At 38.6% G+C, this 58,789-nt stretch overlaps 3 protein-coding genes and 1 long non-coding RNA gene across 5 annotated transcripts; 3 read left to right on the top strand and 1 right to left on the bottom strand.

Annotated features, from left to right (window-relative positions):
• Positions 1 to 12,889: 12,889 nt before the first annotated feature.
• Positions 12,890 to 17,511, bottom strand: LOC111193347 (uncharacterized). The gene is made up of 3 exons (XR_002650460.2): positions 17,380 to 17,511; positions 13,373 to 13,513; positions 12,890 to 13,296 (listed from the first exon to the last, which is right to left on the bottom strand). It is a non-coding gene; the product is annotated as an uncharacterized LOC111193347 (long non-coding RNA).
• leng1 (leukocyte receptor cluster (LRC) member 1) lies at positions 16,435 to 21,446 on the top strand. Its single transcript, XM_007254499.4, has 5 exons — positions 16,435 to 16,981; positions 18,573 to 18,755; positions 20,006 to 20,194; positions 20,317 to 20,432; positions 20,739 to 21,446. The coding sequence occupies exons 1-5, from the start codon at positions 16,850 to 16,852 to the stop codon at positions 20,950 to 20,952; spliced, it is 834 nt and encodes a 277-aa protein (XP_007254561.3). The 5' UTR covers positions 16,435 to 16,849; the 3' UTR covers positions 20,953 to 21,446.
• A 1,159-nt stretch (positions 21,447 to 22,605) lies between these two features.
• On the top strand, positions 22,606 to 47,607 carry lmtk3 (lemur tyrosine kinase 3). 2 transcript variants are annotated; one of them, XM_007254501.4, is made up of 16 exons: positions 22,606 to 23,221; positions 26,562 to 26,695; positions 28,747 to 28,891; positions 29,289 to 29,362; positions 30,391 to 30,509; positions 31,816 to 31,903; positions 32,697 to 32,845; positions 33,216 to 33,300; positions 34,321 to 34,439; positions 34,658 to 34,807; positions 35,316 to 41,637; positions 42,211 to 42,374; positions 42,803 to 42,945; positions 43,830 to 44,164; positions 44,346 to 44,430; positions 46,213 to 46,353. In XM_007254501.4, the coding sequence occupies exons 1-16, from the start codon at positions 23,122 to 23,124 to the stop codon at positions 46,248 to 46,250; spliced, it is 8,250 nt and encodes a 2,749-aa protein (XP_007254563.3). In that variant the 5' UTR covers positions 22,606 to 23,121; the 3' UTR covers positions 46,251 to 46,353. The 2 variants fall into 2 exon arrangements, with proteins under 2 accessions (XP_007254563.3, XP_007254562.3); XM_007254500.4 differs by having other exon boundaries at positions 22,607 to 23,221; positions 46,209 to 47,607.
• Positions 47,608 to 48,002: 395 nt separating this feature from the next.
• Positions 48,003 to 56,814, top strand: prpf31 (PRP31 pre-mRNA processing factor 31 homolog (yeast)). Its single transcript, XM_007254508.4, has 14 exons — positions 48,003 to 48,143; positions 50,294 to 50,509; positions 50,596 to 50,656; positions 50,750 to 50,833; positions 51,766 to 51,863; positions 51,948 to 52,054; positions 52,279 to 52,448; positions 52,605 to 52,762; positions 53,999 to 54,088; positions 54,442 to 54,569; positions 54,656 to 54,728; positions 54,980 to 55,108; positions 56,283 to 56,381; positions 56,531 to 56,814. Exons 2-14 carry the CDS (start codon positions 50,294 to 50,296, stop codon positions 56,648 to 56,650), a joined length of 1,533 nt encoding a protein of 510 aa, XP_007254570.3. The 5' UTR covers positions 48,003 to 48,143; the 3' UTR covers positions 56,651 to 56,814.
• The last annotated feature ends 1,975 nt before the right edge of the window (positions 56,815 to 58,789 follow it).

The following is a 58,789-nucleotide window of genomic DNA, read 5'->3' as shown; positions in this document are numbered from 1 at the left end:
TGTGGCAAGCAGGACTTTTTTTGTGAGACCTTGTAAGCGGATGATGTCTTTTTGGAGGAGTCAAAGGCCCTGCTCTTAGTGTGGTAATGAAGCAATTTAACGGGAGCTCTAGCGCCAAGATAAAAAAGTTCTCGGCTACCACAGAAGCAAATGTGGAACTGCTTTCGCTGTTTTATAATCTGAGGATGTTATAAAAATTTGTTTGAGGATTTTGGGTCAGTTTTATATGGCTGCATAAAGTCTAATTAATGATGCAAATTAAGTGCCTAATGGATTTGGTCTAATGGTTTTAATAAAAACATGTTGATAGGACAATGTCGAGCTAATGTGTGAAACATTAACAACCAGTGCTGCTTGTAGGACCTTATTCACCTTGGACTGACTGAGAGGGTGGTTGGGAAGGGTTGACAGGGTTTTGATGTGGGATTGAAATGTCTGGCTCATTAATGAGTAGCACTAGTATGGTCTTAGCTACTGACTTCAACCTGTACAGACCTGGTCGGCCTAGTCGACTCTGTTTAATGGCTCTGTGCTGGCGTTTTGCATTCCGCCAACCTCTGCCATATATGTGGTTACTCAAAGAGTGTTGGTGGAACTAGAGGGGCACCAAGGGGGTCAGGAATGTACCCACCATTGAACGGTGTTTGTTGGAGGACCAGATTGCTACCACATGAATGGCAACTACTTTACCCACTTGGACAAGTCCAGTTCCTGAATAGACTGACTACTGATTGGGCAGCCTGCCTAATATGTTGACATTCCGAACATGCTGGGATAGTTAGATAGATAGATAGTGCAGCTGAAGCCACCATGTGTGTGTATCCAGTCTTCTACAGCAGATTGATGTTGCTCTGTAATTTGCATTGACTGTGTCCTGTGCTGGTTAATTAATTCTGACGACCAAACCAGAAGCGACTGTGTTGGTCTCTGCAGCCCCTTTGCTGGTGATTTTGATGGGAGCAGTTATATTTAGCCGTCTCATGTGGTGCGCTGAGGTGGATGTTGGGGAAGTAAACTGTTAACCGTGGCCTCGTGGGTTACAGACTGTCAGGGTTGTAAAAATGTTTGTGAAGTGAAAATCCCCTCAAAGCGCTTCACATCACCCTAGAAAGACTCTTCACTTAGACACAGACCGTAATGAGAGAGTGATGCAAATCGGACAAGTTTCACTCATCAAAGGCCGTATGCTATCTGGGTTAAAAATACTTTGCTGGTGTCGCTCTGCCTTCTGTATGTCTTCCTCCAGGGCATTTCCCAGGCAAAAAACAAAATGGCTCACCACAGTTCCACTCTTATGGCTTAACCGGACACTTTCATTTGCTAGGCGTAGTACAAGAAGTGGATGGCCTACACGCCCTCCCGATAAGCCCTAGCTAGCTGACCTTAAATGTTTAGTTCGTGTTTTGGGCGAACAAGTCCAGGCGAAAGGTTGTAAAACAGACAGCGAGTCTCTATAAGCCATGAGTAATCTATGCATTAGCGTTGCATTCATGGGACATTAACAGTGGAAATGCTTTGTTAAGAAAATCTAGAGAACATTGATCAGCTTAACACAGCATTTCACTTTCTTTCTCCATAAATTTCCTCTCCACTCTATATGACAACTCCACTAGACACTGGTTCAAATGAGACATGCTGGAAATTGTGCGTATTTTGTCTTGCGTGCTTTACGCCCAGCTTTCATAACGTAACGTGGCAAGTATTACAGTGTACGGGACTAATGATATATTTTCTCAGCTGGGACACGGGCACTGCATTGTGGGCTCGGCAGAAGTGTCAGGTCTCAGTAAATGAGTGTGTGCCGTTGAGTGAAAAGTGAGCTGATGGCCAACATTCTGGCTCTGTACTAATAGGGAACCCACCAGCCACCGCACAGGGAGGGGGCCTTGGGGAATAGGGAACCTATAGGGGAAATGAAGCACTCTGCCAGGAAGACTTTCAGAAAACCCAGACTTCACCCTCCTGACAGCTCGGAAATATCCGCTATATTGCAGGGGAAAAGTGGGTCTGGCCAGACATTTTCATTTTTTGGTGTGTGGAAACCTGAGCATCCATGGCCCATCCAATATGGAGCGACATCTGTCACCTTAAACAGCACGGAGTGAAGTGAAGAATAACCAGAGATGAACTTGTTGCCAGTTTATACAAAACTACTTATGAACCCTGCTATCTAAACATATTTCAGGTTACAAGTTGTTTCCCCACTTCTTGGAAATCTGGAGTTTGGAGGTCCGGAGGTTCTCAACTTCAAATGCCATGCACATCTGTCAGATACACATCTACTGCACTTACGCTGATAGAGTTGGCTTTTGAAACTGTTCAGCTATCTTCATTTACTTCAGGTTGCTGTTTTTCCCAGCACTTTGCATGCAAGGGCTTTTTCTGTGGTCATGGGAAGCTGAGGATTTCATCTACGTGCAGCACTATGCCTTCATGATTGGTGTCTTCAAAGAAACCTGAAAGTTATACATTATCAGTGGAACTTTGCTGATGTATTTGGCTCTGAATTAAACAAAAGCTGAAACTTGACTACAGGAAGCATTCTTCCTTCTGTATTCAAATTGCCAAAAAATAATGTGGAGTTAGAACAGCATGTTAAGCATGTTCTATAATGTTAATATAAAGGACTGTTAATATAAATGAGTGTTTGTGAGCTAGCTAATAGTCCACTGTGTATGCAGGACAACAAACAAAACAGCGACCCAAACAGACAATGGGCAAACCAGGGTAGAAAACTCAATAAAGTCCAACTAGTCAACTACTAAAACAGGTGACCAAAATTGCAGTGGAATCCAAGCAAGAAAATTTTTCTGTGGAGTGACCTCATGAAGACACTGTATAGTTTTCTTAGCATCTTGAAGGAGTTCCTAGAGGTGCTAAACAACAGTTCCTGCCTTTCCTTCACGCTGTAAAGCTCCAGCTCATCCCAAATTCAACACAACTTTGCCATAACCATCGACTCTCTCTCTCTCACCGACAAAGGTTGCTAGGAACCTGGGTGTCATGGTTGATGACCAGCTTCTCTTCACGCACCATGTGAACTCAGTTGCTCGATCCTGCCGCTTTGCGCTTTACAACATCGGAAAAATTCGAGCGTTTCTGACGCAACAGGCCACCCAACTCCTGGTACAAGCTGTGGTAATCTCACGCCTCGACTACTGCAATGCCGTACTAACTGGCCTCCCGGCCTGTGTAGTAAAACCACTACAGATGATTCAGAATGCAGCAGCACGTTTGGTCTTCAACCAACCAAAACGGGCACATGTCACCCCGCTGCTCATTGAGCTCCACAGGCTACCGGTTGCTGCTCGCATCAAATACAAAGTGCTTACAATCGCCTACAAGGTGATGACAGTACAGGCTCCTTCCTACCTGCACTCGCTCCTGAAGGCTTACGCTACCTCCCGGCCGCTGCGCTCCTCCAATGAACGTCGCCTCGCTATGCCAAACACTCACACAAAGCAATCCAGACTGTTCTCATACAGAGTTCCCCAATGGTGGAACAAACTACCTTCCACTACCAGATCAGGAGAATCTCTTGCTATCTTTAAGAGACTCCTGAAGACAGAGCTCTTCAAAGAGCACTTACTCTCCTAACACCTCTAACAAACTAACTAATTCTAACCTCATCTCCTTCTTCCTCTTCTCTACTCCTCTATCCCATTATTTCCCTCTGACCTCCTTAAGGCCCTATCTATAGATGCTTTATTTTTAACTTCTATTATTTTTGTACTTAACCTCTTCTATTATTTGCACTTCAATATTGTAAGTCGCTTTGGACAAAAGCGTCTGCCAAATGTAATGTAATGTAATGTAATGTAAAATCACCCATCTCAGTTTAGCTCAAGGGATTGTGGAGGACTAACACTTTGTTTGTTTACTATGTGTCCCTTAATCTTGTCTTTAATATTCATTTCCAATGTAGAAAACAAATTGAATAAAGAAAACATTGCATGAGAAGGTTGTAGGTTGGCTGGATGGAGACAGAAGGAGAACCCAGAAACGTTACATTGAAAAAAAAAATATGTACAATAATACAGCATATAGAACAACCTATTTTGTTGGATAATTAAAAGAATAAAAGCTTTTGACCAGCAGAAAACACTGTTTTGTTAGGTCAGTTGCTTACACTCGCAAAACAACGTTTTATCAAAACTTTCCTAAGGTTAATTTACTCTGAATATTCAACCCCTCTTACATTTAAAGTAGTACATATATTTTTAAATAGTATGTACTTTTATGTGTTAAAATGTGTAAACATTTCGCCACCCTGGCAAAACATTTTGACTTCAACAAAGAAACCTCTGCTATTTGAATGCTACAGGTGGTGAAGGTGGATTTAGTACTTTAGTACTCAGGACCTAAATAATTTCTTAAGCTCTTGAACTTTTGTACTTTCCAAGTTGTTTTAGAAATGGTCCTTTAAGTATCAGAGTCTAAATTTCACTTTAGTAATATTACTCTCTTTTTAGCATGACTTTGGATACACACTACAAGCTCCTGTTTTACAAAATGACTACCTTCCATTAATTTCTATCAATATGCATTACAGAACAAGCGTTTGATAATGTCCAACAAGGAAAACCTCAAAGTGCCCCTGAAAATCACAGTTCTGGTTCATTTCGAAAGAAAAAAAAGGTTAGAAACCATGTGCAAATTAGTCATACCAGTTACAGACTTTTCAGTGACTTCATCCCTTTTATTCATTCATATAGGGCCATGAATAGATTAACTTTATGTGTGCTTGGTTTCTTATATCTAAATATACAAGAGGACCACATTACACTTTTATGATTTTGATAATAATGGTGCCTTATCGAAACCAGATGGATGTAGTAATATTCAGCAGCTGCACAGCCCAGCCCCCAGGCCCTTTCTTTACTTAGAAAAAAAAGGAAAGAAAAACTTCCACATGCTAACATTTACACAGTGATTTCTTTTAATTGCACTCTACTTTTTAATTTGCCTTGGACTAATGCTTTTAAAAGCGGGCAGGAGGTATTTTATTGAAGTCTTGCCTAACGCTGGCCTCAGTTTCCTTGATTGCTGTAGCCCCGCTCTCTGGCGCGTACCTGACAGCCTGCGTCCCTTGTTTCACTGGCAAAGCCAAACATGCCACACGGCATTTAGAAGGGGAGCTGAGGAAGGGACATGTTGAATAAGCAGGCATTCTTCTGCTCCCAGCTTCAAAGGAATACGGCTAGTAGTGTTTCTTGTGCCGGGTACGTGGACAAGTCCCAGTGAATCATGTTTGAGTTTCCAGTTCCAGGTTGGACTGAGACTACTCGTGTTATAATGGATGTATGTTGTTGTTTAAGGAAAAGTGAATGCTGTGTTGATCTTAATGCGAAGGGCCAAGAGCCATAAAGTAATAGATGTAGTTAAATGCTTCCAGTGATAGCAGCTGTCGAAGCAAGTCCTTCGAAAGTTTTATTTGACAGGACTAGAGTCAAAGGCTTGGATGAATTTCCTAGACGTCTTTGTGCTTTAAGCAGCTGAATTTGTGTCCTTGGCTGTGTTTTCATAGGCATAATCAGATCATTTCCTCAATTTTAATATTTGTTTTTTACCGGATTGTGCAGTGTGCCCACTCCTACAAGAGGAGAGAGGAAAACATGCTCTGCTGATATACGGATCGGGAAATGTTATTAAATTGACAGTAAATAACACTTAACCCATGAGGTAAAAGTGGTTTCTCCCAGCATTTTTTCCCCCCCCTTGACAGAACACCGCGTAACATTGGGCCTGCTGATTGAAACCACCCTTGCACTGATGAGAAAAGCAACAACATAAATATTCTAGGTGTATTTATGGTTATGAGCTTCCAGTGGCTGTCCGGTCCAGGAGTGTATTTTTTTGTACGTGCTGAAGCAGCCGGAGCGTCGGGCCTGCTGTAAAGCAGCCCTGCGGATAGATGGCCTGACCGCGCCGCCACCCGCCACCGTCCTCCACAGGAAAAAAGAAGGGCAGGGAAGCATGCTGAGGAGAGATGTGAGCAAAGAGAACAAAAAAAACTGGCAAAAAATAAACGTTCCTCTGAAGAGTTATGGCGGAGGTTTGACCCCATAGTGACCTGCGAGTCACAGTGCTACTGTATCTCATCCTCCGCGCTGTACAGCCTCATGTTTTATGGCCTTGATTTCCCATGTGAAAAAAAGGTCCAGCCAGCAGATGGGCTGTCTGAGAAGGGAACGCTTATTTTAACAATGTGTGTGTGTGTGTGTGTGTGCTGGTGCTTGTGCATATATGAACGTGTGTCTGTGTGTGTGTGTGCGTGTGTTGCGGTTCACTGAATTATTACTGCACATAAAAAATGGGGAAGACAGGATTCCATTCTGGATAAACAGCAGTCTTGGATTAGACACACAATCACCTCTCATGGGTTATTTCTCTACTGGCTGCATAGAGGAAATGGTGTGTGTGGAAATCAGATACAAACCTCAATCACTGTGGAGCACTCTATCATACTGTGGAGTTACATCCTCGGCTAAATGTACGGCTACTTGACTTTGGTTTGGGAGCTAATATTCAGCAAAGTCTGTTTGAATGATTCTCTTTACATTATTGTGTAACTAGAATGAAATGGGCTCTTCAGCAACATGAGCTGGTTTACTAATTACTTAACTGTCTGCATTTGGGGCCGCCATCACCATACAGAGAAGTTCCAGTACCAGAAATATTTCAGAGGCAAGCACAGAAGAAAAACTGTAAACTTGATCAAATTAAGCAATCATAGTATTTGTTAATAATTGTCTTTGACCTTCACTTTCACAGATCCTGCTGTACATGGAAGACAGGAGCGATGCTTACCCCCTGGGCAACCATCTAGAGGCGGCAGGGTCCTCCAGGGAAAGGAAAAAACGATACATCAGTGTCTGAAAGTGTGAAAGTGTGTCAGTAAATTAAAGGTCTTATAAGGACAGGTGGAAGCTGCTAATTGTTAAAGATATCTGTGGCATTCATCAGAGTCTCCTGGTAAACCTTCACTGAAGCTTTTATTTGTCTAAGCACTTATTAACTACTTTACTTGTCCTTAATTAACCGTAGGCCTTAATTAACTGGATTAGGTGTGCTAGGTGGTACCTCTCCAGTAACAGGGTGTAACACCCCTCTGAAAATATCAAAGGAAATTAGAGGTGATTAAGAGCAATTTGCAAGTATTTTTTTTTTTTTTATTGGGCTATAACAGCAGTACATCATATATTATAAGGTCTTCCTTGTGGGTATTCAGATAATACTGAAAATATAATTGAGGAACTTGGTTGCCAGTAAGCATTTCTTAATTTATGTTATATTTATTAGTCACTTAGTGTTACTAACTTCAATTCAGGGGATTTTATATCAATCTCCATCAATCTCTGCTTACCTTGCTCTTGCTCCCTGTAATCTAGCATGAATTTACACTGTGCTCTAAAGAAGATTTGCTCTTATGGCCTACAACACGGTGGCCAGACAGTCAACCCTTAAATAAAATATAACTAAATACCCAAATGAGGGTAGCCCCAGTTTTTTTTTTACAGTGTATTTAGAAGAACAAATGAGTGTAACTAATTTAAACTGAGTAAGTTGTGCCATTTCAGTGAAAACAATGAGTTAAACAAATGTTGTTTTTAATTAGTCTATCTCAGGATGCCTTACAATCTGCACAACCTTAGTTTTACACTCATCACTGAACCAACACACACCAGCCAAAAGTGGCAGCGAGTCACATAATGTACTCGCAACCGCAAATGACCGTCCACCCACATTGACTGCATCGACCACTAAGGGGGTTCACTCAGGACAAACTGCTAACTGATATCTGGGCCTACAAATAGACACACATTCATATACAACATACATACATGCACACTCATTCACACACACCAGAGCAATTCACCTGATCTCCATGTTTTCCATGGGAGGAAACCAGATTCCCTAAAGGAAACCCACACAGACAGGGACTTGAACCCAATACCCCAGCACTGAAAACGTGCTGCCCAAGTCGTCAGATTTACTGGATAAGTGCAGATGTGTTCAGCCTTGTTAAGTAAAACACGTCTTTCCTATTGAATCCATGCATATTATATTTGCATATGGTTTTACTTGATTCATTCACCCTTTTTATTTTGTCCATCTGTCTTCTTCTCTTTGCTGTGGTAAACATTTATTTTGAAGTTGCATATTATTTAAATTCTTGAAACAGTGCCCATCCTGCCCTGCACATTACGTGCTCTCCCAGCTCCTAATACACCTGATTTATCTAATTGATTAATTACCAAACCTATTCAGATTTACAGGGGTGTGTTAAAGTAGAGAATCCACTGAAGGTGCAGGACAGGAGTGTGCCAGGAATGGAATTGAGAAACAAGAGCTATAAAATCATTGTGATGCTCCACTGACCTGAAATAGGGAGAATAGCCTCTTTATCCTTGCTACTCTGTACTGAGTCAATTCACATGGTTCTTTCACTTTTAATAACGGTTCTGTATCTTTTGGCTTGACCAGAAATACCTGGGTCCTATAGATTTGGTTCAAAGCTCAAATTACACTTCCCAACTATAGAGGGAGCTCAGGGGCAAAAAATTACAAATTCACACATTATGCTGCTTTTAGGTCTAACTTAGATCTATAACTTCTTGCTTTTTCTTTTAACTGCATTAATTAACATTTAGGAGTAATGGTAAAAAAGATTGATCTTGTTAATTTGTTTAATAAATGTAGTAAACTGACATATTTATTGTGTACATATTATTGAATATGGATTAGAAGCTACTTAACACAGTAATGTAACAAAAGCAATTCAAGCTAAACGTTTAAGTTCTTACACTTGACATAACATTCTAAAAAATGTTCAATATTTTATCTTTTTTTAGTGTATCATATATAATCTAAGGCCTTAGCCACTTCAGTCTTCTGCTTAGACTTGTAAGAGAGTTACAACTTTAAAATTTATTTGGCATATCTGAGATGAGCAGGTTTTAGTATGAGTGTCCACAGTCAGATCACACAAATTAAACACTCGCAACTTGGACACTGGTTTGAAAATATGTCATTTATGTTGTTGTGATTTTATGAAATTATTTTTGTATAAGTGACATAAATTAATTATCTGCTTTCTTTAATACAACATTCAGCAACATTTATTGTAAATGTTGACAAAATGACTATTTTGTGCAGATATATCACTGCACTGAAATGTGCAATAAAACAAATTGGCAGCAGGGGTGTCAGAAAATGTGTAAAATCTGTAAAATATGTTAAATTTCTGGCACCTTTGCTGCCTAAAAGTTACAGAATATATCTGTCAAAAAACAGAGACGTTTTGTTATATTTTGTGATTTGAAAATACCACTGACTTAATATGCTAAGTGAGTGCATGTATATTTTACCCTATATGCATTATTTTGTTAATTTATCCTCTGTTGATTTCAGAAATCAAGTTCCTGTTATTTTCGTATATTGTATAATGTATATATTGTATATAATGTATATTGTACCCGCATTGGTTTAAAAAAAAATCAATTTAACAGTGAACACAAATTACTTTCCTGAATAGAGTCTGTGATTGGCTGTTTGTATTACAGCCTACACACACAACATCAGCACTTCCACCTCACATAAATGCCTTATTTCTTTTTTCTTTTAAGGAATTTACAGCTTAAAGTGTCCATTCATGTCCACACACAAACATTCCTGGATCTTTTATTAAAAGTGCAGCCTTTTATCCTAACTTTGAAATACAAAAGGCTTTGCCTTAAGACATTTTTGTCAAACTTCTTCAACCATGTGAAACTAATATGTAATTCTGTTGGATTTCCGAAGTGTTTTTCATTGGTGTGCATTGTTTCACAAATTTCTTTCTTTGATTTGATCACTTCTCATTCACTGCTTCATGGCACACCATTTGGATCCAATTTGAATTGCTTAAGTATTTGAGTTTTAATTGCTTGACGATGAACCGTAGCTTTGAATGAGTTGCAACATCTAGTCATATCAGTGTGAACAGCAAGTGAACCATCTCTCCAGAACTCTGATCCAAGGCTGATGGAGGTCCTGTTTTTGTAGAGCATTTTGCAAGAGGCCTATCAAGTAGGGAGCACACTTAAACAAGACTACCACCATCTTGTGGTCAACAAGAGAATGGTCATTCTTTTTGGAGTAGTACACAGGAATTCATTGGCACCTTACAAGCGATTTAAAATTGATTAAAATTAATATCTGAGGTAAAACAATATCTAAGGTAGTTGCAGAAAAAGTACAGAACTAGTAAGCAATAGCGTGTTTTGTTATTGAATAGTTACTTTACCTATTTAAAGTGTTAATATTACAGCCAGAAAATAAAGTGAAGCCATATGAAGCCTTAATTTTTTTTCTGTCTCATCTGAAACCAGCAATTTCACAACTGGTCTGAAACCAGCAATTTAGGCCGCATCAGAGTTTTGAGTGGGTGCAATCTGTTGCCATGAAATTAATGGCCACCTGCACACTAGTGTGTGTGTGTGTGTATGCATTTGAGGATGTGTGTGCTATTACTCGCAACTTTAAAAAAGTCCAGTACAGTAAGACTGTGGTGCAGTTGAAGCACATGGTGGTTAATTAGGGCAATGCTGTGGAATCATAGAGAGGCCTGGGCCTAATGAAAACTCTTCACTAAAGCCACTTCGGCTGAACCACATCAGGCCGGCAGGAGCAGAGGCACAATAAGCTTTCCATGTTGTCACTGCACATTCCTGGGTAGAGGAAAACTGCACTGCTTTTTCCCTGCTTTCTTCAACACTATATCATCTTAAATAGAGATGAATCGATCAGTGTTTTGATGGCCAATATGATTGCTGATCATCTTTGATCAAGGGCAGGCAAGAGGCCACATTTCCTATTCTAGGCAAATTTAGTAATAATTCATTGTGCTGGGCTCCTGCAATGTTTCTGCATTGTCTATTAAAATTAAATGCACTTTGCTTTTTGAAATCAATCACATTTAAAACCTGGTCAAACACAACAGCAATCTGTTCCAGTTCTGCAATTTGTTCTCACTCACTCATTCATCGTCAGCCGCTTTATCCGTCAAGGGTTGCAGGGGGACTGGAGCCTATCCCGGCCGGCATCGGGCAGAAGGCAGTAGACACCTTACCCTGGATGGGCTGCCAATCCATCGCAGCCTTTTGTTCTGCTTTCTATAATAACTACATAACACAATACTTGTACTTTTACTTTCAGTATTTAAGTAGTACATTTTACAATATGTAAAAGAGTGATGTACTCTTATTGTGGTTGAACAATGAACTGCTCTACACCTTAACTGTGATCGGCTCTTAAATCTGATCGGCACTCAGGATCAGCTAACTAGAGAAGTTTCAGCCATGACTTTTATATCTCTAACCTTAAATATCAGTTACAGGCAGCATGGACAAGTGAACTGGCCACACTGAGGGCAATGCCTATACAGGGCACCCTTCATACCCAGCTGAGATGCTACTAATTAAGAAAAAAATCTGATCATATGATTCTGGTGACAAATCCTGTAACACTTCCAAAGAGATGTTTTTTAGTGTATGCATATAAATCATATAAATGCAGTATAAGTTTAACTGTAGTATAGAAAGGTATATAATTAGATCTCTTATGGTCGGTTTCCTAGATATAATACTCCTTTCAATAGGAAATCTCAAAATGCTGTGTATCTTAAGACTTATGCCATAGGCTTATTCCCTGTGTGGAAAACTGAACTCTGATCTAATCTGAGATCTAATCTGAGAACTCCATTCAGACTGATAGTACTTCTTGCTGCTACCATTGTCAATAGTAGTAAACTGTGTGCATTAGGTAAGGATGACCATGTGTGTGTGTTTGTTTGTGTGATTCAGAAGCTGTTGGTATAGGGCACTACACCCAGCAGCTGGTGCCCATCTGCTCCGACAAACGCTCTATGCAAGTGATACACAAGGAGAGAGAGAGAGAGAGAGAGAGAGAGAGAGAGAGAGACTTGCATTCACAAGTGCATCAAAGCAGATGTTAATCCCTGTTGCTTCAATTTGCAGGGTATTATTGAATTTAAAATGGATTTAGGAAGTAGTGCGACCCCTGCTGTCCAATTCCTTACAGATCATTTTACATTGTATTGTATTATGAAGTGAACATACATTGATCTGAAGGTGGATTCTGATGTTATAGCTTGTTGTCCAAATATTTGTGGACACCCCTTCTAATGAACACATTTAGCTATTTTAAATTGCATCCATGTACACACAAAGTTTGTCTAGTCCCTGTATAGAATTATTGCCAAATAAACACATTCTTACTGGCACCTTACTTAATGCCAGACATGGGTATGAGGTATGGCACTGAGCTGTGGAGCATTGAACTGTGTTCTCTGGAGTAATGGTTCTCCATCCAATACTTTTGGGAGGAGTAGGGATTGGGAATGAGGTGGTAATTAACCAACTTCTCTAAATAGGGAAGCCTTACTTGTCACTAAATGCAAATATATTCTCACAGCAATGCTCCAATGTCTAGTAGAAAGCCTTTCCTGAGCAGTAGAGACAGTTATTTCAACAAAATCAGGATAAATTCTTATTTTATTATCCTAGATTTATATTAATTTGTGTACTTGCTTTAATCACATTTTTTGCAATTACGTCAAAATATGTGATTTTCTAACAAATCTGAATCCGTGGCATGAGATTTATACCCCTCCTTCCTTGTTGTCCATCACAAAATAAGCGTCTTAACTAAGTTCAGGAATATATTTTGTGTCTATAGGCATATAATTTTGACTGATTTATTGATTGATTAAAAAACCTGACGCAGTAACTTAAATCTCACACTTGAGGTGAGGCCTGGTTAGATGGAGCTATCAAGTCTGTGAGTCACTGCAAGGCTATGCTCTTTCCTTCCAGTCAAGGTTTATGTAAATTGCTGAGATGTCCATACTGCCAGGTTTCCATCAGTGCATTATGTAAAGTGAGGTTTGGTTTTGGGTGACTGCTGTATGAAAATATGTCAGACATCTGGCTTGAAAATGAAACACTCCATTTGATTCTGAGGAAACAAGCAAAACACTTTTTATGTATTTTTGAGGTACTGCAAAGGTACCAGCTGCTGTTAAAGGCGGCATTAATCAGAAATAAATGACAATATTTAACAAATGTTTTTATCATGTGGAGCTGGTGGGCACTGGATGCATGTTCACCTCTTTAAACCTTTAGTATCTTCTAAGTCTGCCCTTGGAGTCTTAAGAGTATCGAAGGTCGCGGGTTCTAGACTGAGTTGGAGCGGTTGTCTTTCAGTCCCTCGAGATCTTCTCCTTTAGTTTTCCTGAGAAGAGAAGATCAAAACTAGTTTGACTGAGAAACACAAAACTGAATGAAATACAAATGATGCAAAATCTCACCAGAACACCTGTCGGCCTAGGCGGCTCCCAGTAAAGTCCTCTGGCCTTGGAGTTCTTGAAGTGTCTAAGGTTGCGGGTTTGAGACTGGGTTGGAGCGGTCTTCAGGGGGCCCTCCAAGTCCTTTCCTTTCCTTTAGGTTGGCTAAGAAGAAAAAAAAATGAACGAAATACAAATGATTCAAAAGCTCACCAAATCACTCGTGGGCCTAAATGGCTTACAGTAGAGTCCTCTGGCCCGCTGCCCTTAGGAGTTTTTGGAGTGTTGAAGGATGTGGTTTTGAGACAGGGTTGAAGTGGTCTTCTTGGGGTCCTTCAAGGTCTCTTCATTTAGTTTGGCCTGAGAAGAACAAGACTGAACAAAATACAAACGATGCAAAAGCTTTCCAGAACACATGTCTCGGTGACTCAGCAGTAGAGTCCTCCGGCTCTCGGAATCTTCGGAGTGCCTGAAGATTACCGATTTAAAACTGGGACGGGGCGGTCTCCTTGGGGACCCTCAAGGTCCTCTCTGTCAGTTTTGGCCTTAGAAGAACAAGAACGAACGAAATACATATATTCCAAAGCTCCACACAACATGCGTGGGCCTCTGTGGCTTGGCGGTAGAGTCCTCCGGCCCTTGGCCCTAGGAGTGTTCAGAGTGCTGAAGGTTACCGGGTCGGAGTGGTCTTTAAGGAATCTCCAAGTGTCGTTTTGGGAATCACAAAATGTCCTTTTGTTGATCTCCAAGTGTCCTTTTGGGCATCTCTAAGTGTCCTTTTTGGGCTTCTCAAAATGTCCCTTGGGGCATCTCCAAGTGTCTTTTTGGGCATCACTAAGTGTTTTTTTGGGTATCTCCAAGTGTCCATTTGGGGAACTTCGAGTGTCGTTTCGGGCATTTCCAAGTGTCCTTTTGGACATCTCCAAGTGTCATCTTGGGGGTCTCCAAGAGTCGTTTTGGAGATCTCCAAGTGTCCATTTGGGGATCTTCGAGTGTCTTTTCGGGCATTTCCAAGTGTCCTTATGGGGATCTCCAAGTGTCCTTTTGAGGATCTTCAAGTGTCATTTTGGGCATCTCCAGATATGTCCAAGATATGCTGGTTGGTGTGTTGGTTATTTTATGATATGCTGATACGTTGGCAAATTACCAGACACATTTTTCTTTTAAATAGTTAAATTTGCCACTAGTAACTGATGCATCTAAGAAAGTTTAGATAATTCAAGTAATTCAAGTGACTCTTTACATTAGCAGTGCTGCTTGTTGCTGGTGAAAGGTATTAACACTTTTATCAACAACTTACAGCAATAAGAAATAAAAAGAGCATTTACTATTAAAAAGGCACCAGATACGTAAATATGCATTCCGTGCAGTAAATGTGTGCGTCATGCGTAAAAAAAATGTACCATGCATAAAACGCATTTCATGCATAAAAGTGCACAAAACAAAGTATCACTCTTTCTAATGATGGAGTGCTTTTAGGAAAAGTCATAACATTTCAAGTTGGAAAAAGATAGTTTAAGGTATCTTTCTACAGCTAAACATGGTAGTGGGTCACTTTTGACCCATAAATGCTGATTAAAAGTTTTAGATTAACATCATACAAAAAGATGACATATGATTAAAAACTGGTCATGAAAGATATACCCACTACCCACTTTTTGGCAAATTTGTTACTAAATTGATAACACCCTCAGTTTTTCAGATAATTTGATTCAACCCATTTAGGATAATGATCTATGTCAAGTTACTTTTCTTTATTTATTATCAAGTCAAAATAAAATTTGTATTGTAATACTTGAATGCATGTTAAACTATCATATCAAACCAATATGCTCATATATATGGATAGTTGACATATTTGGCTGAAATTTTTTTTTTTTAAATCTCAAAATTAAGTCACAGAAATCACTGGAAAAATCTGTATTAGCTGCATTTAGCAAACAAACAAACTTGGTTTGGCAAGTGATTGAAATCAACACGTGAATGTATTCTTAAAAACAGTGTACCACTAAACATTCTGACACATTTGGCTTCTACTTAAAGAAATAAACGGAAAAACAATGTGTTTATATTGTATGCCTTTCCTGGTTTTGTGCTGACACTGGATGTTTTGAGGTGTGCTACAGTCGACTGCAACTGGGTCAGGAGTAACTGAGTTTAAGTAAGTGAGTGGATCTGCATGAATGAGTGAGGGTTGCTGTATAAATATTATTATTTGTGAATAATATACTATCAAAATGTGTTAAGCGAAAGAAATCTTTAACAAACCTAACTATTAGCTATAATATATGTATCTAAGAGCATTTTTATGTATTTAAGTGCAGTTCATATCACGCAGTGTGACAAAATAGTCATATGGTGTGACAAGAAAACCCTGATACACCGTATAACATTGTGTCACACCATATGACGTTTCATGTACTTAGCATGACTTGCATTGTGCCTTTATGCTAGAACAATAAAAACAATGCTAACTATAATATGACAATGTAGTTTTAAAGGTAATATTGACTGAAAAGTAATTTAATTTAGGATTTTTTGTGTAAAATGTGTCACACTATATATATAATAGGATATAATAGATATACTTGATTTTTTCTGAAAGAATAAAAAGCAATAATACATCCTGTAACTGTCCTTCTGAGATGTTGTTCTTCCTCCTGAAAGAAGGAGGACCCCCACTCCCTAAAGGTCTCGGCACAATTGCTCTTTTAAAAAAGGAGTATGGTGTTACACCATATGAAATTTATTTTTGGGACAAAATGTTTTAGTTAATGGTGGCTTCAAAATATTATGCCCAAACTTTTAGCCAGGCAGACTCACATGTAAATATCTTGGTTATTAACATATTAAACAGAAAATAAATGTAGTTGCTTGTTTTTATTCAAAATCTTTGTAAAAAAAAAAAAAAAAAAAATATATATATATATATATATATATGCGTTTGTATGTGCGTGTGTGTGTGTTTACTTTATGAAGTTGTCCATATTTAAAATAATCTCACTTTAATAAAAAAAGGCTGCTAAATAAGAACATCGCTCTTCTACTCCCTCTTGTGGTTGTCACGTGTAAATGCAGCCTACGGCCTACGTAATGTACGTGATGACGCACTGTGACGCTGGGCTGTGTGCTGTGAAGCGAGGACTAAACGAAGATTCATATTTCATATTATTTCTTAAAAAAAAAAACACTTTAATTTGTTTACAAACGGTTTTATTGGGCTTTATGGGCGAACATGACTCGAGAGTGAGCGTGGTGTACACACAGGAGACCCGTGTGGAGCAGACTGGATACGTTAGCTTAGCCTCGCTTAGCCGGTTTGTTTTGGTCGCTTGTGGTGAAGAGAAACAGTAAAACTGTAGAAAATAAAAATATTTAAAGAGTCAGATGTTTGTAAGGCAGTGAAACGTGGACGCGGTATATTGTTAACGGTGGTATTAAAGTCTTAAGGTCATTAATTTCGCTGTGTATAAAGTTTTATCCAGTTAAAAACACGCAAATATGAATATTCTTCCAAAGAAGAGCTGGCACGTGCGCAATAAAGACAATATAGCGCGCGTGCGGCGGGATGAGGCTCAAGCAGCAGAAGAGGAGCGCGAAATCCATCGGAGAGCAGAGCGCGCAGAGCAAGAGGTAAAGTTAAACACAGCCTGTAGCCACTACCAGTGACCAACACATTCAGTAATAGACTATAACACCCCTTCTATTGAATGTATTTAGCTTCCTAAATAAATGCAAATGCACCCACACAACTTGTCTAGTCCATGTTGTAAAATACTGCCAAAAGAATTGGACTCTCTGGAGCAGATAAACATGAACCTATTAGCATCATATCTAATGTACTCATACTTAATACCAGGCTTGGGCAGGTGGGGGAATTGAGGGCACTGAGCTGTCGAGCAGTGGTACTTTGCTCTCTAGAATGATCCATATTAGATGATCACCTAATCTCCAATTTATCTAAACAGTACTAGATGGACAGTACTGTTTGGATGAGTTGAAGGTCATTCAAGATCATTCAATTTCCTTACCTTACTCATGATGCTGAGTTTAATCACATCCTCACAACAAAGCTCCAGAGTCGTAAGAGAAAGCCTTTCACAAACAGTCGAGACAGTTACTCCAGCAAAATCAGGATGAACTCTCTTTTAATACTCTTCATGTCAGAAGAACTAGAAATGAATGTGCAGCTGTCCCAATGCCTGCGTCCAAATAAACATGTATTGGCTTTAAAACACTGGTGGTTAAGATAAGGACACTGGTGAGATTCACCTCTGTCAGTTCTGTCCAATAAGGCTTGGAAACATGTCCTAATTCTCGAACTAGTAGAAACCCCAAAGTGTGCAAGTGTGTTAGTTAGAGGTTTTCTGCATGCATTTTGTCTAGAAATAGTTAAATTGGCCACTGGCAAACTGATGCATCTAAGCGTTTAGGAGAATTTAAATATTTTAAGACTCTTCACGTTATCAGTGCTGCTTGTTGCTGGTGAAGCATGTTCTGAAACTTTTATCAACACCTTACAGGACTAAGAAATAAAAATTGTTGAAAAAAATCAAAGCGTGAAAATGCTTTCCGTGTAAAAGCGCACACCGCGCGTAAAGACGCATTGCGTGCGTAAAAGCGCGCTCCGCGCGTAAAAACACATTCCGTGCGTTAAAACGCATTCCATGTTTTAATACTCGCCCCTGCATAAAAGCAAGTGTCCAATATGTTCTGTCCAATAAGACCTGGAAAAATATCCTATTTCTCGGACTACTGGAAGTGTGTGTTTTAGTTTAGGTTTTCTTTGTGGATTACATAATTAAAACTTATTATTAGCTTTGAAAAACATTTGGACTATAATTAGGTGACGAGATTTATGCTTTGGTGACACATTGACATGATGAGTCTACTGATGTGATTGGCATACATCACAATTTCTGTGTTTAGGCTACCCATGTCTTCCAAACTTCTATGCCATCTATCTGGCACCAACCACTATTAGACTTCACACAAACTCAAACTGATAATTCATGTTGTCTTGCCATGTGCATGCTGCAGTGTTCAGCCTCACTCACAATATAACATCTCACAACTTATACAGGCGTAGGTGTTCTGAAACTCTTCTCTGAGGCAACACTTCATGACTATTGTGATTTTTTTCCTCTGTAAAACAGTGAGAGTTTTACAGAAGAGATGACTCATGGTTTTGTTCCTTATGTGTTTTGTGCTTTTCTCCCCACAGGCTCGAACAGACTTCCTAAGGAAGAAGTCTCGCATAGCCCTTGAGCAAAGAGGAGTAGATAGAGTGGATGAAGAGCAGAGCCGAGGTTCAAGCGAGATTGAGCATCTGAACTTGTTTCCTTTGGAGGACTCTTCAGAAAAGAAGGGAAATGCAGAATATCTCAGAGAGAAAAAGGAGGAGAAGGTGTGTAGCCTGCCAGCTGTTAAAACAGTGTATCTATATGTGTTCTCATATATGTGAACTCTTGTGATGGTCTTTGACTATGTATCAGGTTTTCTGTGTAGTGAGGGTACTGGTTTCTAAAACATAAGAGAGTAATAGTAAACATGACAGTAGCTCCTCATGAGAATGGTAAATTGATCTGATGTGTCTCTTCTGTGTCCTTTTAGTACAAAGTACAACTAAAACATCTCATTTAGCATAAGTTGGGGTAATGATGGCTCAGCAGTTACAGGTCTACAGGTTATTGATAAGAGGGTTGTGGGTTTGTACCTGGGTTCTGTCATCTACTATTGTTGAGAGTTTATTAATCTGTGATGTCAGGGTCTGGAAACAAAAAAATACAGACCCACTGTAGTTACTAGCTTAGCATCGTGCTTTATACTGGGAAGAACCAGTCTGCCAGATGTGCTTTAAAAAGTCTTTTCACTTAAATATGAGGCTTTATCTTCTTAGCATAAGAGATTTGAACCTTAGTTAGATGGAACACAGTCTGTTCTGTGATGCCTAAATGCCATTTTCTGTCCAATTTGTCAGTCACTCATTTCACAATCATTTGATACCGCTAATGCAGCATTGCTAGGCAGCCAGCGAGTCTAGTGGAAAGCACTGGATTCCCATCTCTGATACATCAGCTCAGAGATTCCTGCACTAACCCACATCACAATATGAGTAATGTGGGGAGAAATTGCCATCAACAGACCCCTGAGAGCAGTTGTGCTCTCTCAGACAAACAGCATGATTATGGATTTGTATCAGTGATCTCTTTAGATGACAGTATCAGTCTGCTGAAAGACATAAAATTGTATCTTCGAAACAATTACCATTACTTTTCTACCAGTTTGTTACTTGTCACCCTTCAGTAATGTTTGGATGTTGAGTCCCTTCTAAAAGTCCATGAACTAGTATTATCAGTTGTTCTGCTTCTGATGTTTAGAAGGTAAAACAGCATGTCTTCAAAAATAGACAGGTGTGACAAATGTTTGTGATGGAGTGAGAGGAAACCTCTAGTTCTCTTAGTTGTGGTCAAAAATAGCTGAGGAGAGACAGCAGTTCTTTACCAGTTTCCTCACAAAAAAAAACATTAATGTTGCAAACTGTCCTAACATGTTTAAATGAAACATTGTAAAATGTTAGCCTCGTCTTTTTTAGAGTAAACCCTTCCAGTTGGTTCAGAATTTACTCCTAAACTGTATCTGTTGCCTGTGCATCAGGAGAAACAGGAGCGTGCCATTGGCCTGTTGGTGTCTCTTGGTCCTGTCCCTGGAACTGAGGCCACACCCTGGTATCTAAAACAGAGAGAAGAAAAGGAGAAGGAAGAAAAGGAGAAAGACAAAAAGCCAAAGGATTTAAGAAAAAGCATAACGGAGGAGGAGAGAGAGAAGAAAGATCGGAAGTTAAAGGTTCACCACTATGCACATTACTAAAATCTTATAATACTAATTAAATTTTAAATAATAGTATTTTTTTCATTAATCAATCAGTTTTTAATGAGACATTATATGTGTTTGTACCTTTTTAAAAGGAGAGGCTCGACCCTTTTATGGACATGAAAAAAGCCCTTGCAGTAAAAGACAGAAAAGAGAAAAAACACAAGAAGAAAGATAAGAAAGATAGAGGGGAGAAGAGGAGTGGTGAAAGGTGAGAGTTTCTTTCTTTTTCATATCCTGTAATTGTTGCCTTTTATGTTTTACTGTGAGCACCTTGGGTTTAGAGACCCTGAGGTTCACGGTTCATCTTTCTTTTGCAGGGAACAGAACAGGATACCATTATTTATATTTAATATAATTATAATTTATATAATTTATTTAATATTTTATTTAATATTAGGTATTATTTAGATATTAAGTGTCTTTAAAACTCTCTTCTATATAGTATGGTATATCCTATATTGGTTATTTTGTGTAACAAGACCGATTAAATGTAATCTGTTCTGTCTTCTGACAGCTCTATTGAAAAGCTGCGTGCTGAACGTCTGCAAAGAGAACAGGAGGAGAGGAGGCGAGCACAAGCACTGCTGGATGAGAGGAGCGGAGTGGGGAAAAAAAGAGAAGCAGAGAAGGAAATGGGGGACAGAGAGAGACCGTACCACAGTGCCTATTTTCCTGAGCTGGCCCGGAAAAGACAGAGAAGAGACAGAGACTATTCTGGCTTCTGCTAGCTTTCACAGTAATCTGTGGATACAGTTCAAATGGAGTCAGGATAAGCAGAGAGTATTGAAAGATGGTTCTTTCAATACTTATAAAAACACATTGATTTTTCAATGTACTCTCTGTCAGATCTGTTGTTAAACTGTAGACCACTTGATGATCTCAGCTGGCTGCCCACATGCATGGCCTTTGTGATGGAAAGAGTTTGTTTAAGAGCCAGCCTGGATTTATGTGTAGTCAATTAAGATTGATAAGATGAATGATTGTCAAGATGATATCAGATTTCACTCTCTACAGTGAAATTAGTTTGGACTTTCTTTACTTCTAAATTCGGGACAGCTGTATTGATGAGTTTAAAAAGATAAAAAAAACTTTTTAAATTATGAGGAGAGGTGGAAAGATAAGGTAACATAACATTAACAGTGTTTACCACAGGGACTGATTGCTGACCATGAATTGTGTAAACTGTTTTGGTTCTCCATGTGTTTAAAACACTTCTATTTAATTTTGTTGCCTTTTTTTATTTGTGTTCAAAAATAATGATTACATACCACAAAGAATATTACATTTATCAGTCAAAGAAATACAGTGAAATATTTGCCATATTTCATTTTAGTATCTTCATTTAAAGCTGCTAATTCTTTTAGACTGTGATGAGTGCCGATTTTTTTTTCCCTCAGACCAGATCTAGCAGAGTGTCACATCAGTGACAGTCTAGTGCTCTCTGAGACTCAACAGCCTCTTCTATTAGTTCACATACATTAGAAATAAGCACATCTAACCCTTTGATTACCTGTTACAACAACATCAGACCTGCATAAAACAGTGCCAGTCAGCACACATACAAGAGCTCAATTACTGGCTACTGTTAACTGCTTCAGACAAAAGCACCGTGTCTAACGCCAAGATGTTGTGAGTTCTTTAATTCAGTTGTCTACATCTTGCTCCAAAAGCTGTTATCTTGGTCTGCTTCCTGTTGTACTGCTAATGAACTCATGCACTGAAGTAAATAGTCTGGAGTAGGGCTGAGAGCCAAAAGAACAATTTTTGTGAAAGAGATGAGAGTGTCAAGAACCTTGATTGTTGACACGTATGTCTTTTACAAAAATAATTATTTTATGGCTTTACTTAAATAACCCTTCGTGGCCCTTTTATTTTTTTGGTGTGCAACATTAAAATGCTTAATTTGGCTTTAAATGGTTCATATAGTCTGTGTATACAACATATATGTATTACACTATATAGTATGCAGGAAGGCATTTAAGATGCAGCCAGTATTTCTATTGGAGCTTAATTAACTGTTTACACTACAGTCAATATGTTTTCTAAATCAAATAATTAGTGCTGACTAATTTGCCAATTAGATCGGATCTGTTTTTTTTTCTTTTTTCAAGGGTAGTGTCCACCTCTGTTATTGTGATGACGTAACATTGGATGTTTAAAACATAAAAAGCAAAGAAAAATTACATTTTAATCCACACAGGAATGTGACATTAAATTGACATCTGTGTGAAATAAACTGGATTTGGACTGCATGTATGAACCCAGTGCAATTCAAACCGAATCTTAATGGTGGTGAGAGGTGTGATGAAATGAAGGTTATTATAATGGTGAAGGAGATCCTTATGAATGTGATTACTGATTCTAATAATGATGATCATGTAGATAACAGTGATAAAACACAGTGACGGTCAAGTCTGGCAAAGTCATACACAAAACGGTTTCATTGGCGCCTGACGTATTTGATCTAGACAGTGGAGAACAGGAGCCGGGAGAGAGAGAGAAGGGGGGTGATATTAACGCGTCTGACGTAGTTACCATTTTCTGGTGAGAAAACAGGCTAGCTGAGCTAACGTTCATGTACTGATCTCACTCGTTTTTTATATATATATAAAAAGAATATCTCCAAAAGCAAGTGTGTAAACACATTTAGATTATTTAATGTAAATATCTAGTGTAGTCAAGCTGAGCGATATCGGCGGGTGGAAGAGAAGCACAAAGGCGCTTTAAAGCCCGGATTAGAGACGAAGGAGGAGGGTAAGAGGGGCGCTAGCAGCATCACCACCACCATCACCACAACAACAACAGCATCAGCACCATCCGCGGCGGAGCTCCTTCATTCGAGCGGGACAGAGTGAGAGGCCGGCGGCGCGGATGGTGCGCGGAAACCCAGTGGCAGTATGCGAGCACCGCGGCGCTGGGGGACCGTGCTGCTGCTGCTAGCGGGGCTCATGTCCCTCCTCAGCCCGGACAGAGCGCTCGGAGCGCCGCAGAGAGAAGGTGAGGAGAGCCGCTGCTAAACCGGTGTTCTGTCAAATTGTGCTACCTTGTCAAACAGTGCTCCCCTAGTGTATGTTTAAACGGAAAAAATGCCAGGAAAGCCCCATATTTTAAAATTCACTCGGTAGGATATTTGAATGATATTTTGAATTAATATGTCAGTTTAGGGTTAAAAGGGGTGCTTATAGCCCGTTTTTTTATTTTTTATTTGCTCACATATTATTTAATCTATTATTATTAACTGTAATTTACGCATATGTAATTTACAACAATATTGACCGGGGGCTCCAGTTGTTTAATGCACCCAGGTAGAACAGAATTTCCTTAAAAAATAAAAGAGAAATGGGGTTCCGCGCATGCGCACTGGTGTTAAACACATTTTGATAGGTAGCACAACTCGACAGAACACCGGAGGTGGAGGTTAAAGCCGCCTGGCGGGGACAGAGACGGGGGGATGATAAAGAGAGGGCAGAGGGAGGGAGGCGGGGGAATAGCTAGTGTTACAGAAATTCATGCACAAATTAGAAAATGACATTTATTAGCTAAATTGCTGCAAAAAGCATTGAGTATTTTTAAAAAGCTGTCATTGTGTAAACCGAGCTTCAGCAGCGCTCCACTGTGGCCTGTCTGTGAAATGTGAAGGACAGACTGTGCTCGGATGCGGGTTATTTTTATAGATCGTAGCTTCTATTTTTGCCTTTTAATTCGGTCAAATGAGTCATGAAACCGACTGTAAAGTATTCGGACACAGGCACCTCTAAATCGTTATTTTGGTATAAACACAAAAAAATAAAAAAGGGGAAATGAGAGATCTGCTCATGTTAGCGTATCAAAAGCGAAATATCAATAAAAACAGTGAACAGTAAAAATATTTTACCTATCAGTGTGTGGATAAAGACAGAATGCTTTTCAGAATTGTGTGTTTTTTGCTCTAATATTGTGGTGTTTTGTGGTATTTGTAGTAGCTGGTTATCCACTCTGACAGTCGCAATAGGCCTCGTGTTTATTTGTGTGTAACGTTATGCAGCGCCTGTCTTCATTTGAACAACATAGGCGGTTATACAAATAATACAATGGAAATATATGCACATAACAGCACATGAATACAGACCTTGTACTTATTTTAATACGGTATATATTTTTTTTATTTATGAACTGTTAGAACAATAGTAGCCTTTATCGTTATTTCGCTGCCTTTAAGCCTCATATTCCCCAAAGATGCTCCCATTGTTAATCTCACCCGCTCTTTACCTGTAATAATGATCTTCTCCAGCGGTATATTTAATGCCATTTAAAATGTTTAATCCAAAGAGATGTGTATATTAATAAACATTGAATAATTAATCTTTTGTAAATAATACAAAATTATACTAAAAATATTGTTATTATTTAGAACCACCAGTTTTACACACGTGTGCCATGTGTTTTTGACCCATGTTGGGGCATTAGCGCTATACAGGAGGATAAATACCCCCACCTATAGGGTGATACACCACTAATGGGCTGTTTATTCGTTACAGAAAATAAAACAATAAAAGGAATTAATTACTTAAAAGTACATTCTGTTCTGTTTTATTTTATTAGTTACTGTATTTGTTACTTTCTGTTATGCTAAACACTTAATTTAAACAATAAAACATTTTCTTTTCTTAATATATTTTTAGCACAAAATGCTTAAGGAAAATGAATTAAACTCACTTTGGAATAGTTATGAGGATTATTCCTTACGTTTTTTTTGGGTAAGCAGGAAATATGATTGTTTCTATTTATCTTTATTTTAGTCAGTATTATGGATCATTTTTAAATATTGAATAATTTATTATTAAGAGTATGAATCACTCATTTACCAAAACTCTTTAGTATTTAGCTTTAGGTCATTTTATTAATTTGCAAAAACAGTAAAAATAAAGGAGATGAAAATTGTTCATCAAATATTCATATTCGTTTTAATTAACTTTCCTGCTGATTTAAAACGCCAAGATCTGTTTTTCTGTCCAAATTTAAAACCATCAATGTGCAAAGTAGCAGTGTAACTGAATTACATTTACACTACTTTAATTCGTTTTTTTCCCTTATTTTATGTAAAACTGTATTCCATACATACATGTTAAATTATTAAAATTAGTAAATTGTTTATTAATCTGACAGTGCCCAAACCATTCCTGTTGAAAAAATGTGTGCTGACGCCACCCACTAATCAACTTTTAAAATAGTTGCCAAATAATTTGGCGAGGAAATTTAGTTGATTACATTGATTGGTCATTGCACCCCAAATTAATAATAAATAGATTGCAATTTGTGTAAACCAACAAACAAGAACTTCTTTTAGGAGGCTGTTTAAGGCTTATTTAATAAACTCTTGGAAATGTTAAAATCATTCGGTTCTACATGACAAACATTTGAGTTTGCTGTACAGAGTATTATTTTTGTCTGCATTATAGCTCTTTCTAGTGTTAACAGATCTGGATGTTCTTCATACTTTAGCAGTCAGTATTTGGTTTTTGTGTTGAGTTTAATTCAATCCCCTGAAGGCTCTCCAGTTCCTCTTCAGGTTCCTGATGTCTGTGAAACACGGACGCGAAGACCCACAGCCCTGTCAGACTCAGTTGGTCTCTCCAGGATGATTTTAATGATGATTTTGTCTGTATCTGTGTGTGCTTGTCTGTGGATATGCAGTGTTAGCATTAATTGTCCGTGCCTCAGGTTATTTTAACCCCAGTGCCCTCCTCCCTTCTCTCTTCCACAGATGGTTCACCCCACGATCAAGTTGAGGTACTCTAATTAAAAATGCCCCAACCCTTCTGACTTGGTACCTTCCCTATCTGAGTGAATCTTTCTCAATTACTCAACCCTCTCCCCTAAAACAGGCCCCCACCCAAAACAACTTTCCAAACACCTGTCCCTCTCACTCACTCCACTGAAAAGTACAAGGAATGTCTTGTATTATGAATTCTCCAGCTCCTTTGGTTTCCCTAATCTTTAACCTTTATCCTCCTTCTTACCCATGCAAATGCTGCTCCGCTCTGATTTCCTCTGCTGTCCTTCTTGCTTTGACCAGCTGCCCAATGACTTGCATTTCATTGGGCTCCTATGTTCTATTATAGATTTACTGCTAATAGCTAACCTTATATCGCCTCTCCTTTCTCTCTTAGTGTTTTTCCCCAGTAGGACTATCTCTCTCTTTTTCTCTCTCTGTCTTTCTTTCTCTCTCTGAGTTCCTTTACTGCTTTTTGTCTTACATTACCTAATTAGATTCGTCTTTCGCCACCGTCAAGACGGATGCATAAAGCTAACTGCCATATCTGATTTTTATCTGTCTCTTTATTTTTGCCCCTTACAGTTTCCGTCTCGCGGGATGGCTCTCTCTCCCCTCCACCCTACGTTGTCATCCTTATCTCCTGCTCTGGCCTGGTCTCCTTCATTCTGCTGCTCCTCACCTGTCTGTGCTGTAAACGGGGAGGAGTTGGCTTCAATGTAAGTCTCATCTCAGATTAAATTTGATGATTGTCTGCAAGAGCCAATTAAAGGAAGACGGCTACAATATGAAGACCAAAATGTACAGTAGTGAGATTAAATATAGGCTGTTTATGAGTTTATGAGAATATACATTTACGTCAGCAGTTCTATTTTAATCATGTATTTATTTGAGAAGTGATAAATGGTCCTCTGCAGTGCTACTGTAATTATAAATAGATCTCAGCAGTGCTACACAAGTCTCATATGAGTGAAATTTAGACAGAAAAAGGGCAGCCAGTCTTTTGGCAAACAAATGCTAGGTTTTTAAGACCAAATCAGATAGAAATGTTAATATTGCTTAATTAGCCCTGTACAGTTTGTATCTTTCAACTGGATATATCCAGTTTGTGAAGAGTAAGAAAACAGATGCCATGTGTTTATAAGAGGAGCTAAAAGCTTTTTTCATTTATTTATGTGAATAGAGTGTAAAAAATAACCTTTCTCTGTCTCCCTCCCTCTCGGCTCTGTATCTGTGCTGCTGAGGGGTCGGAGGAATCCTCTGTTCATTTGAGGGAACACTAAAACAGGACATATTATAAACAAGTCATTGTTCGATATAAATTACTTGGTCTTTTAACTAATTCTTCTGAACACTGAAACAATGTTTTGAATATTTTTAGTTGACAGTTTTGGAGCATCCCTAGTTCTTACTGTTTTATTGTACAATTACAGTTTAATATTAAGATTAATATAAATCACACTGTTACTGACATTGTTACTGACAAAGGAATTCATCTTATGTGCTTAACCTGTCAGTAAAGACACATACACACAGTCATTTAGGCAGAGTTAGAACACACGCCCGACACAGTGACCTTCTGTTTTCAAACCTGCTTCAGTAAATTTTATGCTGTGGCTACTACCAAATATGACCTACAGTCTAGTAATAAAAAAGTCATAGATTTAAATCCCAGGACTGGCAGGTGAGGAAGTTTAGGGCTACGGTTGATGCAGAATTCATGTGAAATGATCAAACGTAATGATGATAGTAGATTATAACAATGCTTTTCCATGGCAGATCCTGTGGGTTTGGTTCCCTGCCATCACATTATATTATTAAAAGTACTTTGGGCAAGATTTAAAATACAGCTCAAGACCAGCTGGTCATCCAGAGAAAACATACATTGTGCTGGTCAGGAGCTTGTTAGTGAGCTAGCCAATCAGCATAGGGTATGTTTTTTCTGGTTGACCAGCTGGTGTTGAGCTGTATTTTTATTTTTTTTAGCAGGATAAAAATGATATTCACCCATGTGTGTAAATTAATAACACTGTATAAATAACACTTAAATCACTAATAGGATTTTTTTTTTTTTACATTTTATAAACTTTACATTTAAAGCATATACAGACCGAGGGTAATTATGGATATTCTTCTGTATATTATTCTTCTTCTCTGCAGCCCACTAAGATCGATTACTAGATTACTAAAATCCCTTTTACACCTGGTCACTTCATGTGACTAGTATCTGGATTGTATCCTGACACTTGGTAGACAAATGCACCTCTGGTTATTTGGACTGAAATCTAAATGCTTTGTTGCACTAATTAAATGACAACCAGTTGTTCATCTGTTCATCCTTGTCCTGTGCTGTGTAAAAAATGGTCGCTGCCTTAACATAAAATAAAAAGTTTCTGAAGTTCCTGCTGATGGTTTGATTTTTTGATATTCGGTTGTCTTGGTGAGACTGGTTTGAGTAATCAGACTTGTATCTGTTTTAAGTGCAGTGTGTTTACACTTGTATTTTAATTTGGCTTGGCTTTATTCAGATATAATCCAGACACTATAATACTGCCAGATTCTTAATTATATTCAAAATATAAAAGGAAAAAATGGAAATTCAATGGTTTTGAAGGACAGTGATGAAATATTTGAGTGTGTACTGCATGTGAGGACATGTATACAGGATACAAAATTACATCTTATGTAAAAAACACTACAAATAAGCATCTGTTTTATATAGTATTTCATTAAGTACAGAATCTGTTACTCTTCATCTGTCTCCCTACAGGAATTTGATAATGCTGAGGGAGAAGAATGCTCAGCGGGCTCCAGTCCTGCGCCCGAGGACAGCCTGTCCTCCTGTCCATCTCTCCCAGAGGTCTATACACTGCCTCTGCGAGACCGGACATGCCCGGCACTGGCCAATGGCATAGGTACCCTCTCACCCACAGCCCTTCTGCAGCCAGGCCCAAACAAACCCAGTCCTCCACACACAGACCACAGTGATCAAACCACACCAAGCATTGTAGCTTTACTGCATTAACAACATGTACAGGATTTACTGTAGATGTTGGATAAATTCTGTGAGGGTTTTATTGCATTCAGCATTAATGAGGTCAGGCAGCACAACAGGTAGTGCATTTTGTACCGTCATATTTGGCTCCTAAAGCAAGGCAACACCACACATGCTTCCCACGCAACACCACAGGTACAGAAGTGCATACGGTACCACTACCAATGGTACAGCACACACACACACATAATTCTCTTTGCTGATCCCACACACTTCAACGTATCTCAATTTCTTTTTTTCTTCATTTGGTTCCACAGACTCCAGTTCTAAGTGTTTCCGTAGACACACTCTCAACTACCTGCAGGAGATAGGAAATGGATGGTTTGGAAAGGTATTTTCAATCAAACTGATTTTTAAAAAAAAACTTTTTTATATTACAAAATTAAAAAGCACTTTAATTAGACTCCTAGTTTATAAATTGCAATAGTACACAATATAACTAATTTCTACCAATCAAGAGAAATGTCTGACATATGTTTATTTTTATTGGAAGGGCTCAGTTAACAATATACAAAATCTAAATATTTTGAAGGAATGTGCTTCAAAGCTAAGAAGTGTAGTTTTTTACCTTCAAGATAGTTGTAGCTTTCCATTGATTTGGAATTCTTTGGCACTCTGGGCTCTGCACATTGTGAACTGCATTGTGTTACTTTGGAGAAACAAGCAGGAAATTGCTTGTCAGAACTGCATAATGCTGTGTAACGGGCCATGTTTTTGTAAACCCATGTAATATTTCACTACTGTTTGAGTCCACATCCGTTTTTTACTTTCAATAACAATTCTGTATCTTTTAGTTTGTCCAAAAATGCATGTGTAAAGGGTGTCCTTCCTTTTGTAAAGAGTGCCAGCTAAAAGCACAAATTACACTTCCTGACTGTTGGAGAAGTCCAAGAACAAGATTTTTTTTTTTAATATAATGCTGCTTTAACATGTTTTTATGTGGCAGAACATTAGTTTAGTCAATTGTGTCTTGAATTTCATAACAATTTGTTCTGTGGTTATATGGCCTGCATAATTTATAATTGCTAATGTTAATCTTTGCTGGCTAAAAATTTAAAATATATTTAAAAGATAGTATAGCACTCTATGTGTGAAATTAAGATAATTATATTAATAATTAAATTATCAAAATATGTTTTCTGTCCACTGTCCAAAGTTACACTGACCTTGATTTTGACAGTGCGCTGATTTTGGGGTCTAATCCAGTTTTTGTTTTAAGACACAAAACAAGATGTTAGGTGTTTTACTCGCTGTGATCATTCTTTACTGCTGCCTTGCTGTTCAAGAGGACAGCATTTATTATGCTCTTTTTTCTGGTTCTTTCTCTCCCTCTCTCCCCTCCCTCTTTCTCACTTTCAGGTGATCCTGGCAGAGGTACTCTGTGACTGCAGCTCCTCTCAGGCTGTGGTTAAGGAGCTGAAAGTCAGTGCCAGTCCTCTTGAACAGCGCAAGTTCCTGGCAGAGGCTGAGCCATACAGGTTACAGCTTTAATGAAATATGAAATTATGCCCAAGTCTAGCACAGTTTGTCTCTTTGAATCCCAGCAAAATTGTCTAATTAAGACAAAAAAATCTGCCTTAGTAGTGACTAGCCTGTAAGGTTAAACTAAACAGTTGTCATTAGATTATTAGTAAACTAACTGTACCATATATAAATCAGTGTAAAATCAAGTAAGTGAACAAGTAAGGAAAAACTAAAGTAGGATAAATGCAGAATAAAATTCATAATATATTTAAAAATCAGAAACAGCCTGTAAGAGCCAAATATCATATATGAGCCCCATAATTATTTAAGAATCCTGGAACTGGAACAGTCAGGTCCTGTATGGTTAGAATAGACATTTAAAGCTCCAGTATAGATAGGAGAAAGTGTTTTATTGTTTACAGCTATCTGAATATAGAAGCACAATAGGGCATAGTCAAGTACCATCCAGTTACAAGACTCAACAACTTTAGCAGTCGCTTATCTGACAGTTCACTATTCCCAACCCCCTACATAATAAGCATAAATATTTATGAAAATATATGAATATTTAAAATCTGTCACATAAGGGCTTAAGAATGCAGTGCAATGCAAAAATGTGACGGTGTGCCCTGTGAAGAATAGATTTTTATTAATAATGACATCTAATTCAGCTACATTGTTTAAACATTGAAGCCTTTGAACCACCAGTAACAAATTAAAGCTCAGTTTAGCATATCTTAAACTCCCACCTTATATCCTACCTCCTAGATATAATATCATTAGTAGATTACACAGCAGCATTTATATTGTATTCAGTTTTAAAATATTGAGAGAACATCAAATTGTGAACCCATAAGCATGAGTTAAACTGGATTGTGTGCTAAAGGTATTGTTACATTCCTACAAACACACTAACAAATCAATCTAATCATTTAGGTAATCTAGCTAAATGATCTAATAATTAGCCTCCCATGGGTTTTCACTTATTATTATATTACAGTTAAAATCTACATACATGAATTATCATACCAGACCAGTTCCGCTTTGTAAATGTCATACATTAACATCGTCTGTACAACTTAAGTGCATTAATTGCCGAAAACTCTGCACAGAAACTGGGTTAGTGAATGCCCCAACACCCCAAATGACCTATATATTGTTCCCAGTTTGGAGTATAATTACACTTGCCTTGTTTCTCACACCTCATTCTCCTATGGTCGCTGTAAATTCTAATACGGTCTTCTTTCATCCTGTCTGTCTTTCACCCAGTCATCCTTCTTAGACCTGGTTAATAAACCCTCTCCTTTTTATGACTTACAGAAGCCTCCAGCATCCCAACATCCTGCAGTGTTTGGGGCAGTGCAGTGAGAGCATTCCCTATCTCCTGGTCATGGAGTTCTGCCAGCTGGTGAGCTCTCATAGTCTGCCCTAGCACACAGCCTTCATACACTATAAACAGGTCGCTTATTAATGTCTGAAAGTTTGATATGCTTGACAAAATTCTAGCAATATTCTGCCAGTTACAAATATTATCATCCACTGCGCTGTCCATTGTGGTTGGTTATGCCTTCTATGATGTATTCCAGGCACACACATTGCTCTGTGGATCGAAAAATGTTAAATACCTGCAGATTTAAAAAAAAATGGAACACCCCATCCATCCAAAACCTTCAATCAGGCCTCACTCACAAGATAATACCTCAAATTACAAAGTGTGGGCGGTTCTTTTACTGCTGTCACGCAAAACATTGTATTTGCATTACTGCTGTTTTTCCACAATTTGAAAAAAAAAAACAAAGAAGCATTGCTATTACTGAACAAACATTTAATAAACACATTTTTAAAGGTGTAGGTCTGTCAAAATGTTTAAGAGATTGATCATATTACTTTGCTTTATTTATTGAAACATGGGACATGTTAAACATATTTATTATATTTGAAGCAGCCTGCCACAATAATTTTGACTTACAATACATAGACATAACCTTAACAATTTTTGCATTCTGATCCTTTATGATAAAAGACATTAATATGAATAATCTAGCTTTGTGTAAATTTATATCTTATTAACTAAGAATATTTACCCATTTTACTCTAATTGTTTTATAACTGCCATAAAATGTCTAAAATGACAGTAGTATCATTTATTGCAATCGTTTCTGTGAAAAAATGGGTATTATGACAGACCTGTATGCTTCCAGGGGGATCTCAAAAGGTATCTAAGAGCTCAGAGGAAGTCAGATGGCATGACGCCAGACCTTTTGAATCGCGACCTCTTGACGCTGCAGCGCATGGCGTATGAGATCACATCAGGCCTCCTGCACCTTCATGAAAACAACTACATACACAGGTAAGAAAATTTCACTTTATCACTTTTCCAAATTTATCCACTTTTTCCTCCTGTCCCTTTGAAAAATATAAAAGATTTAATAAAAGCCACACATCTCTGTGTCAGGAGCTGAAAGCTTTTCTCATGATGCACATAACCACGTAAACCCTCTGTGTAACCCACAGGCAGTTGCCTTTCTCTCAGGTCAAACTCCATTTTCACACTTTATTGGTTCTGCTGTTCATGCAGTCCTGCTTTTTATAGTTGTTCTTCAAACAGACTCCAATATCAAAAAGTGTCAAACAGTGTTAGAGTAAATGCAAATTGATGGTGCTGACTTAAGAATGTAAATGAAAATGGATGTTTTAGGATTCTGTCTGCTTCCCTCCAGTGATCTGGCGCTGAGAAACTGTCTGCTTACCTCAGATCTGACGGTCAGGATCGGAGACTATGGTCTTTCACACAACCATTATAAGGTACTTATCGTGCGCCAGCCTTATAGAGAGCGGTGTTTCAGTTAATCAGTCATTAATCTACATGCGAGCACTAAACATCACATTCTCTTTTACTGCAGGATTATAATGCAGAACTACCAGGGACGCTTTGAAATGTAATGTGTCTGTTAAATAATTGATGTGTTCATGCATAATTTTTACATCACTGACTATGTAAACATTGTTAAAATAAAATTTTGCCTATTTATTTTGGGCTTGTCTTGAAAATGTCATATGAGCATATTTTTTTGCAAACACAGAAGAAAGGTGCTCATAATATTGCATTAGAGGCTGTTTCTAACCCTAACCAGCCGACCGTGGAGCATTCCAGATCATATCTATGTGTACTTTTTAGAATAACTGTTATTGTTCTTGGTATAGTTTGGTAGTTCAATAATAATAATTATTATTATTATTATTTTAGAGACTATTAGAGTGATCTGTATTAAATAGTAATATTTTTAAGTCAAGTCAAGTATTTTTAGTGTCAACACAGCATATGTACAGGACATACAGAGAACTGAAAATGTATTACTCTCTTACCCAAAATTACGGCAAAAACACATAAAACGATAGTTGTCTGAAGTACAGCTAAATAAAATTGTAAATAATTTAAAAATGCAATAGACACTAAACAGATATAGACATACGTGAGACAAGAGACACAGGCCTGCAGTGCAATATAAGAGTGTACCAGTAAGGTATGATATAATGGGGGGGTTAAAGAAGCAATGACAGTACCAGTATAAACAAAACCTGTATAAACAGTACTAAATCAAATCATGTGCACTGATCATTAGCAGCTGTCCTGAAAATAACTAGTTATTATTAAAATTGACACCATAAAATCCTTATTATCTTTTATTATTTTATTATTAAGGTCAGAGCTTTTGTATCACAACAGGCTGATCGGATTACTTATAAGGTTTAGCAAAAAGAACATGAAATCTAAGTTCCCTGAATCTTGACGAGTATGTGTTGTCTTGTCTGTGCCATTGACAGGAAGACTACTATCTGACTCCGGATAAGCTGTGGATTCCTCTGCGCTGGATCGCTCCAGAGCTGCTGGAATTCCGAGGAGGACTAGTGGTTACAGACCAGACCAAAACAAGCAACGTGTGGTACAGAAAATATGAATGATTTAGTATTTATAATAATACGACACTGTGCAGCAGATCAGTTAAATGAGATAGTAGACTTAAAAGTCTACAGTTTGTACATATTTGCTATAAATTACATTTGATATAGGAAGATTATAAGTAATGGGCCATAAACACACTATAAGCAACATTATGTAATGTTTTCTACATCCCTGTTTTAACTGTTTTTTGATTGACAGGTCGTTGGGCGTTGTAATTTGGGAGCTGTTTGAATTTGGCGCTCAGCCACACAGACATCTGAGTGATGAAGAGGTTCTTACCTTTGTAATTAAGGAGAGACAGATCACACTGGCTCAACCTCGCCTCAAGCTCTCCCATGCAGACTACTGGTAGGTTTCTCTTATTTATTTTAATTTGTGATTCAGTTTCATTTTATCTTCAAACTTGAAGTGAGATTAAATTTTTATTAAATTGTCACATTGTAATAAATGTTTTGGCAAGATACCAAAACAGGTGGTTGAGGAGCATTCCAGATCATATCTATCTGTACTTTTTAGAATAGCTGTGATTGTTCTTGGTATAGTTTATGTAGTTCAATAATAATATTAATTATTATTGTTATAATTTTAGAGACTATTCGAGTGATCTGTATTAAATAATATGATTTTTAAGTCAAGTCAAGTATTTTTATTGTCAACACGGCATATGTACAGGACATACAGAGAACTGAAAATGTATTACTCTCCTACCCAAAGTTACGGCAAAAACACATAAAAAGATAGTTGTCTGAAGTATAAATAAATAAAATTCTAAATAATTTAAGAATTAAAATAAATTGTAATAAATGTTTTGGCAAGATACAAAAACAGAAAAAAATAATTTTCTGTGTGTTTTTAGGTATGAAGTCATGCAGTCATGCTGGCTTCCATCCTCTCAGCGTCCAACGGTCAACGAAGTTTTCATTCTCCTCTCCTCACTTCTGGCTGCAGAACAAGGGAGGAGTTTATCAGAAGATGATGACGAAGAGGAGTATGAGGAACACCATGGCAGAGGAAGGAGAGGCGAGAGTGAAGAGTCATTTGAAAGGCGATGGGATTCTCTTCGGCCCAACGCTTTTCAATCAGCTGCCGGCGAACGGCAGAGAGAGAGAGCTTATTGCAGAGAGGGTGGAAGTTTCAGAGGAAATAGTAACTCCTTCCCTCTGCTGGATCCTGTGAATTCAATTAATCCTACAACATCTGAGCTGGATGACATCTTAACAGTCACTGAGACCAGCAAGGGGTTAAATTTCGAATACTTCTGGGAGAAGGCTCATGGTAGAAGGGGTTACAAACCTCTTCCTCCCCCTCAACCAATACCTACGCCCAGCTCTGGTCACAGGCAGTCTCTTGACACGCCCACAGTCGTTCCTGTGATCAGTGCTCGTAGCCCCTCATTAGCCAGCGAATACTACATTCGCCTGGAGGAGCATACCCCTCAGGATAAATCCCCTTCACTTAAAGGGAAAGCACCTTCATTACGAGCTGAATCTGTTAGTCCAGGGGATTTGGAGTTAGTAGAGCTTCGTAGTGGGAATTATGGAAGGGAAAGACCTGTATTTGGTCATCAAGACAAATTTGGACGAAGTGCTTCTCAGACAGTTCAGACTGTAAGGTCCAGTGAAGTTCAGGTACTGGTGCCAAACACAGGCCTGGTTGAGTTTAGTAAAGAAGGTTGCAGCAGAGTGACGGATTTTGCAGTGGTAGATATTGGAGAAAGAACAGATGATGTTAAAAGAGATTCAAACCTGAGGTCATCTGGATCTTTATCTATCCAAGCACCTCGTCTTCCTCCAAAACCCCGCTCAATGTCTGCCTCATCGGGCACCCATTTACACTCACGGCCCTTACCTGTTCCTCCTCCAATATATCCTCGAGCCTACGGGCTGGGCCACTACCCTGGATCATCTTACCCTGTGGGAAAGCCTGATGCTTCAGATCCAATATTTCTGAGCAGCTCTTGTTCGTCAAAGGCCAATTTTGATCATTTAGGATTTAATCGCACACACCAGACACTTCCTCCGTCTCCCTCTCTCTCTCCATCAATTCCCCCGTCCTCTGGAGGACCGCCCATGTTTCCTCCACCTCAGACCTGCCCTCCACCACTCCCCCCTCATTATAGACTTCAGAGAGGATCCTACCATCATTACTCTGGAGAAACATTCCCCAGACATAACAACTCTGCGGTGCACTTACAAAGAGACCCATTAAGCTGTGACTATGCTGACAAGCGAATCGCTGACAGAAGCTTGACGCGTTCGCAGTCCTTGCACAATTCGAGGGATGGCACAGATTCATACATTAAAGATGAGGAGTTGCCAATGGGCAGAGAATCATCCTATTGCAGAATGACTCGCTCACAGTCCACAGTTCCCGAGTTTGAGAGAAAGTCCTCCTCTAGCCCAGCATACTCAGAGGAAGATTATGATTCCCCCTTTATGTCGCCAAGCAGATCGAGCAGTGGCACAACCATTGAACACATTATCCTGGCTGATGAGCCTGATCCTGCTACAAATGAACTCTTCTCCAGAGGAATGAAACGAACCCAGTCTCGGCTTGATACCATTCTCCCGGCCATCTGGAGGGAAGATGCAGAGCTGCATCGTGAAAGAGTTGCAGCAGCAATGAAATCCCCAATACACCTGTTTCTAACAGAAATCTCCAATGAACCTCCCGACTCAAACACGGGGCAAACCGCATGGGGCAAGGAAAGTAACAAGGAGAATGGCTTTCGGGGAATGCGACGCTCCCAATCCCTCCTAACTGAACTTGATTCAGCCTCTCAGGTTTGGGGGACAGACATGAAGTTACCTACTGGACAAGACAATGGCGCTAAAAAGAGGGATTTGTTTCTCACTGAGATTGACACAGCAGTGTCAGATTGTGAAGACGTATATGACGGAGATGGCGGAATCCCAGTGTCCCGCTTTGGAACCACACCCTTTCCATATGCACGTCCTCAAGACTTACCAACATATGCAGAAGCAGAAGAAGCATATTCCGAAGGAATGAAGAGATCTCGCTCCCTGTTGTCTGATGTTACCATTGAGACTGAGCCTAAGAAAGAGGAAATGACGAGAGAAGAGTTTTTGCGCGAGATCCAATCAGCAGAGACTTTTCTAACAGAGATAATAACGAGACAGCGCAAACAAGAGGAAAACCTGTCACCTCCAGCAATATCACCCGAGTATGAGACCATATGCATTGACCCTGAATCCTCACAAACGATAAGATTTGAATCTGAACGATCATCAGGAACGTCCACAGGTGAAATGAAAGAGGCAATTTATGCTCAAGTTACGAAAAGTGTAAAAAAGAGTGAAATTAAAGTTGCAGTTCGTCCAGAAATTCCTGTCTTGCAAATTGCATCAGACTTGCAAAACATCCAAATGGAGAAAATAACAGATTCTGATACTTGTCTAGAGTCAGACATGAAGCCTCAATGCTCTACTGACTTTGTTCCTTCAGGAATTTTGCCTAAATCAGGGCTTCTGATGGACCAGACATCTCCTCATTTGACAGAGAGAAAGGATGCTGAGCTAACAGACAGTGAAAAGGATACTTTAGAGTCCTTTGATGTCTTAGTACAATCTGGAAAAAGAGCAGCACTGTTTGGACAGAGTGAAATTCAGGCTAAATCAGAGCAAACCTCAGTTCAGGGCATAACCAAAACTAATGATCAAAGTCAGATCTCTCAGACTTATAACCCTGAGAGCATTAGTGCAGTTACTAAAAAAGGTGAGGTCAGTCCAGTTGGACATTACTCTGAGGTTCAAAGTGATGATAAAGCCGAGAGTTATGAACAACTGTTTTCAAAGTCAACATCTATTGATATTCCTGAACATTCCAACTTATTAAGTACCAATGCCCCCACAACTGAGACTGCCACAGTTTCATCAGTTGACAGAAAAAGACTAGAATCCCCTCAGACTAAGCCTGAGGTCTCACAAATGAAGAAATCTCCTTCATCCAGTGAGCAACCAGATTATACTGAAAGAGACAAAACTTTAAATATGATATATGATTCATTTGGGAACATAGAAGACGTTTCAAAGAATTTGACTTCAAGGTCTGGCATGGATGCCTTCCCATTTCCTTTGGCAAGGGAACCAAACTCTGACCAGTCCCTGTCTACTATGACACCCACAGACTCCACCATGTCACCTCTTACCTCTAGTTCTATGGACTGCCTTACACCCGGAGACTCATGGACTGCTGCGGGAGGCTCTGGCTGGAGGGTTCTTGGAACTGAAACTCCTCACCGAGATTCTGCCTATTTCTCAGATAGTGATTGGGATGCTGGTGAGGGTTTGCCCCGAAGAGGGGGTGACGGACTGTGTTCTTCTCGTCCTAGTAGTGGCAAAGCAGGAGAGAGAGGAGGAATACTGATGGGAATTGAGGAGAAGACTGAAGTGGACGATGATGGTCTAATAGGGCACGGAAGTTTGGAAAGCAAAGGCCAGGTTGAAGAATTATTTTCAGAAAAAATGATTATGAGGAGATCAGGGGATGGCATAGAAACAATAGAGGTTAGCATTGCTGAAAAGAGTCTCAAACACTGTGATGACAAAAGTGAATTGAGTGTTTCAGGTGACTCAAAGACTCAAAAGAGCATTGAACAACTTGACAACTTGCTCTCAACTATAGATGATGAGCCTCTGAAAGGGTTTCCCTATAACAGTGGCTCACAACTTAGTTTCCAAATGTCATCCTTTGGTGATCCAGGCCACAATTTGGGATTAGCCCCAAAAATAATACTGGAACCTGTAGAAAAATGCACAGTGGAGGAAGTTTTAGATTCTTCACAACTAAATGAAAAGCAGATACAAATACCTGATAGTAGTGATTCCAAGCCACCCCAGCTTTACAGCTTCCAGTCAGAAACTTCACAATCCTTCACTAGCATCCAGATTAATAACAAGTCCTGCACTGGAGACACACAGTCCATTTTAACGCACTCCATCTGGTCTGAGACAAATGAAGAAGACATGTCAAAAGCAAAAAGGCGGACATTAGATGTACAAGAGGTAGATACCAATGAACTGGGCTTGAGAAATCTGTCTTACACTGAAGAAAGTGAACAGGAACATGCAAAGGAAGAGTCTGAAAATGAAGGGCAGCTAGCTGCAGTAGAGCTTTGCTATACAACCAAGAAATCTCCAACCACAGAGAGAGAACAGCCCATTCTAACAAAGACCTCAGAACAAGAATGTCTTCACAACTTTCTTGAGGAACCCTCAAAGGGACATGAACTAAAGGCCAAAGAGTTGTGGAATGCTCATAATGTTGAAGGCACAGCTGAGTGTCTGATGGGAGAATTTGATTGCCATCGATTCCAGCAAGGAGATCTTCCCGTGTGCTCAGCTGAAAATGACCAGTGGGCATCTGTTGACAATGAACAGTGGGCAACAGCTGAGTTTCAGAGGTCTGAAAGAGAATTAGGGTCAGAGTTCTTTCCAGCATTTGAACAAAACAAGTGTGCAGAGGGAGAGCGATTGGTTGCAGGCTGTGAATTTTGGGATGAAGAAGCGAATGATGAATTAGCTAAGAGTGAGCCTCATCCTACCATGCTGAAGGCTTTTGAAAATAGATGCAATGACGAAGGGCTAGAACAAGCCAATGTTTCCAAGCTGTGCACTACTTCCACTTCTAGTTGGGTTCAGCAGGCTCCTGAAACTCATCAGACACCAGCGCAGAATATAGTAGTTAATCAAGAGGAAAACATTGAGAATCCTGACATGGAAAATGGAGAGCTAGAACATGAAAAGATAAGACAAGACAAGACAAATGTCAGAGAAAGCCAAGAAATGCACTGCTTCGAAATGGAGGTGGATAATCTGGAAAACCCAGAGCAAGAACTACTCCCTCAGGTTAATGGAGTTGAAATAATGAGCTCCACCAGTGCTCCTGGTTCTAAGTTGGACATACAAAATGAAGCAGATGAAGAGGAATGTCTGGCCCCTGAAGGGAATCAGAACTTCAACAGACTGCCAAACATCCTTAACATTGAGAATGAGGCAAGACAAAGAGACTGTGTAGAGAGTTTTAAAGGTATGAACATTCAAAATGAATCCACGAAAGCATTTCAAACTGAAGAGATAAAGACTTTGGAAACATCAATTCTGGCTGTCACAGCCAATACCGCTCTTGAACCTCACTTAACTGCAGAATACCAAAACAGTTACCACAGCCAGGATGCACAGGATATTGAAAATCACTGCCAGACAACAAAAGGAGGAATTGAAGAGCTTATAATTTCTGAAAAAGATAAATCAGATTCTCTTCCTTGTCCCAATCTCACAGTTCACACTGAAGAAGAACCCTGCACAGTCCATACTGGCAATGTACAGTGCTGCACTCCTGCCTTTGTGTCTATGGAGCTTTCAGACTGTGATGCATCTCAGCATGCAGAGATGAATGAATGCCAAGGCCCCAGTAATTATCCAAACACAGTGCACCATATAGAGATTAAGTCTAATGCAAATTTACAGAGCACAACCGACCAACCCTGGCCGGAAGTCATAGACCACGAAAGCTTATCGTGCTTTTCCAATGATGCCGATTCTTTTGATCAGCCTGAAAAAGAACATTCAACAAACACTCATAGCAAAGGGATTACAGCGAACTTGGGACAAAAAACGCATTTGTCAATAATTACTGAAAGTCAGACACACTCAGTGTCAGACTGCATCAGTGAGAATGACAGAAATAGCACATCTCGTCCTCCAATCTCTCAGTGCTCCTTAAACTCCATCCCAGAGTTGCTGATCTCAGAGTGGAAGGATTTAGATGAAGAGCCCTTAGAGGATTTCGAGAAGCTCGAGAAGTTGTGCTGCATTTCTGGAGATGAAGATATTCTTGGAGATCTCTTCCTAGAAAATTTGGAGCTGCTTGAGTCTTTGAAAAAGAGAGCCAGCACAGAGGAGGGCCAAGACAACTCTGGGACTTTACAAGGCAAGACAAGAGTTGAGCTAAGGGAAGAGGTTGATGGAATCTCCGATATTTCCACAGCAAAATCACAAGACTTTGAGCAGAATGACAAGAAGGGCTCTCAGCTTTTACTGGAAAAGAAGACAGGAGATAATGTGTCATCAGATGTTTCGCCATGTCATTCAAGCGATGCTACCAAAGGTCAACAGTCATTGTCACAAATGCCAACAAAAAATGGACTAATGATGCAGGTAATTGAAAAGTTGTATGTATATTTCTAAAGGATGGAACTTTTTAGCAATATAGGCTTAAACTATTTTTAAAATAAATACTATTTTAATATTGGGAAAATGCACTGACAAATGTTTAATGCCCACACAATGCCCAATGGAATGTCCCATCCACCTGTCACTATCTATCAGACCTCGCTCACACTCTGCCATGAGCACACTTGTCAGTGCTCAATCTCTCTCACAAGATAACACCTCACATTTTATACAGATGTGGGCCTTCATGATCAATTTACACACTGCTATTCCATGACTTTTCTATCCCATGTCAGTGTTACATTGTAATATGTTACATTATTTAATATAACATAATTTGTATGTGTTAAACTAGCTAGTAAAAAAGCTTATGTGTCATGAACCAATATATTAATGAGCTGTTGAGATGTAATATTATGTTATGATGTAAGATTTAATATTAGGTTATGTCCCAGTATTGTCTGGACAATGAATTATATTTAATAGTTTAATAACTGAATATGTTAGATACAGATCTGGTTGCAATTCAAATTCAAATCTTTCACTTTTCTTTGGAAGGTTTGTGAAGAGAAACTGCAGTATTCTCTCAGTGAGAATGTCAAAACCAATGTGCTCTGGGGATCTGCCCTTACTGACAGCGTCATTCTGCGTCCTTGGGGTGACACCAACCTCTGTGCTGAGAATGATGCAGGCAGCGAAAACGTGTCCATGGAAACTGAGAGGTACATTGTTTACACATGGGTATTTACATAAAACTGAGCTGTAAGGCAACTAAAATAACTTATGTAATCCAAAACGTTTTAAAATCTGACATACTGACCAAAAACCATGGGACAGGATCGTATCTTGTTCTATAGAAGCTTTAGAATTCTGTGCTGACCTGATTGATATGCATCCTACCTGATACCTACCTGAGTCCTACTGCATTAAATGTGTGATTTCTATTAGGGTACTTTTTCATAATGCATGGACAATTCTAGCCAGATTCTGCTGTTCACGATTATTAACATCCACTTCACTATCCACTGTCGGTGGTGATGCCTTCTATGATGTAGTCCCAGTACACATGTGGCACTGTGCATTGCCGAGATCATTTTGAAATGTACACTTGAACACAATTTTGCATAAATAATTTACCCTGTTTCTCCAGTCTCTGCAGTAAAGGCGAAGCAGTCTGCTCTAGCCCTGTGTTATCTAAGAGTGAAGATGCTGAAGAAGAAAGTGAGATGCTGACAGTGATAGAGCAGCCCGAAGTGACACCTGCCATGCCTGCTACAAATCAAGCTATGAAAGGTACTTTTAACTTCAGCGTGTCAATGAACTAGAACACAACTAAGGAACTTGGTCTACACTATTTCACAGTGGGGAAAAAAGAGAATTCTGACTGGTTGAACACTGTGAGTTCTCAAAGCTGTAGTTATATGTCGTCTCTTTCCAGTTTATGGAGTGTAGGAGTGGTTTTTATACATATGTATGTGATCTTAAGGAACACCCTGATGTTTCATAGGATTCCTCTTACCCAACCCTCATATCAAATGTTCACGTCTGCTTAATAAGAGTGCCTGTTTATACCTGGTATTAACTTTGTGGTTTGTATGTGGATAATATCTAGATACTTTGACAGAATTCTGTTTACACCTGACTTTGTGTGTGTTCAAGTAAAATCCAGACATCACAAAACATCGAGATAAAAATGGACAGGTTTTGTAAAAATGTACCTGAACCTGCTATTTGATGGCTTCCGGCTCTCTCCCTCACTTTCTGCATTGTATACAGTAGCGCTTTAACACACAGCCACTTAACAAATACTAATATTAGAGAAAACACTGCAATAGTTTTGTGTTCAGTGTAAATGATTAAGTGTTTTCATTTATTCTGAAAGTGCTTTTTTTGCCATGTTCAGCTAAATAAATTTGGTTGCCACATATTCAGTGTATTCTTTCAAAAAAAAAACATGATAAAGCATTGTATTATATATTATGTATCTGATTGTATATTATACAGATTTACTCCATTTATCAAATTTATTAAGAAATCAGATGTCACTTGCAGAATAATGACCAGGGCTAGATAATGAAACGTCTTAAACACTGCAGTAGGTTTTGATGTGAGACACTTAACCACACTTTCTCACCCTCTTCAATCTCTGCTTTTATTTTTATCACCCCATTTTCCAGCTAAACTGGCTCGTCTCTCTCTTTCCCTCCCTCCGCTGGAACTTTCGCTCCCTCTCTCTCCCGGCCCCAAAGGAGGATTCTGGGACAGGACTGACCACAGAATTGGTCGCAGACGGGGAGTTTCGAATGGAAGTGATCCTGAAGAAGATGAGGAGGAAGAGCAAGAGGATGAGTCATCCAGAAAAGTTATTGTCATCACGGAAACAGATGTTCACAAGCGAGTAGGCCTGAGGAGCTTGCTAAAATCGCCCAAGGAACCCTTGGACAAAGAGAATCGTGATCACGGAAGAAATGTGTCCTTTTTTGATGATGTCACTGTCTATCTTTTCGATCAGGTACCGGTCACACATTTAACTTTGTGTAGAGACTAAAATGTGTCTAATATTCTAAAAGAACTGCCTTTAAATCATGTTCTTTGTCCAGAGAGAGGAGAAATGTTGTTAATGTAATTTTCTTGTTGCAGTAAGGCAGATGTTTACACTTGATTTGTTCTTTACTAATTAACTTATCTTGTAGGAAACTCCAACTAATGAGCTGAGTTCTGGCTCTGCACCCACAAGCCCGTCTCCCCTTGGAAAGCCTGCTCACTTCGATGGACTTGGTGAGGGCTTTCACATTTAGCTGCATAAAGCTAATGCAGAATTTACATAAACATATTAAATTAAATACATTGCAGAAAACTGAGAAGACCATTATTTTACATCATCATGTTGTGAACCATGAATATTCATTCAAAATGTTTGCTTGCTGATTAGATGAATACAGAATTTACATAACTTACTTTTAAATATTTTTTTAAGCATTTTACATCAATATGTACTAAATTATGTGCATTCCTTCAAATATGTTTGTCCACTGGTTAGAGAACTGCTGCCTTTTCACAACGAATGCTTGAATATAAAACCACTTCTTTTAAGTGCCAGACTGTCTGACTGTGAGTTTGAGTTGCATTATTTATTTGATTAATTTTTCACAAATCAGCACTAAATTTAGATGCTCTCATTTCACAGCCCCTCTTGGAGTGAAAAGCAGTTCAAAGCTCTGCTCAAGTCTATTTCAGGAGTACTGGATCCTGAAATCCTGAGCTTTTATATAACAAGAGATGAGTAGGAGAAGTATAGTGCTGTTGACCCTTTGATGTGGTTTAATCTGAGTTAATTAATCAGCTTCACACTGTGTAATCTAATGTTTGCATTTTAGATCAAATTAGCTAAAGCCTTTAATCTGATAAAATGCACTTCTTAAAGCTAAATATGGAAAATTATGTCTTTATTTATATAACTTTGGTAAAGTGGGCAGGACAACTGTTGTGAGAAATGACTAACACACTTCATTTACTTCTTTCACCCTTGATATTGGTTTTATAGACAAAACAAGACAACCATATTAGTGCTAAAAGAAAATGTAATTTTTTTAAGCCATCGTTGCACATTTTGTATTTAAAACAGTGGTGTAAATGTGAAGTTACTGCAGCAAGCTTGCACTAGTGAGTTCAAGCGCTCATGGAAGTTGTAGTTAGTTAATCTTAGTAATTTATTCATGAGACATTATAACTACATGATGTGTGCAGTATTGAATAATACTTCCTTACTGCCTAAGGCATCTACTTGTGGTAGGTGTAGTCCATCAAGTAATTTAGATGTTGGGATTGGGCCTCAGTAGGCCACAAAATACAAAATGCCCCAAAAGTTAGATTTAGAAGTAACCTGTATAACTTGTGAGATTTATAAACAGACCTCTTGGAGTCCATCTTAGAAATCCCAAGTCTAAGGCAGTATTTCTCAATTAAAAAAAATGAAGAAATGTTCAAAAAATTGCACCCTATGGTAAGCAAACCTGTTTCAAATCCAGTATTTGTTCTATGTACATTTGTCTCTTAATAATTCCCAGACCTACGAGATTGTTAAGGAATCTTAATTTTAACATCCTTGCTAAAAGCAGACCAACACACAGCACTAAGTAATAAATTGCATGTAATCATTTAAATAGTTTATCTTTAACATTATTTTAAAACAACACCAGCAACTCTTTTTAAAACTTTTTTTTACTACTGTCAATGCAAGTCAACTACAACATTTAACAGAGCTTTGATTTGGTTTAGGGTATTTTGGTGAGGTCAGTCCAAAATCAACAATATCCATATTTTAACAGTCTCATAATTCATCCACTACTAGCGTACATGATTCCTTATGTATTTCTTTAAAGTCTGTATCACTTCAGTATTCAGGAAAAAAATAATAAAAACATTGAATGAGAAGGCTTGTAGAAAAATGCAAAATATTTTTATGTTTTTTTTTATTATAAAAAAAAAGTGCTGTGGGACATTAAACTTAGCTTAATGCTTTATCTTTTTAATCACATGTATGTTTTTTCTGCTAGGAAGCAGCAATCACAAGACCAGCAAGAACAAAGACCACATAAAGCCAAGGTCTCCCACAGGTGTCAGTTCAGTCCCACCATCACGCTTCACCGTCAGCCCTGCCAACGACCCACATTTGGTGTGACCCACTATTCCTTCCTATACACCTGGAGAAAATGTAGCTCTCTGGAGTGACAGAGTTTCTCTGTGGTCATCGTGAAGCACGGTGGCTTCTGGAGGTTATTTTTTTAAATCAGGCTAAAGACTCCTGTTTTCAAGGCTGGAGGTGTTCCAGGTTTTACTTTGCTGCGGGAGCAGGTCCGTCCTGTGCAAAGCAGGAACCTCTACAGCCACGCAGCCGGGAGCTATGTAAAATCTGAAATGGAGTTTACGGCTATGCAACGGGAGTCTTATTGTGTACCAGCTTAACTGCTCTATTTTCATGGCTTCTTGAAGTACATTTGTATTCTGATCCTCTTCCACACAAGAGGAAGCACTTTCTTTGACCAGTACCTGTCTATTTGTGAGCTCGAATAGAAATATTGCCATTGTAAATTTGTTCTCATTGCAGTCAAACATCCTCGTAGGCTTGAGAGGGAAATCCCACCCTCCCTATCTAACAGTGCAGTGCTCTTTTAGTATTTGTACAAATGGATAGTGAATTTACTGTACAAACTCCATTTTAAAACCATTTATTTTAGATGTATTGTTAGAACGCACGACACAAAATGAACCTGCTACCTACTGTTATGTTTTATACTGTATTTTTTATTGCAAATTGTTGTTTGTTTCTGTATTTCTGTTTACTTCATTGTGTATTTAATTATTTATTTATTTATTTACTGTACGACTGCAACAATTGCACAATTACTTTGCTTTAATTGTTTTTGGATGCTGTGCATTGTTGAAATAAGTTGCTTCATCCATCTCATTAAATAAAACCAGATATTTCCATAAGTATAAATGCTTTGAAATATTTTATATCATTTACCGATTTCTAGATGTTAGTCTGTATCTATTTGTCATTTACTGTGTCTGTTTATAAATGTTATTTTTAACTGTGTATTTGACATGTTCTCGTCATTACTTACATTCAAAGCAATTACTGTTGCTAAGCATGGAGGAAAAATGAAGGCAGTGCACATGTCCATGAATTGATCTGTTTATTCAACTTTAATTTGATGATCAGTGATTGGTGTCGAAGGTGAATCAGAACATTTGTAACGTCGCTTTCAGCATCTGTTTCATTGCGAGGTTTCTTGAGGAGGTTCTGGGTAACCAGGAGTGGTAAAAAACAAAGACAAAAAAATAAAACAAAACGAATAAAACTAAATCACATGGAGACTGTGAAACATTTAATGAATTGTTTGATGAAAATAAATTGTACTGGCTTATAATAAATACCCTGCTGTATTGAAATTTTTGAGAAATATTTAAAATTTCCAAACAACTTTAATTTCATGTAATTTATTTAAAATAATTGATTAAAAAAATATAATAAAGCTTGATTGATATGGGCGCAAATTATTGAAATTTTAATTTAAAGCTGTGAATTGTGTTTTGTCAGAGCTGGTTTACGCTTCCTCAGATATAGCTCTGAAAAAAAAGAGTCCACTTTGACCAAATATTAAACTTTTTGCATTATTTGAGGTCTGAAAGCTCTGCTTTTTTGTAATTTCAGCCATTTCTCGTTTTCTACAAATAAAAAAGTGGTCTCTTATTTTTTTTTTTTTCAGAACTGTATGCCTTTTGTCTCAGTGAAACTACATTTCCCACAAGGCTTTGCGATCTACTGCGCTATTAACGACGCGTTTAACGTGCGACCGTTACGACGAGACTGCGTTGTTTGTGAATGGTTTTGGTTAGTTTCGCTCGTTTTTAAACAAACTGTATTTTGTTTGTAGTCTGTTACCCGTGCCGTGTTCCGTTGTGAAGGGTAGGAACGCGTTTATAAGGTAAGTAGTAATGAGTTTAGTCCTCTTTTAGAGCTTACTGAATGAAATTATAGCGAATAGTTCAGTCCGGTTCAGTCGTTAGTTACTTAGGCGTGCTTAGTTTACTGATAATAAAGTATTTTAAACTGTTATTTCTGTTAGAAACTATCACTGTAACTGCTTGCATTACCAGAACTTAAAGTGTGTGGGTTAGCACTAAGCATGCTAAAAAGTACTTTTAAATCATGTAGTTAAGCTAATCTACTGTGTTTTAGTCTCTTTTTAGAGTAAAGGAATTCTGTTGTACTTGCTTGTAGCTTACTAGCTCTCTTCAGTTCCAATTTCACATGTATTTAGTTTAATGATGTGTGAATGAACAGATAAAGACTGAGTTTACCATTCTCATATCTCCATGTTCTAAACAGAGTGGTCAGGTAGGCTCTAAGACCTTTTTGCTGTTTAACATTTTTTAAAAACATTTTCTTCAGTTTTTGTTATTGAGAAATACTGCCTTAGACCTGGGATTTTTAAGATGGACTTCAACAGCACAACAAACATCCTCAAGAGGTCTGTTTATAAATCTCACAAGTTATACAGGTTACTTCTGAATCCAACCTTTGGGGCATCAGCATCCTTAGCTGCACTATATTTGTTTGGGTAACCAGCAAAAGCTGTTACAGCCAGAAAAAAAGGTCTAGGGACCTACCAGACCACTCTGTTTTTAGAATTAATGTAGGCCTATGTGACCTATATTTGAAGAAGTGGTAACCAAAGCACACTGGTGCCATTTATTTTTCTGTCTTTTTTTCTAATGTTTATCCAAATTTTGTCCCAGTTTACACAGTTAATTACCCAACCCACTCATTAGGACCCCTATCATAATGCCCCAACATCAGGAGGATGTAGATTAGCACATGCCTCTTCAAATACATGCCTGCCAATGCAGCATTGCCCTGTAGCCAGTGCACTCGAAGGAAAGCACATCGACCCGGTTCGGATACATCAGCTCACAGAATTAGCTTTTATTTGTAATTAAATTAAGCTGTTTACTTTAGAAGGTGATTTGTATCCATATATAACCTTTTTCTTGGTACAAAGTTAAAGTTCCTTTATTTATCTCCCAAGGAAGAAATTTTGCTTAGACACAGGGCATGCTGCAATACAACAGACAGACAAACCTAGACAGCAACATGTGACCAGAAGCCATAACATTGCTGTACATCGATGACTTGGTGTATTACATTTTGTACTTCTACAGAACCCCACAAGCCCCATACAACAAGGGTATACTTAGACCTCAATGTTATTTAGCTGCTCTGTGGTACAAAATGGTGTTTGTACCTGTTATTCCTGCACAGGGGAACCTTGTATCTCCTACATGAATTCATGAGCTGATACTCAGGATACAGCGCATGTGTGTTATCAGATATAATATTTGCTTCTGGTATTTAAGGATTTATATCGAACAGAAGTGAATCATTTAGTTTTCCCACCCTCTATTAACACTCTCCAGCCCGTAAAGCTGTGGCTGCAGTAGATGCAGGCTTACTTAAAATGGACAAAACATATAGACTGGTATGATATATCTTGAGGTCTGCTATGAACAGAATCTGGCACAATATTTTGAATGCATAGACCTGACCCGCCTTGTTTCAGCAGTTCTGACACAAGACACATTGCTGTGGCCCCTGGAGATCAGTAAGAGTTGAGGGCCCAACATTGGCGGACCGCCTAACTCTGGTATCAAACCCAAACCCTTTTCCTCAATGGTCCAGTGCTTTAACAGCTGATCTACCACTGCCCACAAAGGTAGAGGTGGTGTAATGATATTTTCTAAGCAGTGGTTTGAGTATTTTTGATTTGTGTACATTCCTGTAAGATCATAATTAGATTATATTACTATTTCCAGGATGATAATTTATTATGTCAGAAAGTAAATGTAGCAATGAGAATAATACAAATGAGCAGTGCAGCGTGTTTTTCCAGACTGGTCAGAATTCCTTAAAAAATATGCTCATAAGTTTTCTCCTTTAACTTCTTTCAAAAGCATAAAAAAGCTTTGCTGATTGGAGCATACTGAGCAAAAGACTAAATAGGTGTCTAAATAATTTAAGAGACCCAGCTGATAACAGATATTACAAATTGACTCCTAATAATGCCTTTCTTCGCAGATGTCTTTAGCGGACGAGCTGCTGGCAGATTTGGAGGAAGCAGGAGATGAAGGTGAAGATGGACTGTATCCAGGAGGGGAAGGCGAGGAGAGTGATGGCGAAGACAGAGAGAGAGAGGACAATGGAGGCCTGGAAGACATACCAGAGGAGATGGAACTGGACTACAGTGGGGCAGAAAGCGTGTCGTCCATCGCAAAGTTACGAAACAGCAAATCAGTCAGTACCCCAATGAGTAACTCAATCACTGTTCATAACACCTGCTCACTTTCTCTGTCTCTAAACTGTGCTTCTTGTTTTGGCAGTTTTCTGAAATCATGGAGAAGATTTCTCAGTATGTAGGGAATCCACGCAATAACACAGATGGTAAGAAGCAACCTCCTGGAATTAGGTTGGTGGTCCACGTGGAGGTGTACCCTGAATAGCAGCACTCATTTATTGATCTTTTCCCACTTACAGTATCCGGCCCTGTGGAAGCAGACCCCGAGTACCGGCTCATTGTTGCTGCCAACAACCTGACTGTGGAAATCGATAACGAATTGAGTGAGTTTGGTTTAGTCATTTTTCTTCTTATGCTTTACATACGTTTTTAGTTTTATTGTTTGGATTGTGTGTTAAGGAGGATTAGGGGTGTCACGATTCTCTAAATCCTCTACTCGATTGTATTTCCAATTTTAGGGTCACGATTCGATTGATTTGGTTCTCTTTTTTCTTTTTCTTTTTTACAGCAGAGAGGCCTATGCCAGTTTTAGATTAGTCTATGGTCAGTCATTGGGTTGATTCAAGTGATCTGTAATACACCACATTAGGCACTAATGGTCGAATTTAAATAATTTAATTAAGATATATATGTAATTCTGTCTAGTGGCTTTTTTGGTAGCAGCAGTGTGCACTAGTAAAAACAGCAATGTCAACCTAGCAAAATAAATAATAATAAAAAATACAGGAACAGTCATGTACAAAATAATAGAACATTTACAGCCTTAACAAACTGAACTCCATCCTACTATAACAGTTAAACATGAAAAATAAGACTTTAAGATTTTTTCGGTCAAGTTTTTTTTCTTTGACAAAGATTATTGACTATTAACTTTATCAGAGAGAAAGATGCTCCTTAAGTTACCAAAACTATTAACATATTTGAGGCTAGACAAAACAACTGTTATTTTTTATATTTTTTAAGTTTTTCTTTAAGAAGATGAGAATGAGATGAAATATCGAAATCGTGACACCCCTAATGAGGTTACAGTTTGTTGGGAACTGAGTAAAAGCTGCTAGCACTATGTGGATATGCATTCCCACAGCAATGTAATATGGAGAGCCTTCATAATTATGTAAATCTTAATGATCTTAATCTTCCTGTCCACAAGCCAGTGTTCATCTAGCCATCTTTGCCACTGCTTGTCCGTTTTAATTCAACATTTAAAAGTCAACTTTTAATTGCCTCTGATTTATTTCACTCTTTTTCTGGTTAGATATTATTCACAAATTTGTCCGTGACAAATACTCCAAGAGGTTCCCAGAGCTGGAGTCCCTTGTGCCCAGTTCCCTGGACTACATTAGAACAGTGAAGGTAAGCATTGCACACTGGCAGAATCAGCAGTAGGCCGTGTTTTGCTTTGAGGGATCTCTGATTGTGAGAGATGTTTGTGTGTAGGAGCTGGGAAACAACCTGGAAAAGTGTAAGAACAATGAAACGCTACAGCAGATCCTTACCAATGCTACCATCATGGTGGTCAGCGTCACAGCTTCCACAACTCAGGGGTGAGAAATTTAACTGCTTTTCCATTGCTTTCTTTCCAACAGGGCAACAATAATTGTCATTTATATTTCTTCTTTATGCCTGATTTGCATCTCTTTTCTGGTTCGTCTTGATCTAATGTAAATATTGTCAAAGTTGTACATTGTCCCAGATAAAAAAAATATTTGCAAAATGTTTGTATGACACACTGCCTTTGAATTCCATTAAATTATTTTTATGTTTTAAGAACCCTACTGGGTGAGGAGGAGCTCCAGCGACTGGAGGAAGCATGTGACATGGCTCTTGAGCTTAACCAATCAAAACACAGGATCTATGAGTATGTGGAGTCAAGAATGTCCTTCATTGCTCCCAATCTGTCCATCATAGTTGGGGCATCCACTGCTGCAAAACTGATGGGTAAGAACCTTTTGTAATTTCCCCTCTGATATACAGGCCTAGCACTAACTGGATGAATCTATGCATGATTAACAATTGATTTAACCAAATAATAAATTCCTGTTATGCTTTAGTTACTGTTTTAACCTTTCTTTGCAATACCACCCCTTTGTTCAGGAATTGCTGGGGGACTGACCAACTTGTCTAAGATGCCGGCATGTAACCTGATGCTGTTGGGCGCTCAGAGGAGAACTTTGTCTGGGTTCAGCAGCACCTCTCTGCTCCCTCACACTGGCTACATCTACCACTGTGATGTGGTACAGTCTCTTCCTCCGGTCAGTACATATACATGCTGCAAATTCACTACCTGTTTTGAGCGCCTTTAGCTTTGATTGCGACACACATTCACTGTGGCATTGTTTGGATAAGCTTCTGCAATGTTACAAGATTTATTGCAAGATCTTGCGTTGATGATGAAAGTTTGAATACTGTGCTAAGCCTTAAACTCCAGCACATCCCAAAAATTCTCAATGAGGTTAAGGTCTGGATTCTGTGGTGAACAATCCATGTGTGAAAATGATCTCTCTGAATCACTCTTTCACAATTCCAGCGCCATGAATCCTGACATTGTTATATCTGTGCCATCAGGGAAGAATAAATCCATTGATGGAATAACCTGGTCTATATTCAGTATATTCAGGTAGTCAGCTGACCTCATTCTTTCAGCACATTCTGTTGCTGAACCAAGACCTGACCAACTGCAGCAACACCAGATCATTTGTTTAGTTAAATCCAGATGGAAAGTTTTTTTTGACCAGGCAGTGTATATTATATTTATTTAAAACAGTGGTCATCTCCAGGACTTTAAGTTAAGGTGATGTTAAAAAAAGCGGTTTAAGGTCTTGTTCTAGTTGAAATGGACTTATTCCATATGCAGTTAATCAGCCGAGACATGCATTATGGTTTTTAAAAAGTATTTTAAACAATCCATTAGATTTGGAGATGCTACTTTAACATATAAATTTTATCTGTGCATAGTCTAAAATGTTCTTAGCACAAGTGAAATCAAATTTTAAATCTTGTTAAAGATATTTACTGAGACGAGTGACATCAAATCCATTCTGTGGTTTGTGAATAAAAGCAGTGGTGTGATTAAAAAAAAGCACATGCCAGGTCTCAGACATGTCTTGACTGATCGACTGCGTTTGTACTAAGTGATATAAATTGATTACATAACACTAAATTCTTCAAAAGTCATTGGTTTTGTTTACCACCCATATGTATTTTACTATGAGTGGTCTTTTGACCATCTGCCTAGGACCAGGACAAGGGCAAAGGATAAGGATGGGTGTTTTGTCTTGCTCACAGTAATTTGCCCTCCTGCTATTTCTGCATACAATAATCCTATTTACATGTCCCTTATGTACAAACTGAAAAATACTGTCATGGTATGCAGGGTGCAGTAAACTAACAGTTATGTGTGTTTGATGTATTGATATCTGAGAATTTATTTCAGAAATAGTGATCATGTCCAGGAGGCATAATACAGAAAATGCTATTTGTTTCTACAGGACTTAAGAAGGAAGGCAGCCCGTCTGGTCTCAGCCAAGTGCACTCTGGCGTCTCGTGTGGACAGTTTTCATGAGAGTGCTGATGGCAAGGTGAGGGATAATGCTCTGCCCAACATTAAATACCTTTTACTGTGTTTCAGACTTTTTAGTTTGGTCTGAACCAAAATAGCAGCAGTGAAAACGGACCAGACCAAAGGAGCAGAATTTAGTTCAGCGATAACAGAGATAGTTTTGTTTGGGATCAGCAGCATGCAGTTTCTGTATATTGCAGAAATTAACACTTATTTATGAACAGAAATCACAAGATGAATTACAATCCAGTCAGTGTCAAGTTTTGTGAGACCCAGTCCATGTAGGTAGTGATGACTGGAAGTGTGAAACTCTGAAAAACATTCATGTACTGCTCCTGTTAAGCTCCTGTGTTTATGCATGTGTGCATGCAGGTGGGATATGACCTAAAGGAGGAAATCGAGAGGAAATTTGACAAGTGGCAGGAGCCCCCACCAGTCAAACAAGTCAAGCCCCTTCCAGCACCACTGGATGCTTCAAGGAAGAAGAGAGGTGGCAGGAGGTACTGCAGGGCTGTGTGGGTTTATGGGTTGGTGTTTTTGTTAGCTGGTCTACCTGGTTCTGAATTTCAGGCATTTGTTCTTTTAGGTATCGTAAGATGAAGGAGAGATTGGGGCTCACAGAGATCAGGAAACACGCAAACAGAATGACCTTTGCTGAGGTCAGTGGAGATCAGAAATGTCTGTGTAGAATATTGACAATTGTGCCTAATTATTGGAACAGATGCATTGTCAGTAGGTAAATTAATTAGGAGTCTTTTATTGTATTCCTAAAACATTATGTAGAAACATTATGTCCACCTTACGTTTGTTGTGCTGGTCACTTATAGAAATTATTATTTTTCTGTGCCTTCTTGTGCTATAAGGATTGCTTTTTTGTTGTTGTTGTTGTTGTTGTTGTTTTGTGTCTCAGATTGAGGATGATGCATATCAGGAGGATCTGGGCTTCAGTCTGGGTCAGCTGGGGAAGTCTGGAAGTGGCCGAGTGAGACAGGCTCAGGTCAACGATGCCACTAAGGCCCGCATCTCCAAATCCCTTCAGGTACTGATAAGTTGTTGGTGCTTTTTCAGCAAAATCCATGTATTAAATTCTAGTTCAAAAGACTCCATTCCCTCCCTTAGTTGTTTATGCATGCTGCTTATCAAACTGTTTCTCAGCCTCCACTGTCTGCAGTTGCTAGTAGTCGCTGCGCTTTCCTCCGAGTGCACTGTGATGCTACTTGGCAATGTTGTATCAGCAGCAGTTCCAAAAAGATTTCACATATATTGGAGGAGGCATGTGCTAGTCTTCACCCTCCTGGTGTTGGGGCATCACTAATAACTGTGGGACTGCTAATGAGTGGGTTGGGTAGTTAGCCTTGTAACTTGGGGAGAAAATGGGACAAAAATGAATGGAAATAAAATTACAAGAACAAATTTATCAGGTGTCAAATTCAATCTTTTTAAAACAAATTTGAGTCACTTTCATATGTTTATACATACAATAGATTGGATACATATCTGATTTATTGATGGGTAACATAAACGTGAACAGTCAATTCGGATTTTGTGCTTCTTTTTTTCTGTAGATATGCGATTAGTTGGTTACAGTGGCTAAAGTTCTTAAAGGAAAGTCTGTTTACTCTCAAGTCACACAAGACCATGCATCATTCTCTTTGAATGGGCAGAGAAGAAAATTCTCAAAATTGAAGTCTGATTTAATATTTTTTAAACCTATTCCTTAAACCTATTTTAAACCTGATATTGTAAATCACTGATAAAATATTGAAAAAATTCATGAAGCTTAGTGCCTAGTGCACTTGCTCAGATCTCTATAGAGGGTGGGCTTCCTCGTTAGTGTGTCAACTTTCCCCCACTCATTATGTAACAAGCAGTGGATTGGTTCTTTTTTGAAAGATGTAATATGTTGTCTTCATTTATATCATCTAAGCTGAAGGTGACGTGCTTAAATGTTTCGACGTATCAGTGTGTGCTGTTTCAGGATAAGAGTAGTTCACATTTCAGATAAATACAGCTCTCTTAACACTTAAATAAATCCTATCTAAGCACATTTTAAGTGGTTAATGATTCTTGTACTGAGAGAGTACCCAAAGAGAGACAGCTGCCATTTTTGAAATAGTAAGGTTTTTGCACCACAGTGATGAGATGTATATTGAAAGTATGTGTGTGCTTTTATCAGAATATGTCAATGGATTTTTGTGTGTATGTGTTTGTAGCGAACATTGCAGAAGCAGAGCATGACCTACGGTGGGAAGTCTACAGTCAGAGACAGATCTTCAGGAACAAGCTCCAGTGTGGCATTTACCCCACTACAGGTACATGCATAACAAATATAGTCAAGAGTACACGCACGCACACACAGGCTTCGGACAGCTTTTCATAAGTGTTTTATATCACATATCCTACACAGGTGACAGTGCTGTTGTCTTTAGTTTGGTGCTGATTTGCTTTGTCCTCACTGTAGGGTTTGGAGATCGTCAACCCACAGGCTGCAGAAAAGAAGGTGGCTGAAGCAAACCAGAAGTACTTTTCCAATATGGCAGAGTTCCTCAAGGTCAAGAAGGAGGGAAATGAAAAGTCGTGAGCGTGAAAATTTCATCTTTTGTCTCTTGTGTCGATACAAGGCATGGTCAGGTACCTTCTGAGGACGTTTCCACTGTAAGAAGAACCTGTGTGTTTCCCATTTGTTTATTTGAAAGATTTTTTCCTTTAGTTATTTTTTAATAAATGTTGAATTTACAGCTGTTATGTTGTGGATTCAATGTGTTTTTTTTTTTTTTTTTTTTTCAATATAATTAATTTTTATTATTTACAAACTGATTGCTCGCCTGTGTCTAACTGTACTTTCCAGCAAGACCTGCCACAATAATTATTTTATTTCACCTTAAGACTTTATTCATATTAATACAAACTTCAAGTAACTGAGGTCACTTTGCTGAGGGAGGAGATAACAATATGTATTTACAAAATAAACCAAATAGAAACTAAAGATAAAATAAAAGGAGAGGGGGGGGGGGGGGAGAACACAAAAGAAGAAGTTGTACCCTTGAAAGAAAGAGAAGGAAAAATAAAATAAAAATAAAAAAAATAAAATTATATTATAGTATGGCTTCCTATATGTTTCCATGTATCCATTCCTAATATAGTAACAAACAAAACAACAAAAATGAATAAATATAAAAAGCAAAACGTCTTAAATGTTAAATGTGTTATGTGACTTTGTGCATGTGTGTGTAGGAACATTTGGGTAGCGGTGATATATGCATGATATGGTTATAGATATATAATGGATGTGTGTAGGTTATCTGTTAAAGACTGATAGTCACTAATGTAAGGGGTTGTGCTGACCAGGTTTTTATGTGTTCACGAGTTTTGTTTTTGAGAGATGTAGATATTTTTTCCATTTCTATGTGTTCTGTGAGTGAGTTTTCCCATTGACTGATGGTGTTTTTTTTGTTTTTTTTTCCTTGATTTCCTAGTTTGTGGTTTTCTAGTTCGATGCACCATCAGAAGTGCTCTGCTTTCCACCTGGTTTTGATTTGTGGTTGATGTGTCATCATGATTGATGGGGATTGAGAGATTGGCTGTTTAAATAGTGGAGCTAGCCGAGATATAACAAGCTGACAGAAGGTTTCTTTCGCATCACTGTCCCATACAGCTTCTCCTTGTGCAAAGTGCGCTGTATTGTTGACCGATGCACAGTGACACCATCTGCAGCAAGATGATGCTGCAGCTCTTTGGATGTGGTCTGTGGATTGTCCTTGACTGTTCTCACCATTCTTCTTCTCTGCCTTTCTGATATTTTTTTTGGCCTGCCACTTCTGGGCTTAACAAGAACTGTCCCTGTGGTCTTCCTTTTCCTTACTATGTTCCTCACAGTGGAAACTGACAGGTTAAATCTCTGAGACAACTTTTTGTATCCTTCCCCTGAACAACTATGTTGAACAATCTTTGTTTTTAGATCATTTGAGAGTTATTTTGATGAGCCCATGATGCCACTCTTCAGAGGAGATTCAAATAGGAGAACAACTTGCAATTGGCCACCTCAAATACCTTTTCTCATGATTGGATACACCTGGCTATGAAGTTCAAAGCTCAATGAGGTTACCAAACCAATTTTGTGCTTCAGTAAGTCAGTAAAAAGTTAGGAGTATTCAAATCAATAAAATGATAAGGGTGCCCATACTTTTGCACCGGTCAAATATTGGTTTAATTGCACATTTTCTGTTACAATAAACCTCATTTCAATCCTGAAATATTACTGTGTCCATCAGTTATTAGATATATCAAACTGAAATGGCTGTTGCAAACACCCAAATATTTAGAACTAAAAATGAGTAAGATTTAATTGGGGTGCCCAAACTTTTTCATATGACTGTAGGGAAAGTGAGTGACTGAACTGCTGTATCTGATAAGTTCATGTTCAATGGTAGAACCATGGATTTATACCAGATATGGAATAATCTGAGATTTTAGAGAAATTTTCAATTATTTGTGTAGTCTGAGGAATTGAGGAAAGTGGATTTTGTAGAAATAGTAAAATAAAATTTGCATAAAGGCTGATTTTGTGTTCAGTAGTGTGGGTATGGATACCTTTTGATATTTGGGCATTGTCGTATAGCTGCTGCTAATGGTTCTATGAAAGTCGAGAACAGCAGAGGAGAGAGTGGGCATCCTTGCCTAGTCCCTCTGCGCAGTGTGAAATTCTGTGATATTAGTCTGT

The sequence above is a fragment of the Astyanax mexicanus genome, chromosome 6 (genome assembly GCF_023375975.1).
Source record: "Astyanax mexicanus isolate ESR-SI-001 chromosome 6, AstMex3_surface, whole genome shotgun sequence".
NCBI classification, from domain to species: Eukaryota; Metazoa; Chordata; class Actinopteri; order Characiformes; family Acestrorhamphidae; genus Astyanax; species Astyanax mexicanus.
Note: the sequence above shows the minus strand (reverse complement) of the source record. Positions and strands in the feature narration are given on the sequence as shown.

Bases quoted from the DNA above. Each gene is read 5' to 3' on its own strand.
- leng1 (XM_007254499.4), top strand. From the start codon at position 16,850: ATGAATATTCTTCCAAAGAAGAGCTGGCACGTGCGCAATAAAGACAAT. The intron at 20,195-20,316 runs GTTCACCACTAT...CCTTTTTAAAAG, and splicing joins AGAAAGATCGGAAGTTAAAG to GAGAGGCTCGACCCTTTTAT. The intron at 20,433-20,738 runs GTGAGAGTTTCT...GTCTTCTGACAG, and splicing joins GAGAAGAGGAGTGGTGAAAG to CTCTATTGAAAAGCTGCGTG.
- lmtk3 (XM_007254500.4), top strand. From the start codon at position 23,122: ATGCGAGCACCGCGGCGCTGGGGGACCGTGCTGCTGCTGCTAGCGGGG. The intron at 31,904-32,696 runs GTGAGCTCTCAT...GTATGCTTCCAG, and splicing joins TCATGGAGTTCTGCCAGCTG to GGGGATCTCAAAAGGTATCT. The intron at 41,638-42,210 runs GTAATTGAAAAG...TTTCTTTGGAAG, and splicing joins AAAATGGACTAATGATGCAG to GTTTGTGAAGAGAAACTGCA.
- prpf31 (XM_007254508.4), top strand. From the start codon at position 50,294: ATGTCTTTAGCGGACGAGCTGCTGGCAGATTTGGAGGAAGCAGGAGAT. The intron at 52,763-53,998 runs GTCAGTACATAT...TTGTTTCTACAG, and splicing joins TGGTACAGTCTCTTCCTCCG to GACTTAAGAAGGAAGGCAGC. The intron at 54,089-54,441 runs GTGAGGGATAAT...GTGTGCATGCAG, and splicing joins ATGAGAGTGCTGATGGCAAG to GTGGGATATGACCTAAAGGA.